Source organism: Coenobita brevimanus, chromosome 116 (assembly GCF_032717465.1).
Source record: "Coenobita brevimanus isolate Jiangsu-jjx chromosome 116, ASM3271746v2, whole genome shotgun sequence".
Classification (NCBI taxonomy): domain Eukaryota; kingdom Metazoa; phylum Arthropoda; class Malacostraca; order Decapoda; family Coenobitidae; genus Coenobita; species Coenobita brevimanus.
In genome coordinates, this window is record NC_137069.1 from 47,594,130 (window position 1) to 47,666,218 (window position 72,089).

At 40.9% G+C, this 72,089-nt stretch overlaps 7 non-coding genes across 7 annotated transcripts; all 7 read right to left on the bottom strand.

Moving 5' to 3' along the window:
• Positions 1–437: 437 nt before the first annotated feature.
• Positions 438–509, bottom strand: TRNAC-GCA (transfer RNA cysteine (anticodon GCA)). The gene has a single exon. It is a non-coding gene; the product is annotated as a tRNA-Cys (tRNA).
• Positions 510–7,964: 7,455 nt separating this feature from the next.
• On the bottom strand, positions 7,965–8,036 carry TRNAC-GCA (transfer RNA cysteine (anticodon GCA)). The gene has a single exon. It is a non-coding gene; the product is annotated as a tRNA-Cys (tRNA).
• Positions 8,037–15,528: 7,492 nt separating this feature from the next.
• TRNAC-GCA (transfer RNA cysteine (anticodon GCA)) lies at positions 15,529–15,600 on the bottom strand. Its single transcript has one exon. It is a non-coding gene; the product is annotated as a tRNA-Cys (tRNA).
• A 15,665-nt stretch (positions 15,601–31,265) lies between these two features.
• Positions 31,266–31,337, bottom strand: TRNAC-GCA (transfer RNA cysteine (anticodon GCA)). The gene has a single exon. It is a non-coding gene; the product is annotated as a tRNA-Cys (tRNA).
• Positions 31,338–47,018: 15,681 nt separating this feature from the next.
• TRNAC-GCA (transfer RNA cysteine (anticodon GCA)) lies at positions 47,019–47,090 on the bottom strand. The gene has a single exon. It is a non-coding gene; the product is annotated as a tRNA-Cys (tRNA).
• An 8,180-nt stretch (positions 47,091–55,270) lies between these two features.
• On the bottom strand, positions 55,271–55,342 carry TRNAC-GCA (transfer RNA cysteine (anticodon GCA)). The gene has a single exon. It is a non-coding gene; the product is annotated as a tRNA-Cys (tRNA).
• Positions 55,343–70,629: 15,287 nt separating this feature from the next.
• On the bottom strand, positions 70,630–70,701 carry TRNAC-GCA (transfer RNA cysteine (anticodon GCA)). Its single transcript has one exon. It is a non-coding gene; the product is annotated as a tRNA-Cys (tRNA).
• Between the last annotated feature and the right edge of the window lie 1,388 nt (positions 70,702–72,089).

Consider the following 72,089-nt stretch of genomic DNA (forward strand, 5'->3'; position numbering starts at 1 on the left):
GACCTGCCTTGCTCATCCCTGAGTGGCATTACATGATCAATAAACAACAACTACCCCTTGGATATAAACCTTCACCGGCCCAATCCGATTGGTGTGTATTAATTACCCACTAAACCACCAGGCGCCAAAATTTGGTTATATGGTTACCACCCACCGTCGTTAATGGTTTCCTGGTGTACAGGAAATCATTTGGCTTGTCACCCAGTGTAAAGTCACCCACAGGCAGAAGGAAGAGGAAAGAATGAAGGAAAGAAAGACAGAAGAGGGAGTGTAAAATTATACGTAGGCTGAAGGAAAAGGAAAGAATGAAGGAAAGGAAGACAGAAGAGGATGCAAGGAAAGAAGGATGGAGGAGAGGAAAGGGCAGACATCCAACAGCAACAGTACATCGAGTGAGTGGATGTTAAGCTTCCCCACCTACCACAAAAATGAATGCTAGGGGGCGCCCGGGATTGAACCGGGGACCTCTGGATCTGCACTCGATTGCTCTACCGCTAAGCTACACCCCCGATATGTATGTCCAAAATATTATATGACCTTGGCGCACAGCTTTTCTCTGTATTGTAAGTTTGATTTGCACTCTTGAACAAACGAAGATAATATTCGATTTTTTTTCCATTCTGGAGATTAACTTGATGTATGCATTATATGAGCATACTTTCAAATGTAAATCAAGAATATATATATATATACTGTATATATATATATATATATATATATATATATATATATATATATATAATAATTTCTTTAGATTATTTCTTGATTCACAATTGAAAGTATACTCATATAATGCATAAATCAAGTTAATCTCCAGAATGGAAAAAAAAAAAAAAGAATATTTTCTTCGTTTGTTTAAGAGTGCAAATCAAACTTATAATACAGAGAAAAGTTTTGTGCCAAGGTCATATAATATTTTGGATAAAACTTCAGCTTCCGGTGAAACAGATTGAGATCATATCACCAAATCGTCCTAGAAGCTTTGCATGATCTTGAGTGCACACATTAGATGCAGACTTTTTACCGCATCCATTAGGATGAACTGTCAGTGATCAATCCGGTAAATGAGTGAAAAGCCAATAGTGAGGCTATCAGCCAGTAAGCTCAATATTGTTGATGGGGAGGGACATTTTCTTTTCCAAGCTATATCCAGAAAAATGGAATAAGATGCTGTTGATGTGAAAGAAGTAAGATTATGCTGTTAGTGGCAAGAATAATGAGAAACATTTGTTCCTGTCCGTGTGAACTGATACCTTTCTCATGTATACGGTACGTGTATCTGTCACTGTATTACCTCAGTTAAACATATTATACGTTATGCATCTTTTTCCTTTAGAAGAATCTGGCAATTACGATAAAGGTGTAAGAATCAATAGTGTTCTCTTCATTAAATGTACTAATAGTACATTTTCCCCCAAATTTTCATGGTATGTCTTCAAGTCTGTTGCGTCTATAAAACTGCAAATTTACAGTCAAATCCCCCAATGTAGTATGAATATTTCTTTTTGTGTGTGTTGCCAGTGTGAAACTGTTTGTTGGAGTGAGCATGAACCATTACCACACTGTTTTTTACTTTTTTTTTTTTTTTTTTTAGCAAATGATTTCTGGATTTTTATTTCTCAGGGCAAGTTTGGTAAATTATATTATAAAATGGTGAATGGTACTGTGTGGGCCATTAACTTCAACCACCATCATTCTACCAATACCCGCGGTCTGTATTTCTGGATATGACTGGGCAAGAAAAAAAGCCATAAATATAGTAGATGTGCAGTTTCTTCCTGTGTATTGAAAGAAAACATGTAAATTGCACACCTAATTTTACGATATATATGCCGATTTCTCTGAAATCATTATTTCTAAATCATTTTTATTTTGGGGAGGGGGCTGACCCCCCTCCCCCGCAAGAATCAATATGGGGGCCAGTCTCCCTCATAATTGCATTGTGCAACATGTAGTAAGATATCAAAGCCATGTCTGTCCTCCTGTTGTTGTCTGTGAGAACGTTAAATTTGGTGAGGAATCCTGGCCCACCTAAAAATCATGGCTGGAAAATTGTATATACAAGAAGACCTGCCGAGTAACCAGATGAACTCACTTGGGAAGCTTTATTCATATTTTGTTGCTATTTCTGATAGTTTTTAAATTCTGGGAGGGGGCTAACCCCCCAGTAATCTTTGGGTGGCGGTCACGCTTCCCGAATGTCGCATTATGGATGATAGTCTACTGTACAGCTTGAACTAAGATGTCATATATATATATATTTGCTGTCATTTTACTACTTCTCAGAATATTTTATTTGGTTAGGAAGTTGACCCCCTTAAAAAAAAAAAAAAAAAAAAAAAATGGTGGGACACGTTATATAGTGCAAGACAGTATTGTTACGTCCCAGTCCCCACACTGCCACAGGCTGCAACAGCAGTAGTACAGTACAGGAAGGACGTTGCCCAGTGAGTTGTTCTTCTTACGGTCAGCCTTTAGATGTGCAGTACACAAGATCAGCTGAGGCGAAAACAAACACTGGCTCCTTAAAGTTCACTGTCTTTATTTTCCAAATAATTCCACCAGTCGAGCAGGGCACTACTCCCGAGGTGGATGGAAAGCTGATGACAGGGAGTGCTGGACCTCCCGTTTCATCAGCCCTCAGGACTAGTTCCTGACCATCCCCCTTTGCTGAACTTTTTGTGTCTCAATTACACAGAGAGTAGGCCAGCATCCTCTCCAGTACAAATTTCTCTAACTATCTATACCAAACTACATGCACAGTACATACTACACTTCCTATTCAGATTCAACTAAAATGGCGTCTCTTCACCAAGCCTCGGAGTCCCCAGGGGGGGGGACCATAAATGCCCCCACGATCCGCCCCTATCCCGGTGCCGACTCGAGGTGCCTGGAACCACTGTCTGATTCTCATCTTCTTCCTTTCTGCAACTTTCGTGGCCTTTCCTCTACTTTTCGGTCTGTTGAGCACCACCTCTCCTCCTCTAAACCTCACCTTCTTTGTCTAACGGAGACTCAGCTGTCTGAGGCAACTGACAGCAAACCCTTTTCTGTATCCTCCTACTTTCTCTAAACTCATTTCAAAGCCAAAGGTGGCTGTTGTGTATATATACGCAACGACTTATCTTGCTCTCGTGTTCCTGAACTCGATTCTTCTGAATTCTCTACACTCTGGCTTCGGCTTTCCAGTCATTCTCTGACTAAATATATCTGTGCTCTTTACTTATCCCCTAATTCTACTATCAAAAATTCTTCAACTATCTTACTTCTACGATGGAACACATTCTATCCATTTCTCCTTTCGCTGAAATCTCCATTCTAGAAGATTTCAATGTTCACCACCACCTTTGGCTCTCCTCTCCTTTCACGGATCCACCTGGTGAACAAGCCTACATCTTTTCTATCCTTAGTGACCTAGAGCAGCTTGTACAGCACCCTACCCGTATCCCGGACCGCCTTAGAGAGAGCCCCAACATACTTGACCTCTTCCACACAACTAATCCTTCTGCTTACGATGTTAATCTTTTCTCTCTGTTGGGCTCCTCCGATCACAACCTTATTACCTTAACCTGTCCTATCACTCCGGTACGGCCTGCGGACCCTCCAGGGAAACGTCGTCTGTGGCATTTTGGAGCCGCGGACTGGGAGGCCCTCAGGCAGTACTTCTTTGATTTTCCCTGGAATTATTATTGCTTCCATGGCCGGGAGCCATCTGAGTGTGCCTTGCGCATTATGGAGGTTATTCTCTCGGGCATGGAAGCATACATTCCTTTCTCATATCCTTTGACTAACGCAAGAAAGCCTTGGTTTAATCACGCTTGTTCTAATGCTGTCTGCAACAAGGAGAGGGCCTACAAAAGGTACCGGAGCCAACCCACCCCTGAATCACATCATCTTTACGTTTCTGCCCGGAATCGTGCTAAGTCTGTTCTTCGCTCTACTAAAAAAAATTTCATCCATACTAAATGCTCTCAACTCTCCAACTCGAATTCTTCCCGCTCCTTCTGGCACCTTGCCAAAAATCTTTCTAACAACTTTACCTCATCATCCTTCCCTCCTCTTTTCTACTCTGATGGTTCTGTAGCTATTTCTTCTACTGATAAAGCAGATCTCTTCGCACAGACTTTCTCCTCCAATTCCATCTTAGACGATTCCGGTGCTGTTCCTCCATCTCTTCCCTCCTCTGACTTCCTCATGGCTGACATTAAAATTTCTTCAGTTGATGTATTTTCTGCCATCACTGGCCTCAGTACTAACAAGGCATATGGGCCTGATGGGGTCCCTCCTGTTGTTCTCAAGAACTGTGCTGCTGTGCTTACACCCTGCCTAGGCAAACTCTTTTGCCTTTGTCTGTCAACTTGTACCTTTCCTTCTTGCTGGAAGTTTGCTCTCATTCAGCCAGTCCCAAAGAAGGATGACCACTCCCAACCCTCCAACTATCGTCCAATTGCTTTAACGTCTTGTGTTTCAAAAGTTTTCAAGTCAATTCTCAATAGAAAAATTTTAAAGAATCTTTCCTATCACAACCTTCTTTCCGATCGTCAGTACGGGTTCCGTCAGGGACGCTCCACTGGCGGTCTTCTCACCTACCTTTCAGACTCCTGGTCATCCTCCTTTCGGGACTTCGGCGAAAGCTTTGCCATTGCACTTGACATCTCAAAGGCTTTCGATCGAGTCTGGCATAAATCTTTAATTTCCAAACTGCCCTCCTACGGTTTCCATCCTTCTATCTGTGCCTTCATCGCTAGCTTCCTTTCTGGTCGTTCTATAGCCGCTGTTGTAGACGGCCATCGTTCTTCTCCTAGATCTATCAACAGTGGTGTTCCTCAGGGCTCTGTCCTATCACCAACTCTCTTCCTTTTATTCATCAATGATCTTCTAAGCTGTACATCTAACCCTATCCACTCATACGCTGATGACTCCACCCTTCACCTTTCCATTCGGTTCCCGCAACGCCCATCTCAACAGTTACTTCAACAAACAAGGGATGAGGCTATGGCATACCTAATGTCTGACTTGGCTCGTATCTCTGACTGGGGTAAAAATAATCTAGTTGTTTTTAACGCATCTAAGACTCAGTTCTTACACCTATCAACCCGACAAAATCTTCCACGGGTATACCCACTAATGTTTAATAATATTCAGCTTAATCCTGCATCATCCTTGAACATGCTTGGGGTTTCATTTACTCGGGACTTATCTTGGAAAGATCATATTACATCTCTTGTAAAATCTGCTTCCAAGAGATTGGGTGTGCTAAGCCGACTCCACTCTTTCTTTACCCCTGCACAATTGTTGACTCTATACAGGGGTTTTATCCGCCCCTGTGTGGAGTACAACTCTCATGTGTGGGGAGGCTCCCCACATACAGCTCTTCTCAATAGGGTGGAGTCAAAGGCTTTTCGTCTCATTAACTCTCCTCCTCTTACTGACTCCCTTCAACCTCTGTCTCTTCGCCGCACTGTTGCATCTTTATTTCTTTTCTATCGCTACTTTAATGGTCACTGCTCCTCTGAACTGTCTGCTTGCATTCCTCCACCTCTACGACGGGCGCGTAGCACCAGTCTGGCAGCAAACTCTCATCCCTTTTCTGTCCAACTCTCTAATGCAAGAGTTAACCGTTACTCCCAGTCTTTCATTTATGCAACAGGTCAGCTCTGGAACTGTCTCCCTCTGTCTGTATTTCCTGCTGCCTATGATCTCCAGTCTTTCAAACGCAGTGTGTCCAGGCATCTCAAAATGATCGGATCTTGAATTTGGCTCTCTATTGTATTTTGTTTTTCTCTTGGAGGGAACTGTTACTGCGGGCTCATGGCCTTTGGTTCCTTCTTCCTCGCATAAAAAAAAAAACTTCACTGTTCTCACAAGCACTGGAGCTATACACACTTTACTGATTGCAGTTACACTTAATGTTTAACAACACTTCACAGTTAGTACACATAATGCTTGCTAACACTTCACTTATTACACAAGTACTGAAAATAATCTTCACTGACAGTAATTACACTGAATACACTTCACTGTCTTCTCAAGTTTCACTGATATACAAACTTCAATAACCCGTCACTGTTTGCCACTGTTTTCACAAGTACCAAAAATATACAACCTTCACTGACACTGACACTGCAGCAAAACCGACTGACCTGAAACCTGACTAAACTCCAAACTGACTTGACACCTCACTAAACTTGTTATAATCTCTATCCCATCCTTATATAAGCTTGCATTGTTCTAGAAACGTCCACTTCTCCAACATTCTAGGACATACTGTCTTGCATCAGCCCCTAGCAACAACAGTTACCAACTACAAGACATCAAAACATTCTAGAGTTCTCACATTACATAACACTCTAAATCATTAACCATACGAACTTGAATTACATAATTTAACAAGCAATTACTTAAATAAAATATTATAAAGGAAAAGAGCACAAAAATAAATGAATGTTTAACTTACGAAATAACTACGCTCACAAACACCAGGCAAATTGGCAACTCTGACGACTCGTACCGAAACTTACAGTACCAGAAACGTCTCGAAGGTACGAGACTACCTAACTGGCAAAATCCCCTTCATAACAGTCTCAAGGAACCAGACAAACTGACCTAAGAAATATCGTTGAAATCCATGTCTTCCCTTTCCCCCGTTTCTGATCGTTTTTATTTTTGCGAGGATGGCTGTTCTCCAAATATCACATTACGGACGAGGGTCCATTGTAAGGCATGTATTAAGATGTTAAAACCATATCTGACTTCCTTTCATTACTTCTGAGAATTTTGAATTTGGTGAGGGAGGCTGACCCTCACTAAAATACATAACTACAGAATTGTTTTTAGTGGAAAAACTTCCCAGCAACCACCTAGACTCACGTAGGAAGAATCATTCAAATCCATCAAATAGGCTAGGAGGGGTTCAAGCAGCATACACACACACACACACACACACACACACACACACACACACACACACACACACACACACACAGCCTGAATCTAGCGCAACGTTCTAGGGCACATTTCCTAAAACGACACCATCCTGCATCGCAAGGTTGATAATTAAGTACATAATTGATACAATTTTGCAAGTGAACAGTAGCAAAGCGTAATACATGGTAGTCTGTGTGCCGAAGCTATTGTGGCAAAGGGGATGACACGTTTTTAAGACAGTCGTGATTGCCTTTATGAATAAACACATGCATTTGTTAACTTAATATTTGTTTTATATCAAACTGGCAAGGAATGTAAATTTGTTCAGCACTGCACAGCTTAGAACAATGATAACGCTACTGTGTAAGACTGAGAATGTGGTGGCTATCTTTTCTTCTTTCTTGTCATAACATGCAACTTTTCCAACCAGTCTTGGAAGTTGTAATCTGTACCTCCTATGTTCTCGGTTTATTATGGCCTTTGGTTCCATAGTGCACGAAAAAGGAAAGGAACAAATAAAAAATCTTTGCAATTTTTAGGATAATTCAGGGAGTTTGTGTTGACAATATATTCTTAGAATACACAATAATATTCACATCGACAAGGACGAAAGCGAAAACCAGTTTAACAGGGCTGTCTCTTAGTAATTAAAAAATTATGTATGCTAATACACATATACTGTAGATAAACGCAAACTGGGATTATCACAATGCTTATCATAAATTGTAATAATGTGTATAGTATACATCTATCCATATCGTGGAATCCCCCTCTAAGTCTCTAAAAATGCCGAAAATAAAAAAATGATGAAGTACGATTAGTTTTCCTAGTCTGAACGCGGACAACCGGCATAATTATGGCACTTGCCATAATTTGACTCTCCTAATGGTCCACGAGCCAAGGCAAATTTATTTACCCTGAAAAGTGCCAAAGGTTTGCAAATACTTTTTGTTTTTACATGACAGAAGAGTCCGACAGCAACACTACATCGAGTGAGTGGATGGTGAGCGCCCCCACCTACCACAAAAATGAATGCTAGGGGGCGCCCGGGATTGAACCGGGGACCTCTCGATCTGCACTCGATTGCTCTACCGCTAAGCTACACCCCCGATATGTATGCCCAAAATATTATATGACCTTAGCGCACAGCTTTTCTCTGTATTGTAAGTTTGATTTGCACTCTTGAACAAACGAAGATAATATTCGATTTTTTTTCCATTCTGGAGATTAACTTGATTTATGCATTATATGAGCATACTTTCAAATGTAAATCAAGAATATATATATATATATATATATATATATATATATATATATATATATATATATATATATATATATATATATATATATATATATATATATATATATATATATATATATATATATATATATATTCCGTAGATTATTTCTTGATTCACATTTGAACGTATACTCATATAATGCATAAATCAAGTTAATCTCCAGAATGGAAAAAAAATAGAATATTTTCTTCGTTTGTTTAAGAGTGCAAATCAAACTTATAATACAGAGAAAAGTTTTGTGCCAAGGTCATATAATATTTTGGATAAAACTTCAGCTTCCGGTGAAACAGATTGAGATCATATCACCAAATCGTCCTAGAAGCTTTGCATGATCTTGAGTGCACACATTAGATGCAGACTTTTTACCGCATCCATTAGGATGAACTGTCAGTGATCAATCCGGTAAATGAGTGAAAAGCCAATAGTGAGGCTATCAGCCAGTAAGCTCAATATTGTTGATGGGGAGGGACATTTTCTTTTCCAAGCTATATCCAGAAAAATGGAATAAGATGCTGTTGATGTGAAAGAAGTAAGATTATGCTGTTAGTGGCAAGAATAATGAGAAACATTTGTTCCTGTCCGTGTGAACTGATACCTTTCTCATGTATACGGTACGTGTATCTGTCACTGTATTACCTCAGTTAAACATATTATACGTTATGCATCTTTTTCCTTTAGAAGAATCTGGCAATTACGATAAAGGTGTAAGAATCAATAGTGTTCTCTTCATTAAATGTACTAATAGTACATTTTCCCCCAAATTTTCATGGTATGTCTTGAAGTCTGTTGCGTCTCTAAAACTGCAACTTTACAGTCAAATCCCCCAGTGTAGTATGAATATTTCTTTTTGTGTGTGTTGCCAGTGTGAAACTGTTGGAGTGAGCATGAACCATTACCACACTGTTTTTTTTATTTTTTTTTATTTATTTATTTTTTTTAAACAAAAGATTTCTGGATTTTTTTTTCTCAGGGCAAGTTTGGTAAATTATATTAAACAATGGTGAATGGTACTGTGTGGGCCATTAACTTCAACCACCATCATTCTACCAATACCCGCGGCCTGTCTTTCTGGGTATGACTGGGCAAGAAAAAAGGCCATAAATATAGTAGATGTGCAGTTTCTTCCTGTGTATTGAAAGAAAACATGTAAATTGCACACCTAATTTTACGATATATATGCCGATTTCTCTGAAATCATTATTTCTAAATCATTTTTATTTTGGGGAGGGGGCTGACCCCCCTCCCCCGCAAGAATCAATATGGGGGCCAGTCTCCCTCATAATTGCATTGTGCAACATGTAGTAAGATATCAAAGCCATGTCTGTCCTCCTGTTATTGTCTGTGAGAACGTTAAATTTGGTGAGGAATCCTGGCCCACCTAAAAATCATGGCTGGAAAATTGTATATACTAGAAGACCTTCGGAGTAACCAGATGAACTCACTTGGGAAGCTTTATTCATATTTTGTTGCTATTTCTGATAGTTTTTAAATTCTGGGAGGGGGCTAACCCCCCAGTAATCTTTGGGTGGCGGTCACGCTTCCCGAATGTCGCATTATGGATGATAGTCTACTGTACAGCTTGAACTAAGATGTCATATATATATTTGCTGTCATTTCACTACTTCTCAGAATATTTTATTTGGTTAGGAAGTTGACCCCCTTAAAAAAAAAAAAAAAAAAAAAAATGGTGGGACACGTTATATAGTGCAAGACAGTATTGTTACGTCCCAGTCCCCACACTGCCACAGGCTGCAACAGCAGTAGTACAGTACAGGAAGGACGTTGCCCAGTGAGTTGTTCTTCTTACGGTCAGCCTTTAGATGTGCAGTACACAAGATCAGCTGAGGCGAAAACAAACACTGGCTCCTTAAAGTTCACTGTCTTTATTTTCCAAATAATTCCACCAGTCGAGCAGGGCAGTACTCCCGAGGTGGATGGAAAGCTGATGACAGGGAGTGCTGGAGCTCCCGTTTCATCAGCCCTCAGGACTAGTTCCTGACCATCCCCCTTTGCTGAACTTTTTCAGTGTCTCAGTTACACAGAGAGTAGGCCAGCATGCTCTCCAGTACAAATTTCTCTAACTATCTACACCAAACTACATGCACAGTACATACTACACTTCCTATTCAGATTCAGCTAAAATGGCGTCTCTTCACCAAGCCTCGGAGTTCCCACGGGGGGGACCATAAATGCCCCCACCATCCGCCCCTATCCCGGTGCCGACTCGAGGTGCCTGGAACCACTGTCTGACTCTCATCTTCTTCATTTCTGCAACATTCGTGGCCTTTCCTCTACTTTTCGCTCTGTTGAGCACCACCTCTCCTCCTCTAAACCTCACCTTCTTATTCTAACGGAGATTCAGCTGTCTGAGGCAACTGACAGCAAACCCTTTTCTGTATCCTCCTACTTTCTCTATACTCATTTCAAAGCCAAAGGTGGCTGTTGTGCATATATACGCAACGACTTATCTTGCTCTCGTGTTCCTGAACTCGATTCTTCTGAATTCTCTACACTCTGGCTTCGGCTTTCCAGTCATTCTCTGACTAAATATATCTGTGCTGTTTACTTATCCCCTAATTCTAGTGACTATCAAAAATTCTTCGACTATCTTACTTCTACGATGGAACACATTCTATCCATTTCTCCTTTCGCTGAAATCTCCATTCTAGGAGATTTCAATGTTCCCCACCACCTTTGGCTCTCCTCTCCTTTCACGGATCCACCTGGTGAACAAGCCTACATCTTTTCTATCCTTAATGACCTAGAGCAGCTTGTACAGCACCCTACCCGTATCCCTGACCGCCTTGGAGAGAGCCCCAACATACTTGACCTCTTCCTCACAACTAATCCTTCTGCAGACGATGTTAATCTTTTCTCTCTGTTGGGCTCCTCCGATCACAACCTTATTACCTTAACCTGTCCTATCACTCCGGTACGGCCTGCGGACCCTCCAGGGAAACGTCGTCTGTGGCATTTTGGAGCCGCGGACTGGGAGGCCCTCAGGCAGTACTTCTTTGATTTTCCCTGGAATTATTATTGCTTCCATGGCCGGGAGCCATCTGAGTGTGCCTTGCGCATTATGGAGGTTATTCTCTCGGGCATGGAAACATACATTCCTTTCTCATATCCTTTGACTAATGCAAGATAGCCTTGTTTTAAACCCGCTTGTTCTAATGCTGTCCGCAACAAGGAGAGGGCCTACAAAAGGTACCGGAGCCAACCCACCCCCGAATCACATCATCTTTACGTTTCTGCCTGGAATCTTGCTAAGTCTGTTCTTCGCTCTACTAAAAAAAATTTCATCCATACTAAATGCTCTCAACTCTCCAACTCGAATTCTTCCTGCTCCTTCTGGCACCTTGCCAAAAATCTTTCTAACAACTTTACCTCATCATCCTTCCCTCCTATTTTCTACTCTGATGGTTCTGTAGCTATTTCTTCTACTGATAAAGCAGATCTCTTCGCACAGACTTTCTCTTCCAATTCCATCTTAGACGATTCCGGTGCTGTTCCTCCATCTCTTCCCTCCTCTGACTTCCTCATGGCTGACATTAAAATTTCCTCAGATGATGTATTTTCTGCCATCACTGGCCTCAGTACTAACGAGGCATATGGGCCTGATGGGGTCCCTCCTGTTGTTCTCAAGAACTGTGCGCTGTGCTTACACCCTGCCTAGGGAAACTCTTTTGCCTTTGTCTGTCAACTTGTACCTTTCCTTATTGCTGGAAGTTTGCTCTCATTCAGCCAGTTCCAAAGAAGGATGACCACTCCCAACCCTACAACTATCGTCCAATTGCTTTAACGTCTTGTGTTTCAAAAGTTTTCAAGTCAATTCTCAATAGAAAAATTTTAAAGAATCTTTCCTATCACAACCTTCTTTTCCGATCGTCAGTACGGGTTCCGTCAGGGACGTTCCACTGGCGGTCTTCTCACCTACCTTTCAGACTCCTGGTCATCCTCCTTTCGGGACTTCGGCGAAAGCTTTGCCATTGCACTTGACATCTCAAAGGCTTTCGATCGAGTCTGGCATAAATCTTTAATTTCCAAACTGCCCTCCTACGGTTTCCATCCTTCTATCTGTGCCTTCATCGCTAGCTTCCTTTCTGGTCGTTCTATAGCCGCTGTTGTAGACGGCCATCGTTCTTCTCCTAGATCTATCAACAGTGGTGTTCCTCAGGGCTCTGTCCTATCACCAACTCTCTTCCTTTTATTCATCAATGATCTTCTAAGCTGTACATCTAACCCTATCCACTCATACGCTGATGACTCCACCCTTCACCTTTCCATTCGGTTCCCGCAACGCCCATCTCAACAGTTACTTCAACAAACAAGGGATGAGGCTATGGCATACCTAATGTCTGACTTGGCTCGTATCTCTGACTGGGGTAAAAATAATCTAGTTGTTTTTAACGCATCTAAGACTCAGTTCTTACACCTATCAACCCGACAAAATCTTCCACGGGTATACCCACTAATGTTTAATAATATTCAGCTTAATCCTGCATCATCCTTGAACATGCTTGGGGTTTCATTTACTCGGGACTTATCTTGGAAAGATCATATTACATCTCTTGTAAAATCTGCTTCCAAGAGATTGGGTGTGCTAAGCCGACTCCACTCTTTCTTTACCCCTGCACAATTGTTGACTCTATACAGGGGTTTTATCCGCCCCTGTGTGGAGTACAACTCTCATGTGTGGGGAGGCTCCCCACATACAGCTCTTCTCAATAGGGTGGAGTCAAAGGCTTTTCGTCTCATTAACTCTCCTCCTCTTACTGACTCCCTTCAACCTCTGTCTCTTCGCCGCACTGTTGCATCTTTATTTCTTTTCTATCGCTACTTTAATGGTCACTGCTCCTCTGAACTGTCTGCTTGCATTCCTCCACCTCTACGACGGGCGCGTAGCACCAGTCTGGCAGCAAACTCTCATCCCTTTTCTGTCCAACTCTCTAATGCAAGAGTTAACCGTTACTCCCAGTCTTTCATTTATGCAACAGGTCAGCTCTGGAACTGTCTCCCTCTGTCTGTATTTCCTGCTGCCTATGATCTCCAGTCTTTCAAACGCAGTGTGTCCAGGCATCTCAAAATGATCGGATCTTGAATTTGGCTCTCTATTGTATTTGGTTTTTCTCTTGGAGGGAACTGTTACTGCAGGGTCATGGCCTTTGGTTCCTTTATCCTCGCATAAAAAAAAAAAAATCACTTTTCTCACAAGCACTGGAGCTATACACACTTTACTGATTGCAGTTACACTTAATGTTTAACAACACTTCACAGTTAGTACACATAATGCTTGCTAACACTTCACTTATTACACAAGTACTGAAAATAATCTTCACTGACAGTAATTACACTGAATACACTTCACTGTCTTCTCAAGTTTCACTGATATACAAACTTCAATAACCCGTCACTGTTTGCCACTGTTTTCACAAGTACCAAAAATATACAACCTTCACTGACACTGACACTGCAGCAAAACCGACTGACCTGAAACCTGACTAAACTCCAAACTGACTTGACACCTCACTAAACTTGTTATAATCTCTATCCCATCCTTATATAAGCTTGCATTGTTCTAGAAACGTCCACTTCTCCAACATTCTAGGACATACTGTCTTGCATCAGCCCCTAGCAACAACAGTTACCAACTACAAGACATCAAAACATTCTAGAGTTCTCACATTACATAACACTCTAAATCATTAACCATACGAACTTCAATTACATAATTTAACAAGCAATTACTTAAATAAAATATTATAAAGGAAAAGAGCACAAAAATAAATGAATGTTTAACTTACGAAATAACTACGCTCACAAACACCAGGCAAATTGGCAACTCTGACGACTCGTACCGAAACTTACAGTACCAGAAACGTCTCGAAGGTACGAGACTACCTAACTGGCAAAATCCCCTTCATAACAGTCTCAAGGAACCAGACAAACTGACCTAAGAAATATCTTTGAAATCCATGTCTTCCCTTTCCCCCGTTTCTGATCGTGTTTATTTTTGCGAGGATGGCTGTTCTCCAAATATCACATTACGGGCGAGGGTCCATTGTAAGGCATGTATTAAGATGTTAAAACTATATCTGACTTCCTTTCATTACTTCTGAGAATTTTGAATTTGGTGAGGGAGGCTGACCCTCACTAAAATACATAACTACACAATTATTTTTAGTGGAAAAACTTCCCAGCAACCACCTAGACTCACGTAGGAAGTTTCATTCAAATCCATCAAATAGGCTAGGAGGGGTTCAAGCAGCATACACACACACACACACACACACACACACACACACACACACACACACACAGCCTGAATCTAGCGCAACGTTCTAGGGCACATTTCCTAAGAGGACACCAACCTGCATCGCAAGGTTGATAATTAAGTACATAATTGATACAATTTTGCAAGTGAACAGTAGCAAAGCGTAATACATGGTAGTCTGTGTGCCGAAGCTATTATGGCAAAGGGGATGACACGTTTTTAAGACAGTCGTGATTGCCTTTATGAATAAACACATGTTTGTTAACTTAATATTTGTTTTATATCAAACTGGCAAAGAATGTAAATTTGTTCAGCACTGCACAGCTTAGAACAATGATAACGCTACTGTGTAAGACTGAGAATGTGGTGGCTATCTTTTCTTCTTTATTGTCATAACATGCAACTTTTCCAACCAGTCTTGGAAGTTGTAATCTGTACCTCCTATGTTCTCGGTTTATTATGGCCTTTGGTTCCATAGTGCACGAAAAAGGAAAGGAACAAATAAAAAATCTTTGCAATTTTTATTATAATTCAGGGAGTTTGTGTTGACAATATATTCTTAGAATACACAATAATATTCACATCGACAAGGACGAAAGTGAAAACCAGTTTAACAGGGCTGTCTCTTAGTAATTAAAAAATTATGTATGCTAATACACATATACTGTAGATAAACGCAAACTGGGATTATGACAATGCTTATCATAAATTGTAATAATGTGTATAGTATACATCTATCCATATCGTGGAATCCCCCTCTAAGTCTCTAAATATGCCGAAAGTAAAAAAAATGATGAAGTACGATTAGTTTTCCTAGTCTGAACGCGGACAACCGGCATAATTATGGCACTTGCCATAATTTGACTCTCCTAATGGTCCACGAGCAAGGCAAATTTATTTACCCTGAAAAGTGCCAAAGGTTTCCAAATACTTTTTGTTTTTACATGACAGAAGAGTCGGACAGCAACACTACATCGAGTGAGTGGATGGTGAGCGCCCCCACCTACCACAAAAATGAATGCTAGGGGGCGCCCGGGATTGAACCGGGGACCTCTCGATCTGCACTCGATTGCTCTACCGCTAAGCTTCACCCCCGATATATATGTCCAAAATATTATATGACCTTGGCGCACAGCTTTTCTCTGAATTGTAAGTTTGATTTGCACTCTTGAACAAACGAAGATAATATTCTATTTTTTTTCCATTCTGGAGATTAACTTGATTTATGCATTATATGAGCAAACTCTCAAATGTAAATCAAATATATATATATATATATATATATATATATATATATATATATATATATATATATATATATATATATATATATATATATATATATATATATATATATATATATATATATATATATTCCGTAGATTATTTCTTGATTCACATTTGAACGTATACTCATATAATGCATAAATCAAGTTAATCTCCAGAATGGAAAAAAAATAGAATATTTTCTTCGTTTGTTTAAGAGTGGAAATCAAACTTATAATACAGAAAAAAGTTTTGTGCCAAGGTCATATAATATTTTGGATAAAACTTCAGCTTCCGGTGAAACAGATTGAGTTCATATCACCAAATCGTCCTAGAAGCTTTGCATGATCTTGAGTGCACACATTAGATGCAGACTTTTTACCGCATCCATTAGGATGAACTGTCAGTGATCAATCCGGTAAATGAGTGAAAAGCCAATAGTGAGGCTATCAGCCAGTAAGCTCAATATTGTTGATGGGGAGGGACATTTTCTTTTCCAAGCTATATCCAGAAAAATGGAATAAGATGCTGTTGATGTGAAAGAAGTAAGATTATGCTGTTAGTGGCAAGAATAATGAGAAACATTTGTTCCTGTCCGTGTGAACTGATACCTTTCTCATGTATACGGTACGTGTATCTGTCACTGTATTACCTCAGTTAAACATATTATACGTTATGCATCTTTTTCCTTTAGAAGAATCTGGCAATTACGATAAAGGTGTAAGAATCAATAGTGTTCTCTTCATTAAATGTACTAATAGTACATTTTCCCCCAAATTTTCATGGTATGTCTTGAAGTCTGTTGCGTCTATAAAACTGCAAATTTAGTCAAATCCCCCAATGTAGTATGAATATTTCTTTTTGTGTGTGTTGCCAGTGTGAAACTGTTTGTTGGAGTGAGCATGAACCATTACCACACTTTTTTTTTTTTTTTTTTTTTTTTTTTTTAGCAAATGATTTCTGGATTTTTTTTTTTCTCAAGGCAAGTTTGGTAAATTATATTAAAATATGGTGAATGGTACTGTGTGGACCATTAACTTCAACCACCATCATTCTACCAATACCCGCGGTCTGTATTTCTGGGTATGACTGGGCAAGAAAAATGGCCATAAATATAGTAGATGTTCAGTTTCTTCTTGTGTATTGAAAGAAAACATGTAAACTGCACACCTAATTTTACGATATATATGCCGATTTCTCTGAAATCATTATTTCGAAATCATTTTTATTTTGGGAGGGGGGTGAATCAATATGGGGACCAGTCTCCCCCATAATTGCATTGTGGAACATGTAGTAAGATATCAAAGTCATGTCTGTCCTCCTGTTATTGTCTGTGAGAACGTTAAATTTGGTGAGGAATCCTGCCCCCCCTAAAAATCATGGCTGGATAATTGTATATACTAGAAGACCTGCGGAGTAACCAGATGAACTCACTTGGGAAGCTTTATTCATATTTTGTTGCTATTTCTGATAGTTTTTAAATTCTGGGAGGGGGCTAACCCCCCAGTAATCTTTGGGTGGCGGTCACGCTTCCCGAATGTCGCATTATGGATGATAGTCTACTGTACAGCTTGAACTAAGATGTCATATATATATATTTGCTGTCATTTCACTACTTCTCAGAATATTTTATTTGGTTAGGAAGTTGAATACCTAAAAAAAAAAAAAAAAAAAAAATGGTGGGACACGTTATATAGTGCAAGACAGTATTGTTACGTCCCAGTCCCCACACTGCCACAGGCTGCAACAGCACTAGTACAGTACAGGAAGGACGTTGCCCAGTGAGTTGTTCTTCTTACGGTCAGCCTTTAGATGTGCAGTACACAAGATCAACTGAGGCGAAAACAAACACTGGCTCCTTAAAGTTCACTGTCTTTATTTTCTAAATAATTCCACCAGTCGAGCAGGGCAGTACTCCCGAGGTGGATGGAAAGCTGATGACAGGGAGTGCTGGAGCTCCCGTTTCATCAGCCCTCAGGACTAGTTCCTGACCATCCCCCTTTGCTGAACTTTTTCAGTGTCTCAGTTACACAGAGAGTAGGTCAGCATGCTCTCCAGTACAAATTTCTCTAACTATCTACACCAAACTACATGCACAGTACACACTACACTTCCTATTCAGATTCAACTAAAATGGTGTCTGTTCATCAAGCCTCGGAGTCCCCAGGGGGGGGGACCATAAATGCCCCCACCATCCGCCCCTATCCCGGTGCCGACTCGAGGTGTCTGGAACCACTGTCTGACTCTCATCTTCTTCATTTCTGCAACATTCGTGGCCTTTCCTCTACCTTTCGCTCTGTTGAGCACCACCTCTCCTCCTCTAAATCTCACCTTCTTTTTCTAACGGAGACACAGCTGTCTGAGGCAACTGACAGCAAACCCTTTTCTGTATCCTCCTACTTTCTCTATACTCATTTCAAAGCCAAAGGTGGCTGTTGTGTATATATACGCAACGACTTATCTTGCTCTCGTGTTCCTGAACTCGATTCTTCTGAATTCTCTACACTCTGGCTTTAGCTTTCCAGTCATTCTCTGACTTAATATATCTGTGCTGTTTACTTATCCCCTAATTCTACTGACTATCAAAAATTCTTCGACTATCTTACTTCTACGATGGTACACATTCTATCCATTTCTCCTTTCGCTGAAATCTCCATTGTAGAAGATTTCAATGTTCACCACCACCTTTGGCTCTCTTCTCCTTTCACGGATCCACCTGGTGAACAAGCCTACATCTTTTCTATCCTTAATGACCTAGAGCAGCTTGTACAGCACCCTACCCGTATCCCTGACCGCCTTGGAGAGAGCCCCAACATACTTGACCTCTTCCTCACAACTATGGTCAGACTCAAATATGAAGTCATTTTGGGTGGGGCCCGTTTACTGATTTCCCTCTCTACAGCTCTGCCAAACCTCCTCTCTCTCTCTCTCTCTCTCTCTCTCTCTCAGTTGATTGAGAAAGTTTTAATATATTTATCAGTTTTGTTTTCTTCTATATTGTTTCGACCTTTTTTCCACACCACCACTGAGGTAAAAGTCTTGGCGCGTTTTTTTTTTTTATAGAGGTTTCCCCAATAGGCATAAGTCCTCTCTCTGATCTTTCTTCTAAAAAATACTTGTTCACATTGTAAATAAGTTCTTTCTCCCGACTGCGGAGCACACGAGAGCGAGTCAGAGTAGCTGCCATCGTGGGTGGGGATCAGAGAGGAAGTGACCGGTCACCTGTAGTCTGAGGTGGATGTCCTTGACCTCTGGCAACGTTGGAAAGCGACTTTGTCACGTGGTGTGGAATTTATACAAATCATTGCTATTATCCTAAAAAGCGACACATTCATAGCACTATATAGCTTTATTTAATATATTTAATAAGTACAGAATATTTAATATACAATTTGAAATAGTAAATAGCTGACATATGACAGAGAGAGAGATAGGTACTGGGGTTGATGCGACAGAGCTGTAGAGAGAGAAATCCAATATCGGGCCCCACCCAAATGGACTTCATATTTGAGTCTGACCATAATCCTTCTGCTTACGATGTTAATCTTTTCTCTCTGTTGGGGTCCTCCGATCACAACCTTATAACCTTAACCTGTCCTATCACTCCGGTATGGCCTGCGGACCCTCCAGGGAAACGTCGTCTGTGGCATTTTGGAGCCGCGGACTGGGAGGCCCTCAGGCAGTACTTGTTTGATTTTCCCTGGAATTATTATTGCTTCCATGGCCGGGAGCCATCTGAGTGTGCCTTGCGCATTATGGAGGTTATTCTCTCGGGCATGGAAACATACATTCCTTTCTCATATCCTTTGACTAACGCAAGAAAGCCTTGGTTTAATCACGCTTGTTCTAATGCTGTCCACAACAAGGAGAGGGCCTACAAAAGGTACCGGAGCCAACCCACCCCTGAATCACATCATCTTTACGTTTCTGCCCGGAATCGTGCTAAGTCTGTTCTTCGCTCTACTAAAAAAAATTTCATCCATACTAAATGCTCTCAACTCTCCTACTCGAATTCTTCCCGCTCCTTCTGCCACCTTGCCAAAAAACTTTCTAACAACTTTACCTCATCATCCTTCCATCCTCTTTTCTACTCTGATGGTTCTGTAGCTATTTCTTCTACTGATAAAGCAGATCTCTTCGCACACACTTTCTCTTCCAATTCCATCTTAGACGATTCCGGTGCTGTTCCTCCATCTCTTCCCTCCTCTGACTTCCCCATGGCTGACATTAAAATTTCTTCAGTTCATGTATTTTCTGCCATCACTGGCCTCAGTACTAACAAGGCATATGGGCCTGATGGGGTCCCTCCTGTTGTTCTCAAGAACTGTGCTGCTGTGCTTACACCCTGCCTAGGCAAACTCTTTTGCCTTTGTCTGTCAACTTGTACCTTTCCTTCTTGCTGGAAGTTTGCTCTCATTCAGCCAGTCCCAAAGAAGGATGACCACTCCCAACCCAACAACTATCGTCCAATTGCTTTAACGTCTTGTGTTTCAAAAGTTTTCAAGTCAATTCTCAATAGAAAAATTTTAAAGAATCTTTCCTATCACAACCTTCTTTCCGATCGTCAGTACGGGTTCCGTCAGGGACGCTCCACTGGCGGTCTTCTCACCTACCATTCAGACTCCTGGTCATCCTCCTTTCGGGACTTCAGCGAAAGCTTTGCCATTGCACTTGACATCTCAAAGGCTTTCGATCGAGTCTGGCATAAATCTTTAATTTCCAAACTGCCCTCCTACGGTTTCCATCCTTCTATCTGTGCCTTCATCGCTAGCTTCCTTTCTGGTCGTTCTATAGCCGCTGTTGTAGACGGCCATCGTTCTTCTCCTAGATCTATCAACAGTGGTGTTCCTCAGGGCTCTGTCCTATCACCAACTCTCTTCCTTTTATTCATCAATGATCTTCGAAGCTGTACATCTAACCCTATCCACTCATACGCTGATGACTCCACCCTTCACCTTTCCATTCGGTTCCCGCAACGCCCATCTCAACAGTTACTTCAACAAACAAGGGATGAGGCTATGGCATACCTAATGTCTGACTTGGCTCGTATCTCTGACTGGGGTAAAAATAATCTAGTTGTTTTTAACGCATCTAAGACTCAGTTCTTACACCTATCAACCCGACAAAATCTTCCACAGGTATACCCATTCACGTTTAATAATATTCAGCTTAATCCTGCATCATCGTTGAACATGCTTGGGGTTTCATTTACTCAGGACTTATCTTGGAAAGATCTCTTGTAAAATCTGCTTCCAAGAGATTGGGTGTGCTAAGCCGACTCCACTCTTTCTTTACCCCTGTACAATTGTTGACTCTATACAGGGGTTTTATCTGCCCCTGTGTGGAGTACAACTCTCATGTGTGGGGAGGCTCCCCACATACAGCTCTTCTCAATAAGGTGGAGTCAAAGGCTTTTCGTCTCATTAACTCTCCTCCTCTTACTGACTCCCTTCAACCTCTGTCTCTTCGCCGCACTGTTGCATCATTATTTCTTTTCTATCGCTACTTTAATGGTCACTGCTCCTCTCAACTGTCTGCTTGCACTCCTCCACCTCTACGACGGGCGCGTAGCATCAGTCTGGCAGCAAACTCTCATCCCTTTTCTGTCCATCTCTCTAATGAAAGAGTTAACCGTTACTCCCAGTCTTTCATTTATGCAACAGGTCAGCTCTGGAACTGTCTCCCTCTGTCTGTATTTCCTGCTGCCTATGATCTCCAGTCTTTCAAACGCAGTGTGTCCAGGCATCTCAAAATGATCGGATCTTGAATTTCGCTCTCTATTGTATTTTGTTTTTCTCTTGGAGGGAACTGTTACTGCGGGCTCATGGCCTTTGGTTCCTTCTACCTCGCATAAAAAAAAAAAAAAAACTTCACTGTTCTCACAAGCACTGGAGCTATACACACTTTACTGATTGCAGTTACACTTAATGTTTAACAACACTTCACAGTTAGTACACATAATGCTTGCTAACACTTCACTTGTTACACAAGTACTGAAAATAATCTTCAATGACAGTAATTACACTGAATACACTTCACTGTCTTCTCAAGTTCCACTGATATACAAACTTCAATAACCCGTCACTGTTTGCCACTGTTTTCACAAGTACCAAAAATATACAACCTTCACTGACACTGACACTGCAGCAAAACCGACTGACCTGAAACCTGACTAAACTCCAAACTGACTTGACAACTCATTAAACTTGTTATAATCTCTATCCCGTCCTTATATAAGCTTGCATTGTTCTAGAAACGTCCACTTCTCCAACATTCTAGGACATACTGTCTTGCATCAGCCCCTAGCAACAACAGTTACCAACTACAAGACATCAAAACATTCTAGAGTTCTCACATTACATAACACTCTAAATCATTAAGCATACGAACTTGAATTACATAATTTAACAAGCAATTACTTAAATAAAATATTATAAAGGAAAAGAGCACAAAAATAAATGAATGTTTAACTTACGAAATAACTACGCTCACAAACACCAGGCAAATTGACAACTCTGACGACTCGTACTGAAACTTACGGTACCAGAAACGTCTCGAAGGTACGAGACTACCTAACTGGCAAAATCCCCTTCATAACAGTGTCAAGGAACCAGAAAAACTGACCTAAGAAATATCGTTGAAATCCATGTCTTCCCTTTCCCCCGTTTCTGATCGTTTTTTTTTTTGGGAGGATGGCTGTTCTCCAAATATCACATTACGGACGAGGGTCCATTGTAAGGCATGTATTAAGATGTTAAAACCATTTATGACTTCCTTTCATTACTTCTGAGAATTTTGAATTTGGTGAGGGAGGCTGACTCTCACTAAAATACATAACTACACAATTATTTTTAGTGGAAAAACTTCCCAGCAACCACCTAGACTCACGTAGTAAGTTTCATTCAAATCCATCAAATAGGCTAGGAGGGGTTTAAGCAGCATACACACACACACACACACACACACACACACACACACACACACACACACACACACACACACACACAGCCTGAATCTAGCGCAACGTTCTAGGGCACATTTCCTAAAACGACACCATCCTGCATCGCAAGGTTGATAATTAAGTACAAAATTGATACAATTTTGCAAGTGAACAGTAGCAAAGCGTAATACATGGTAGTCTGTGTGCCGAAGCTATTGTGGCAAAGGGGATGACACGTTTTTAAGACAGTCGTGATTGCCTTTATGAATAAACACATGCATTTGTTAACTTAATATTTGTTTTATATCAAACTGGCAAGGAATGTAAATTTGTTCAGCACTGCACAGCTTAGAACAATGATAACGCTACTGTGTAAGACTGAGAATGTGGTGGCTATCTTTTCTTCTTTCTTGTCATAACATGCAACTTTTCCAACCAGTCTTGGAAGTTGTAATCTGTACCTCCTATGTTCTCGATTTATTATGGCCTTTGGTTCCATAGTGCACGAAAAAGGAAAGGAACAAATAAAAAATCTTTGCAATTTTTAGGATAATTCAGGGAGTTTGTGTTGACAATATATTCTTAGAATACACAATAATATTCACATCGACAAGGACGAAAGCGAAAACCAGTTTAACAGGGCTGTCTCTTAGTAATTAAAAAATTATGTATGCTAATACACATATACTGTAGGTAAACGCAAACTGGGATTATCACAATGCTGATCATAAATTGTAATAATGTGTATAGTATACATCTATCCATATCGTGGAATCCCCCTCTAAGTCTCTAAATATGCCGAAAATAAAAAAATGATGAGGAACGATTAGTTTTCCTAGTCTGAACGCGGACAACCGGCATAATTATGGCACTTGCCATAATTTGACTCTCCTAATGGTCCACGAGCGAAAGCAAATTTATTTACCCTGAAAAGTGCCGAAGGTTTGCAAATACTTTTTGTTTTTACATGATAGAAGAGTCCGACAGCAACATTACATCGAGTGAGTAGATGGTGAGCGCCAACACCTACCACAAAAATGAATGCTAGGGGGCGCCCGGAATTGAACCGGTGACCTCTCGATCTGCACTCGATTGCTCTACCGCTAGGCTACACCCCGATGTGTATGCCCAAAATATTATATGACCTTGGCGCACAGCTTTTCTCTGTATTGTAAGTTTGATTTGCACTCTTGAACAAACGAAGATAATATTCGATTTTTTTTCCATTCTGGAGATTAACTTGATTTATGCATTATATGAGCATACTTTCAAATATAAATCAAGAAAATATATATATATATATATATATATATATATATATATATATATATATATAAATATATATATATATATATATATATATATATATATATATAATTTCTGTAGATTATTTCTTGATTCACATTTGAACGTATACTCATATAATGCATAAATCAAGTTAATCTCCAGAATGGAAAAAAAATAGAATATTTTCTTCGTTTGTTTAAGAGTGCAAATCAAACTTATAATACAGAGAAAAGTTTTGTGCCAAGGTCATATCATATTTAGGATAAAACTTCAGCTTCCGGTGAAACAGATTGAGATCATATCACCAAATCGTCCTAGAAGCTTTGCATGATCTTGAGTGCACACATTAGATGCAGACTTTTTACCGCATCCATTAGGATGAACTGTCAGTGATCAATCCGGTAAATGAGTGAAAAGCCAATAGTGAGGCTATCAGCCAGTAAGCTCAATATTGTTGATGGGGAGGGACATTTTCTTTTCCAAGCTATATCCAGAAAAATGGAATAAGATGCTGTTGATGTGAAAGAAGTAAGATTATGCTGTTAGTGGCAAGAATAATGAGAAACATTTTTTCCTGTCCGTGTGAACTGATACCTTTCTCATGTATACGGTACGTGTATCTGTCACTGTATTACCTCAGTTAAACATATTATACGTTATGCATCTTTTTCCTTTAGAAGAATCTGGCAATTACGATAAAGGTGTAAGAATCAATAGTGTTCTCTTCATTAAATGTACTAATAGTACTTTTTCCCCCAAATTTTCATGGTATGTCTTCAAGTCTGTTGCGTCTATAAAACTGCAAATTTACAGTCAAATCCCCCAATGTAGTATGAATATTTCTTTTTGTGTGTGTTGCCAGTGTGAAACTGTTTGTTGGAGTGAGCATGAACCATTACCACACTGTTTTTTTTTTTTTTTTTTTTTTTTTTTTTAGCAAATGATTTGTTTTTTTTTTTTTCTCTGGGCAAGTTTGGTAAATTATATTAAAAAATGGTGAATGGTACTGTGTGGGCCATTAACTTCAACCACCATCATTCTACCAATACCCGCGGTCTGTATTTCTGGGTATGACTGGGCAAGAAAAAAGGCCTTAAATATAGTAGATGTGCAGTTTCTTCCTGTGTATTGAAAGAAAACATGTAAATTGCACACCTAATTTTACGATATATATGCCGATTTCTCTGAAAAAATTATTTCTAAATCATTTTTATTTTGGGGAGGGGGCTGACCCCCCTCCCCCGCAAGAATCAATATGGGGGCCAGTCTCCCTCATAATTGCATTGTGCAACATGTAGTAAGATATCAAAGCCATGTCTGTCCTCCTGTTATTGTCTGTGAGAACGTTAAATTTGGTGAGGAATCTTGCTCCCCCTAAAAATCATGGCTGGAAAATTTTATATACTAGAAGACCTGCTGAGTAACTAGATGAACTCACTTGGGAAGCTTTATTCATATTTTGTTGCTATTTCTGATAGTTTTTAAATTCTGGGAGAGGGCTAACCCCCCAGTAATCTTTGGATGGCGGTCACGCTTCCCGAATGTCGCATTATGGATGATAGTCTACTGTACTGCTTGAACTAAGATGTCATATATATATTTGCTGTCATTTCACCACTTCTCAAAATATTTTATTTGGTTAGGAAGTTCACCCTCTTAAAAATAAAAAAAAATGGTGGGACACGTTATATAGTGCAAGACAGTATTGTTACGTCCCAGTCCCCACACTGCCACAGGCTGCAACAGCACTAGTACAGTACAGGAAGGACGTTGCCCAGTGAGTTGTTCTTCTTACGGTCAGCCTTTAGATGTGCAGTACACAAGATCAGCTGAGGCGAAAACAAACACTGGCTCCTTAAAGTTCACTGTCTTTATTTTCCAAATAATTCCACCAGTCGAGCAGGGCAGTACTCCCGAGGTGGATGGAAAGCTGATGACAGGGAGTGCTGGAGCTCCCGTTTCATCAGCCCTCAGGACTAGTTCCTGACCATCCCCCATTGCTGAACTTTTTCAGTGTCTCAGTTACACAGAGAGTAGGCCAGCATGCTCTCCAGTACAAATTTCTCTAACTATCTACACCAAACTACAGTACATGCACAGTACATACTACACTTCCTATTCAGATTCAAATAAAATGGCGTCTCTTCACCAAGCCTCGGAGTTCCCAGGGGGGGGACCATAAATGCCCCCACCATCCACCCCTATCCCAGTGCCGACTCGAGGTGCCTGGAACCACTGTCTGACTCTCATCTTCTTCATTTCTGCAAGATTCGTGGTCTTTCCTCTACCTTTCGCTCTGTTGAGCACCACCTCTCCTTCTCTAAACCTCACCTTCTTTTTCTAACGGAGATTCAGCTGTCTGAGGCAACTGACAGCAAACCCTTTTCTGTATCCTCCTACTTTCTCTATACTCATTTCAAAGCCAAAGGTGGCTGTTGTGTATATATACGCAACGACTTATCTTGCTCTCTTGTTCCTGAACTCGATTCTTCTGAATTCTCTACACTCTGGCTTCGGCTTTCCAGTCATTCTCTGACTTAATATATCTGTGCTGTTTACTTATCCCCTAATTCTACTGACTATCAAAAATTCTTCTACTATCTTACTTCTACGATGGAACACATTCAATCCATTTCTCCTTTCACTGAAATCTCCATTCTAGGAGATTTCAGTGTTCACCACCACCTTTGGCTCCCCTCTCCTTTCACGGATCCACCTGGTGAACAAGCCTACATCTTTTCTATCCTTAATGACCTAGAGCAGCTTGTACAGCACCCTACCCGTATCCCTGACCGCCTTGGAGAGAGCCCCAACATACTTGACCTCTTCCACACAACTAATCCTTCTGCTTACGATGTTAATCTTTTCTCTCTGTTGGGCTCCTCCGATCACAACCTTATTACCTTAACCTGTCCTATCACTCCGGTACGGCCTGCGGACCCTCCAGGGAAACGTCGTTTGTGGCATTTTGGAGCCGCGGACTGGGAGGCCCTCAGGCAGTACTTCTTTGATTTTCCATGGAATTATTATTGCTTACATAGCCGGGGGCCATCTAAGTGTGCCTTGCGCATTATGGAGGTTATTCTCTCGGGCATGGAAGCATACATTCCTTTCTCATATCCTTTGACTAACGCAAGAAAGCCTTGGTTTAATCACGCTTGTTCTAATGCTGTCTGCAACAAGGAGAGGGCCTACAAAGGGTATCGGAGCCAACCCACCCCTGAATCACATCATCTTTGCGTTTCTGCCTGGAATCGTGCTAAGTCTGTTCTTCGCTCTACGAAAAAAAATTTCATCCATTCTAAATGCTCTCAACTCTCCAACTTGAATTCTTCCCGCTCCTTCTGGCACCTTGCCAAAAATCATCCTTCCCTTCTCTTTTCTACTCTGATGGTTCTGTAGCTATTTCTTCTACTGATTAAGCAGATCTCTTCACACAGACTTTCTCCTCCAATTCCATCTTAGACGATTCCGGTGCTGTTCCTCCATCTCTTCCCTCCTCTGACTTCCCCATGGCTGACATTAAAATTTCTTCAGTTGATGTATTTTCTGCCATCACTGGCCTTAGTACTAACAAGGCATATGGGCCTGATGGGGTCCCTCCTGTTGTTCTCAAGAACTGTGCTGCTGTGCTTACACCCTGCCTAGGCAAACTCTTTTGCCTTTGTCTGTCAACTTGTACCTTTCCTTCTTGCTGGAAGTTTGCTCTCATTCAGCCAGTCCCAAAGAAGGATGACCACTCCCAACCCTCCAACTATCGTCCAATTGCTTTAACGTCTTGTGTTTCAAAAGTTTTCAAGTCAATTCTCAATAGAAAAATTTTAAAGAATCTTTCCTATCACAAACTTCTTTCCGATCGTTAGTACGGGTTCCGTCAAGGACGCTCCACTGGCGGTCTTCTCACCTACCTTTCAGACTCCTGGTCATCCTCCTTTCGGGACTTCGGCGAAAGCTTTGCCATTGCACTTGACATCTCAAAGGCTTTCGATCGAGTCTGGCATAAATCTTTAATTTCCAAACTGCCCTCCTACGGTTTCCATCCTTCTATCTGTGCCTTCATCGCTAGCTTCCTTTCTGGTCGTTCTATAGCCGCTGTTGTAGACGGCCATCGTTCTTCTCCTAGATCTATCAACAGTGGTGTTCCTCAGGGCTCTGTCCTATCACCAACTCTCTTCCTTTTATTCATCAATGATCTTCTAAGCTGTACATCTAACCCTATCCACTCATACGCTGATGACTCCACCCTTCACCTTTCCATTCGGTTCCCGCAACTTCAACAAACAAGGGATGAGGCTATGCCATACCTAATGTCTGACTTGGCTCGTATCTCTGACTGGGGTAAAAATAATCTAGTTGTTTTTAACGCATCTAAGACTCAGTTCTTACACCTATCAACCCGACAAAATCTTCCTCAGGTATACCCACTAATGTTTAATAATATTCAGCTTAATCCTGCGTCATCCTTGAACATTCTTGGGATTTCATTTACTCGGGACTTATCTTGGAAAGATCTCTTGTAAAATCTGCTTCCAAGAGATTGGGTGTGCTAAGCCGAGTCGACTCTTTCTTTACCCCTGCACAATTGTTGACTCTATACAGGGGTTTTATCTGCCCCTGTGTGGAGTACAACTCTCATGTGTGGGGAGGCTCCCCACATACAGCTCTTCTCAATAGGGTGGAGTCAAAGGCTTTTCGTCTCATTAACTCTCCTCCTCTTACTGACTCCCTTCAACCTCTGTCTCTTCGCCGCACTGTTGCATTTTTATTTCTTTTCTATCGCTACTTTAATGGTCACTGCTCCTCTGAACTGTCTGCTTGCATTCCTCCACCACTACGACGGGCGCGTAGCACCAGTCTGACAGCAAACTCTCATCCCTTTTCTGTCCAACTCTCTAATGCAAGAGTTAACCGTTACTCCCAGTCTTTCATTTATGCAACAGGTAAGCTCTGGAACTGTCTCCCCCTGTCTGTATTTCCTGCTGCCTATGATCTCCAGTCTTTAAAACGCAGTGTGTCCAGGCATCTCAAAATGATCGGATCTTGAATTTGGCTCTCTATTGTATTTGGTTTTTCTCTTGGAGGGAACTGTTACTGCGGGCTCATGGCCTTTGGTTCCTTCTTCCTCGCATAAAAAAAAAAACACTGTTCTCACAAGCACTGGAGCTATACACACTTTACTGATTGCAGTTACACTTAATGTTTAACAACACTTCACAGTTAGTACACATAATCCTTGCTAACACTTCACTTATTACACAAGTACTGAAAATAATCTTCACTGACAGTAATTACACTGAATACACTTCACTGTCTTCTCAAGTTCCACTGATAAACAAACTTCAATAACCCGTCACTGTTTGCCACTGTTTTCACAAGTACCAAAAATATACAACGTTCACTGACACTGACACTGCAGCAAAACCGACTGACCTGAAACCTGACTAAACTCCAAACTGACTTGATACCTCACTAAACTTGTTATAATCTCTATCCCATCCTTATATAAGCTTGCATTGTTCTAGAAACGTCCACTTCTCCAACATTCTAGGACATACTGTCTTGCATCAGCCCCTAGCAACAGCAGTTACCAACTACAAGACATCAAAACATTCTAGAGTTCTCACATTACATAACACTCTAAATCATTAACCATACGAACTTGAATTACAAAATTTAACAAGCAATTATTTAAATGAAATATTATAAAGGAAAAGAGCACAAAAATAAATGAATGTTTAACTTACGAAATAACTACGCTCACAAACACCAGGCAAATTGGCAACTCTGACGACTCGTACCAAAACTTACAGTACCAGAAACGTCTCGAAGGTACGAGACTTGCTAACTGGCAAAATCCCCTTCATAACAGTCTCAAGGAACCAGACAAACTGACCTAAGAAATATCGTTGAAATCCATGTCTTCCCTTTCCCCCGTTTCTGATCGTTTTTATTATTGCTAGGATGGCTGTTCTCCAAATATCACATTACGGACGAGGGTCCATTGTAAGGCATGTATTAAGATGTTAAAACCATATCTGACTTCCTTTCATTACTTCTGAGAATTTTAAATTTGGTGAGGGAGGCTGACCCTCACTAAAATACATAAATGCAGAATTGTTTTTAGTGGAAAAACTTCCCAGCAACCACCTAGACTCACGTGGGAAGTTTCATTCAAACCCATCAAATAGGCTAGGGGGGGTTCAAGCAGCACACACACACACACACACACACACACACACACACACACACACACACACACACACACACACACACACACACACACACACAGTCTGAATCTAGCGCAACGTTCTAGGGCACATTTCCAGAAACGACACCATCCTGCATCGCAAGGTTGATAATTAAGTACATAATTGATACAATTTTGCAAGTGAACAGTAGCAAAGCGTAATACATGGTAGTCTGTGTGCCGAAGCTATTGTGGCAAAGGCGATGACACGTTTTTAATACAGTCGTGATTGCCTTTATGAATAAACACATGCATTTGTTAACTTAATATTTGTTTTATATCAAACTGGCAAGGAATGTAAATTTGTTCAGCACTGCACAGCTTAGAACAATGATAACGCTACTGTGTAAGACTGAGAATGTGGTGGCTATCTTTTCTTCTTTCTTGTCATAACATGCAACTTTTCCAACCAGTCTTGGAAGTTGTAATCTGTACCTCCTATGTTCTCGGTTTATTATGGCCTTTGGTTCCATAGTGCACGAAAAAGGAAAGGAACAAATAAAAAATCTTTGCAATTTTTAGGATAATTCAGGGAGTTTGTGTTGACAATATATTCTTAGAATACACAATAATATTCACATCGACAAGGACGAAAGCGAAAAGCAGTTTAACAGGGCTGTCTCTTAGTAATTAGAAAATTATGTATGCTAATACACATATACTGTAGATAAACGCAAACTGGGATTATCACAATGCTTATAATAAGTTGTAATAATGTGTACAGTATAAATGTATCCATATCGTGGAAATCCCCTCTAAGTCTCTAAATATGCCGAAAATAAAAAAATGATGAGGTACGATTAGTTTTCCTAGTCTGAACGCGGACAACCGGCATAATTATGGCACTTGCCATAATTTGACTCTCCTAATGGTCCACGAGCCAAGGCAAATTTATTTACCATGAAAAGTGCCAAAGGTTTGCAAATACTTTTTGTTTTTACATGACAGAAGAGTCCGACAGCAACACTACATCGAATGAATAGATGGTGAGCGCCCCCACCTACCACAAAAATGAATGATAGGGGGCGCCCGGGATTGAACCGGGGACCTCTCGATCTGCACTCGATTGCTCTACCGCTAAGCTACACCCCCGATATGAATGTCCAAAATATTATATGACCTTGGCGCACAGCTTTTCTCTGTATTGTAAGTTTGATTTGCACTCTTGAACAAACGAAGATAATATTCGATTTTTTTTTCCATTCTGGAGATTAACTTGATTTATGCATTATATGAGCATACTTTCAAATGTAAATCAAGAATATATATATATATATATATATATATATATATATATATATATATATATATATATATATATATATATATATATATATAATAATTTCTGTAGATTATTTCTTGATTCACATTTGAACGTATACTCATATAATGCATAAATCAAGTTAATCTCCAGAATGGAAAAAAAATAGAATATTGTCTTCGTTTGTTTAAGAATGCAAATCAAACTTATAATACAGAGAAAAGTTTTGTGCCAAGGTCATATAATATTTTGGATAAAACTTCAGCTTCCGGTGAAACAGATTGAGATCATATCACCAAATCGTCCTAGAAGCTTTGCATGATCTTGAGTGCACACATTAGATGCAGACTTTTTACCGCATCCATTAGGATGAACTGTCAGTGATCAATCCGGTAAATGAGTGAAAAGCCAATAGTGAGGCTATCAGCCAGTAAGCTCAATATTGTTGATGGGGAGGGACATTTTCTTTTCCAAGCTATATCCAGAAAAATGGAATAAGATGCTGTTGATGTGAAAGAAGTAAGATTATGCTGTTAGTGGCAAGAATAATGAGAAACATTTGTTCCTGTCCGTGTGAACTAATACCTTTCTCATGTATACGGTACGTGTATCTGTCACTGTATTACCTCAGTTAAACATATTATACGTTATGCATCTTTTTCCTTTAGAAGAATCTGGCAATTACGATAAAGGTGTAAGAATCAATAGTGTTCTCTTCATTAAATGTACTAATAGTACTTTTTCCCCCAAATTCTCATGGTATGTCTTGAAGTCTGTTGCGTCTATAAAACTGCAAATTTACAGTCAAATCCCCGAATGTAGTATGAATATTTCTTTTTGTGTGTGTTGCCAGTGTGAAACTGTTTGTTAGAGTGAGCATGAACCATTACCACACTTTTTTTTTTTTTTTTTTTTTAGCAAATGATTTCTGGAATTTTTTTTTTCTCAGGGCAAGTTTGGTAAATTATATTAAAAAATGGTGAATGGTACTGTGTGGGCCATTAACTTCAACCACCATCATTCTACCAATACACGCGGTCTTTATTTCTGGGTATGACTGTGCAAGAAAAAAGGCCTTAAATATAGTAGATGTGCAGTTTCTTCCTGTGTATTGAAAGAAAACATGTAAATTGCACACCTAATTTTACGATATATATGCCGATTTCTCTGAAATCATTATTTCTAAATCATTTTTATTTTGGGGAGGGGGCTGACCCCCCTCCTCCGCAAGAATCAATACGGGGGCCAGTCTCCCTCATAATTGCATTGTGAAACATGTAGTAAGATATCAAAGCCATGTCTGTCCTCCTGTTATTGTCTGTGAGAACGTTAAATTTGGTGAGGAATCCTGCCCACCCTAAAAATCATGGCTGGAAAATTGTATATACTAGAAGACCTGCTGAGTAACCAGATGAACTCACTTGGGAAGCTTTATTCATATTTTGTTCCTATTTCTGATAGTTTTTAAATTCTGGGAGGGGGCTAATCCCCCAGTAATCTTTGGGTGGCGGTCACGCTTCCCGAATGGATGATAGTCTACTGTACAGCTTGAACTAAAATGTCATATATATATTTGCTGTCATTTCACCACTTCTCAGAATATTTTATTTGGTTAGGAAGTTGACCCCCTTAAAAATAAAAAAAAATGGTGGGACACGTTAAATAGTGCAAGACAGTATTGTTACGTCCCAGTCCCCACACTGCCACAGGCTGCAACAGCAGTAGTGCAATACAGAAAGGACGTTGCCCAGTGAGTTGTTCTTCTTACGGTCAGCCTTTAGATGTGCAGTACACAAGATCAGCTGAGGCGGAAACAAACACTGGCTCCTTAAAGTTCACTGTCTTTATTTTCCAAATAATTCCACCAGTCGAGCAGGGCAGTACTCCCGAGGTGGATGGAAAGCTGATGACAGGGAGTGCTGGAGCTCCCGTTTCATCAGCCCTCAGGACTAGTTCCTGACCATCCCCCTTTGCTGAACTTTTTCAGTGTCTCAGTTGCACAGAGAGTAGGCCAGCATGCTCTCCAGTACAAATTTCTCTAACTATCTACACCAAACTACAGTACATGCACAGTACACACTACACTTCCTATTCAGATTCAACTAAAATGGCGTCTCTTCACCAAGCCTCGGAGTCCCCAGGGGGGGGGGGACCATAAATCCCCCACCATCCACCCCTATCCCGGTGCCGACTCGAGGTGCCTGGAACCACTGTCTGACTCTCATCTTCTTCATTTCTGCAACATTCGTGGCCTTTCCTCTACCTTTCGCTCTGTTGAGCACCACCTCTCCTCCTCTAAACCTCACCTTCTTTTTCTAACGGAGACTCAGCTGTCTGAGGCAACTGACAGCAAACCCTTTTCTGTATCCTCCTACTTTCTCTATACTCATTTCAAAGCCAAAGGTGGCTGTTGTGTATATATACGCAACGACTTATCTTGCTCTCTTGTTCCTGAACTCGATTCTTCTGAATTCTCTACACTCTGGCTTCGGCTTTCCAGTCATTCTCTGACTTAATATATCTGTGCTGTTTACTTATCCCCTAATTCTACTGACTATCAAAAATTCTTCTACTATCTTACTTCTACGATGGAACACATTCTATCCATTTCTCCTTTCACTGAAATCTCCATTCTAGGAGATTTCAATGTTCACCACCACCTTTGGCTCTCCTCTCCTTTCACGGATCCACCTGGTGAACAAGCCTACATCTTTTCTATCCTTAATGACCTAGAGCAGCTTGTACAGCACCCTTCCAGTATCCATAATCGCCTTGGAGAGAGCCCCAACATACTTGACCTTTTCCTCACAACTATGGTCAGACTCAAATATGAAGTCATTTTGGGTGGGGCCCGTGTAGGGGTTTCCCTCTCTACAGCTCTGCCAAACCTCCTCTCTCTCTCTCTCTCTCTCTCTCTCTCTCTCTCTCTCTCTCTCTCTCTCTCAGTTGATTGAGAAAGTTTTAATATATTTATAAGTTTTGTTTTCTTCTATATTGTTTCGACCTTTTTTCCACACCACCACTGAGGTAAAAGTCTTGGCGCGTTTTTTTTTTTTATAGAGGTTTCCCCAGTAGGCATAAGTCCTCTCTCTGATCTTTCTTCTAAAAAATACTTGTTCACATTGTAAATAAGTTCTTTCTCCCGACTGTGGAGCACACGAGAGCGAGTCGGAGTAGCTGCCATCGTGGGTGGGAATCAGGGAGAAAGTGACCGGTCACCTGTAGTCTGAGGTGGGTGTCCTTGACCTCTGGCAACGTTGGAAAGCGACGTTGTCACGTGGTGTGGAATTTATACAAATCATTGCTATTATCCTAAAAGCGACACATTCATAGCACTATACTGTATAGCCTTATTTAATATATTTAATAAGTACAGAATATTTAATATACAATTTCAAATAGTAAATAGCTGACATATGACAGAGAGAGAGATAGGTACTGGGGTTGATGCGACAGAGCTGTAAAGAGAGAAATCCCCTATCGGGCCCCACCCAAATGGACTTCATATTTGAGTCTGACCATAATCCATCTGCTTACGATGTTAATCTTTTCTCTCTATTGGGCTCCTCCGATCACAACCTTATTACCTTAACCTGTCCTATCACTCCGGTACGGCCTGCGGACCCTCCAGGGAAACGTCGTTTGTGGCATTTTGCAGCCGCGGACTGGGAGGCCCTCAGGTAGTACTTCTTTGATTTTCCCTGGAATTATTATTGCTTCCATGGCCGGGAGCCATCTGAGTGTGTCTTGCGCATTATGGAGCTTATTCTCTTGGGCATGGAAGCATACATTCCTTTCTAATATCCTATGACTAACGCAAGAAAGCCTTGGTTTAATCACGCTTGTTCTAATGCTGTCTGTACAAGGAGAGGGCCTACAAAAGGTACCGGAGCCAACCCACCCCTGAATCACATCATCTTTGCGTTTCTGCCTGGAATCGTGCTAAGTCTGTTCTTCGCTCTACTAAAAAAAAATTTCATCCATACTAAATGCTCTCAACTCTCCAACTTGAATTCTTCCCGCTCCTTCTGGCACCTTGCCAAAAATCTTTCTAACAACTTTACCTCATCATCCTTCCCTCCTCTTTTCTACTCTGATGGTTCTGTAGCTATTTCTTCTACTGATAAAGCAGATCTCTTCGCACAGACTTTCTCCTCCAATTCCATTTTAGACGATTCCGGTGCTGTTCCTCCATCTCTTCCCTCCTCTGACTTCCCCATGGCTGATATTGAAATTTCTTTAGTTGATGTATTTTCTGCCATCACTGGCCTTAGTACTAACAAGGCATATGGGCCTGATGGGGTCCCTCCTGTTGTTCTCAAGAACTGTGCTGCTTTGCTTACACCCTGCCTTGGCAAACTCTTTTGCCTTTTTCTGTCAACTTGTACCTTTCCTTCTTGCTGGAAGTTTGCTCTCATTCAGCCAGTCCCAAATAAGGATGACCACTCCCAACCCTACAACTATCGTCCAATTGCTTTAACGTCTTGTGTTTCAAAAGTTTTCAAGTCAATTCTCAATAGAAAAATTTTAAAGAATCTTTCCTATCACAAACTTCTTTCCGATCGTCAGTACGGGTTCCGTCAAGGACGCTCCACTGGCGGTCTTCTCACCTACCTTTCAGACTCATGGTCATCCTCCTTTCGGGACTTCGGCAAAAGCTTTGCCATTGCACTTGACATCTCAAAGGCTTTCGATCGAGTCTGGCATAAATCTTTAATTTCCAAACTGCCCTCCTACGGTTTCCATCCTTCTATCTGTGCCTTCATCGCTAGCTTCCTTTCTGGTCGTTCTATACCCGCTGTTGTAAACGGCCATCGATCTTCTAGACCTATCAACAGTGGTGTTACTCAGGGCTCTGTCCTATCACCAACTCTCTTCCTTTTATTCATCAATGATCTTCTAAGCTGTACATCTAACCCTATCCACTCATACGCTGATGACTCCACCCTTCACCTTTCCATTCGGTTCCCGCAACGCCCATCTCAACAGTTACTTCAACAAACAAGGGATGAGGCTATGGCATACCTAATGTCTGACTTGGCTCGTATCTCTGACTGGGGTAAAAATAATCTAGTTGTTTTTAACGCATCTAAGACTCAGTTCTTACACCTATCAACCCGACAAAATCATCCTCAGGTATACCCACTGTTTAATAATATTCAGCTTAATCCTGCATCATCCTTGAACATGCTTGGGATTTCATTTACTCGGGACTTATCTTGGAAAGATCTCTTGTAAAATCTGCTTCCAAGAGATTGGGTCTGATAAGCCGAGTCGACTCTTTCTTTACCCCTGCACAATTGTTTACTCTATACAGGGGTTTTATCTGCCCCTGTGTGGAGTACAACTCTCATGTGTGGGGAGGTTCCCCACATACAGCTCTTCTCAATAGGGTGGAGTCAAAGGCATTTCGTCTCATTAACTCTCCTCCTCTTACTGACTCCCTTCAACCTCTGTCTCTTCGCCGCACTGTTGCATCTTTATTTTTTTTCTATCGCTACTTTAATGGTCACTGCTCCTCTGAACTGTCTGCTTGCATTCCTCCACCTCAACGACGGGCGCGTAGCACCAGTCTGGCAGCAAACTCTCATCCCTTTTCTGTCCAACTCTCTAATGCAAGAGTTAACCGTTACTCCCAGTCTTTCATTTATGCAACAGGTCAGCTCTGGAACTGTCTCCCTCTGTCTGTATTTCCTGCTGCCTATGATCTCCAGTCTTTCAAACGCAGTGTGTCCAGGCATCTCAAAATGATCGGATCTTGAATTTGGCTCTCTATTGTATTTGGTTTTTCTCTTGGAGGGAACTGTTACTGCGGGCTCATGGCCTTTGGTTCCTTCTTCCTCGCATAAAAAAAAAAACACTGTTCTCACAAGCACTGGAGCTATACACACTTTACTGATTGCAGTTACACTTAATGTTTAACAACACTTCACAGTTAGTACACATAATCCTTGCTAACACTTCACTTATTACACAAGTACTGAAAATAATCTTCACTAACAGTAATTACACTAAATACACTTCACTGTCTTCTCAAGTTCCACTGATATACAAACTTCAATAACCCGTCACTGTTTGCCACTGTTTTCACAAGTACCAAAAATATACAACCTTCACTGACACTGACACTGCAGCAAAACCGACTGACCTGAAACCTGACTAAACTCCAAGCTGACTTGATACCTCACTAAACTTGTTATAATCTCTATCCCATCCTTATATAAGCTTGCATTGTTCCAGAAACGTCCACTTCTCCAACATTCTAGGACATACTGTCTTGCATCAGCCCCTAGCAACAGCAGTTACCAACTACAAGACATCAAAACATTCTAGAGTTCTCACATTACATAACACTCTAAATCATTAACCATACGAACTTGAATTACATAACTTAACAAGCAATTACTTAAATAATATATTATAAAGGAAAAGAGCACAAAAATAAATGAATGTTTAACTTACGAAATAACTACGCTCACAAACACCAGGCAAATTGGCAACTCTGACGACTCGTACCGAGACTTACGGTACCAGAAACGTCTCGAAGGTACGAGACTACCTAACTGGCAAAATCCCCTTCATAACAGTCTCAAGGAACCAGACAAACTGACGTAAGAAATATCGTTGAAATCCATGTCTTCCCTTTCCCCCGTTTCTGATCGTTTTTATTTTTGAGAGGATGGCTGTTCTCCAAATATCACATTACGGACGAGGGTCCATTGTAAGGCATGTATTAAGATGTTAAAACCATTTCTGACTTCCTTTCATTACTTCTGAGAATTTTGAATTTGGTGAGGGAGGCTGACCCTCACTAAAATACATAACTACAGAATTGTTTTTAGTGGAAAAACTTCCCAGCAACCACCTAGACTCACGTAGGAAGTTTCATTCAAATCCATCAAATAGGCCAGGAGGGGTTCAAGCAGCATACACACACACACACACACACACACACACACACACACACACACACACACACACACACACACACACACACACACACACACACACACACACACAGCCTGAATCTAACGCAACGTTCTAGGGCACATTTCCTAAGACGACACCATCCTGCATCGCAAGGTTGATAATTAAGTACATAATTGATACAATTTTGAAAGTGAACAGTAGCAAAGCGTAATACATGGTAGTCTGTGTGCCGAAGCTATTGTGGCAAAGGGGATGACACGTTTTTAAGACAGTCGTGATTGCCTTTATGAATAAACATATGCATTTGTTAACTTAATATTTGTTTTAAATCAAACTGGCAAGGAATGTAAATTTGTTCAGCACTGCACAGCTTAGAACAATGATAACGCTACTGTGTAAGACTGAAAATGTTGTGGCTATCTTTTCTTCTTTCTTGTCATAAAATGCAACTTTTCCAACCAGTCTTGGAAGTTGTAATCTGTACCTCCTATGTTCTCGGTTTATTATGGCCTTTGGTTCCATAGTGCACGAAAAAGGAAAGGAACAAATAAAAAATCTTTACAATTTTTAGGATAATTCAGGGAGTTTGTGTTGACAATATATTCTTAGAATACACAATAATATTCACATCGACAAGGACGAAAGCGAAAACCAGTTTAACAGGGCTGTCTCTTAGTAATTAAAAAATTATGTATGCTAATACACATATACTGTAGATAAACGCAAACTGGGATTTCACAATGCTTATCATAAATTGTAATAATGTGTATAGTATACATCTATCCATATCGTGGAATCCCCCTCTAAGTCTCTAAATATGCCGAAAATAAAAAAATGATGAGGTACGATTAGTTTTCCTAGTCTGAACGCGGACAACCGGCATAATTATGGCACTTGCCATAATTTGACTCTCCTAATGGTCCACGAGCGAAAGCAAATTTATTTACCTTGAAAAGTGCCAAAGGTTTGCAAATACTATTTGTTTTTACATGATAGAAGAGTCCGACAGCAACATTACATCGAGTGAGTGGATGGTGAGCGCCAACACCTACCACAAAAATGAATGCTAGGGGGCGCCCGGGATTGAACCGCTGACCTCTCGATCTGCACTCGATTGCTCTACCGCTAGGCTACACCCCGATATGTATGTCCAAAATATTATATGACCTTGGCGCACAGCTTTTCTCTGTATTGTAAGTTTGATTTGCACTCTTGAACAAACGAAGATAATATTCGATTTTTTTTCCATTCTGGAGATTAACTTGATTTATGCATTATATGAGCATACTTTCAAATGTAAATCAAGAATATATATATATCTACTGTATATATATATATATATATATATATATATATATATATATATATATAATAATTTCTGTAGATTATTTCTTGATTCACATGTGAAAGTATACTCATATAATGCATAAATCAAGTTAATCTCCAGAATGGAAAAAAAATAGAATATTTTTTTCGTTTGTTTAAGAATGCAAATCAAACTTATAATACAGAGAAAAGTTTTGTGCCAAGGTCATATAATATTTTGGATAAAACTTCAGCTACCGGTGAAACAGATTGAGATCATATCACCAAATCGTCCTAGAAGCTTTGCATGATCTTGAGTGCACACATTAGATGCAGACTTTTTACCGCATCCATTAGGATAAACTGTCAGTGATCAATCCGGTAAATGAGTGAAAAGCCAATAGTGAGGCTATCAGCCAATAAGCTCAATATTGTTGATGGGGAGGGACATTTTCTTTTCCAAGCTATATCCAGAAAAATGGAATAAGATGCTGTTGATGTGAAAGAAGTAAGATTATGCTGTTAGTGGCAAGAATAATGAGAAACATTTGTTCCTGTCCGTGTGAACTGATACCTTTCTCATGTATACGGTACGTGTATCTGTCACTGTATTACCTCAGTTAAACATATTATACGTTATGCATCTTTTTCCTTTAGAAGAATCTGGCAATTACGATAAAGGTGTAAGAATCAATAGTGTTCTCTTCATTAAATGTACTAATAGTACATTTTCCCCCAAATTTTCATGGTATGTCTTTAAGTCTGTTGCGTCTATAAAACTGCAAATTTACAGTCAAATCCCTCAATGTAGTATGAATATTTCTTTTTGTGTGTGTTGCCAGTGTGAAACTGTTTGTTAGAGTGAGCATGAACCATTACCACAGTTTTTTTTTTTTTTTTTTTTTAGCAAATGATATCTGTTTTCTTTTTTCTCTGGGCAAGTTTGGTAAATTATATTAAAAAATGGTGAATGGTACTGTGTGGGCCATTAACTTCAACCACCATCATTCTACCAATACCCGGGGTCTGTCTTTCTGGGTATGACTGGGCAAGAAAAAAGGCCTTAAATATAGTAGATGTGCAGTTTCTTCCTGTTTATTGAAAGAAAACATGTAAATTGCACACCTAATTTTACGATATATATGCCGATTTCTCTGAAATCATTATTTCTAAATCATTTTTATTTTGAGGAGGGGGCTGACCCCCCTCCCCCGCAAGAATCAATATGGGGGCCAGTCTCCCTCATAACTGCATTGTGCAACATGTAGTAAGATATCAAAGCCATGTCTGTCCTCCTGTTATTGTCTGTGAGAACGATAAATTTGGTGAGGAATCCTGCCCCCCCTAAAAATCATGGCTGGAAAATTGTATATACTAGAAGACCTGCGGAGTAACCAGATGAACTCACTTGGGAAGCTTTATTCATATTTTGTTGCTATTTCTGATAGTTTTTACATTCTGGGAGGGGGTTAATCCCCCAGTAATCTTTGGGTGGCGGTCACGCTTCCCGAATGTCGCATTATGGATGATAGTCTACTGTACAGCTTGAATTAAGATGTCATATATATATTTGCCGTCATTTCACCACTTCTCAGAATATTTTATTTGGTTAGAAAATTGACCCCCTTAAAAAAAAAAAAAAAAATGGTGGGACACGTTATATAGTGCAAGACAGTATTGTTACATCCCAGTCCCCACACTGCCACAGGCTGCAACAGCAGTAGTACAGTACAGGAAGGACGTTGCCCAGTGAGTTGTTCTTCTTACGGTCAGCCTTTAGATGTGCAGTACACAAGATCAGCTGAGGCGGAAACAAACACTGGCTCCTTAAAGTTCACTGTCTTTATTTTCCAAATAATTCCACCAGTCGAGCAGGACAGTACTCCCGAGGTGGATGGAAAGCTGATGACAGGGAGTGCTGGAGCTCCCGTTTCATCAGCCCTCAAGACTAGTTCCTGACCATCCCCCATTGCTGAACTTTTTCAGTGTCTCAATTACACAGAGAGTAGGCCAGGATGCTCTTCAGTACAAATTTCTCTAACTATCTACACCAAACTACAGTACATGCACAGTACATACTACACTTCCTATTCAGATTCAACTAAAATGGCGTCTCTTCACCAAGCCTCGGAGTCCCGAGGGGGGGGACCATAAATGCCCCCAAAATCCACCCCTATCCCGGTGCCGACTCGAGGTGCCTGGAACCACTGTCTGACTCTCATCTTCTTCATTTCTGCAACATTCGTGGCCTTTCCTCTTCCTTTCGCTCTGTTGAGCACCACCTCTCCTCCTCTAAACATCACCTTCTTTTTCTAACGGAGACTCAGCTGTCTGAGGCAACTGACAGCAAACCCTTTTCTGTATCCTCCTACTTTCTCTATACTCATTTCAAAGCCAAAGGTGGCTGTTGTGTATATGTACGCAACGACTTATCTTGTTCTCTTGTTCCTGAACTTGATTCTTCTGAATTCTCTACACTCTGGCTTCGGCTTTCCAGTCATTCTCTGACTTAATATGTCTGTGCTGTTTACTTATCCCTTAATTCTACTGACTATCAAAAATTCTTCGACTATCTTACTTCTTCAATGGAACACATTCTATCCATTTCTCCTTTCACTGAAATCTCCATTCTAGGAGATTTCAGTGTTCACCACCACCTTTGGCTCCCCTCTCCATTCACGGATCCACCTGGTGAACAAGCCTACATCTTTTCTATCCTTAATGACCTAGAGCAGCTTGTACAGCACCCTACCCGTATCCCTGACCGCCTTGGAGAGAGCCCCAACATACTTGACCTCTTCCACACAACTAATCCTTCTGCTTACGATGTTAATCTTTTCTCTCTGTTGGGCTCCTCCGATCACAACCTTATTACCTTTAACCCGTCCTACCACTCCGGTACGGCCTGCGGACCCTCCAGGGAAACGTCGTCTGTGGCATTTTGGAGCCGCGGACTGCGAGGCCCTCAGGCAGAACTTCTTTGATTTTCCCTGGAATTATTATTGCTTCCATGGCCGGGAGCCATCTGAGTGTGCCTTGCGCATTATGGAGGTTATTCTCTCGGGCATGGAAGCATACATTCCTTTCTCATATCCTTTGACTAACGCAAGAAAGCCTTGGTTTAATCACGCTTGTTCTAATGCTGTCTGCAACAAGGAGAGGGCCTACAAAAGGTACCGGAGCCAACCCACCCTTGAGTCACATCATCTTTGCGTTTCTGCCTGGAATCGTGCTAAGTCTGTTCTTCGCTCTACTAAAAAAAATTTCATCCATACTAAATGCTCTCAACTCTCCAACTTGAATTCTTACCGCTCCTTCTGGCACCTTGCTAAAAATCTTTCTAACAACTTTACCTCATCATCCTTCCCTCCTCTTTTCTACTCTGATGGTTCTGTAGCTATTTCTTCTACTGATAAAGCAGATCTCTTCGCACAGACTTTCTCCTCCAATTCCATCGTACACGATTCCGGTGCTGTTCCTTTATCACCTTCCCTCCTCTGACTTCCTCATGGCTGACATTAAAATTTCTTCAGTTGATGTATTATCTGCCATCACTGGCCTCAGTACTAACAAGGCATATGGGCCTGATGGGGTCCCTCCTGTTGTTCTCAAGAACTGTGCTGCTGTGCTTAAACCCTGCCTAGGGAAACTCTTTTGCCTTTGTCTGTCAACTTGTACCTTTCCTTCTTGCTGGAAGTTTGCTCTCATTCAGCCAGTCCCAAAGAAGGATGACCACTCCCAACCCTACAACTATCGTCCAATTGCTTTAACGTCTTGTGTTTCAAAAGTTTTCAAGTCAATTCTCAATAGAAAAATTTTAAAGAATCTTTCCTATCACAAACTTCTTTCCGATCGTCAGTACGGGTTCCGTCAAGGACACTCCACTGGCGGTCTTCTCACCTACCTTTCAGACTCCTGGTCATCCTCCTTTCGGGACTTCGGCAAAAGCTTTGCCATTGCACTTGACATCTCAAAGGCTTTCGATCGAGTCTGGCATAAATCTTTAATTTCCAAACTGCCCTCCTACGGTTTCCTTCCTTCTGTCTGTGCCTTCATCGCTAGCTTCCTTTCTGGTCGTTCTGTAGCCGCTGTTGTAGACGGCCATCGTTCTTCTCCCAGATCTATCAACAGTGGTGTTCCTCAGGGCTCTGTCCTATCACCAACTCTCTTCCTTTTATTCATCAATGATCTTCTAAGCTGTACATCTAACCCTATCCACTCATACGCTGATGACTCCACCCTTCACCTTTCCATTCGGTTCCAGCAACGCCCATCTCAACAGTTACTTCAACAAACAAGGGATGAGGCTATGCCATACCTAATGTCTGACTTGGCTCGTATCTCTGACTGGGGTAAAAATAATCTAGTTGTTTTTAACGCATCTAAGACTCAGTTCTTACACCTATCAACCCGACAAAATCTTCCTCAGGTATACCCACTAATGTTTAATAATATTCAGCTTAATCCTGCATCATCCTTGAACATACTTGGGATTTCATTTACTCGGGACTTATCTTGGAAAGATCTCTTGTAAAATCTGCTTCCAAGAGATTGGGTGTGCTAAGCCGAGTCGACTCTTTCTTTACCCCTGCACAATTGTTGACTCTATACAGGGGTTTTATCTGCCCCTGTGTGGAGTACAACTCTTATGTGTGGGGAGGCTCCCGACATACAGCTCTTCTCAATAGAGTGGAGTCAAAGGCTTTTCGTCTCATTAACTCTCCTCCTCTTACTGACTCTCTTCAACCTCTGTCTCTTCGCCGCACTGTTGCATCTTTATTTCTTTTCTATCGCTACTTTAATGGTCACTGCTCCTCTGAACTGTCTGCTTGCATTCCTCCACCTCTACGACGGGCGCGTAGCACCAGTCTGGCAGCAAACTCTCGGCCCTTTTCTGTCCAACACTCTAATGCAAGAGTTAACCGTTACTCCCAGTCTTTCATTTATGCAACAGGTCAGCTCTGGAACTGTCTCCCTCTGTCTGTATTTCCTGCTGCCTATGATCTCCAGTCTTTCAAACGCAGTGTGTCCAGGCATCTCAAAATGATCGGATCTTGAATTTGGCTCTCTATTGTATTTGGTTTTTCTCTTGGAGGGAACTGTTACTGCGGGCTCATGGCCTTTGGTTCCTTCTTCCTCGCATAAAAAAAAAAATTTCACTGTTCTCACAAGCACTGGAGCTATACACACTTTACTGATTGCAGTTACACTTAATGTTTAACAACACTTCACAGTTAGTACACATAATCCTTGCTAACACTTCACTTATTACACAAGTACTGAAAATAATCTTCACTGACAGTAATTACACTGAATACACTTCACTGTCTTCTCAAGTTCCACTGATATACAAACTTCAGTAACCCGTCACTGTTTGCCACTGTTTTCACAAGTATAAAAATATACAACCTTCACTGACACTGACACTGCAGCAAAACCGACTGACCTGAAACCTGACTAAACTCCAAACTGACTTGATACCTCACTAAACTTGTTATAATCTCTATCCCATCCTTATATAAGCTTGCATTGTTCTAGAAACGTCCACTTCTCCAACATTCAAGGACATACTGTCTTGCATCAGCCCCTAGCAACAACAGTTACCAACTACAAGACATCAAAACATTCTAGAGTTCTCACATTACATAACACTCTAAATCATTAACCATACGAACTTGAATTACATAATTTAACAAGCAATTACTTAAATAATATATTATAAAGGAAAAGAGCACAAAAATAAATGAATGTTTAACTTACGAAATAACTACGCTCACAAACACCAGGCAAATTGGCAACTCTGACGACTCGTACCGAAACTTACAGTACCAGAAACGTCTCGAAGGTACGAGACTACCTAACTGGCAAAATCCCCTTCATAACAGTCTCAAGGAACCAGACAAACTGACCTAAGAAATATCGTTGAAATCCATGTCGTCCCTTTCCCCCGTTTCTGATCGTTTTTATTTGTGCGAGGATGGCTGTTCTCCAAATATCACATTACGGGCGAGGGTCCATTGTAAGGCATGTATTAAGATGTTAAAACCATATCTGACTTCCTTTCATTACTTCTGAGAATTTTAAATTTGGTGAGGGAGGCTGACCCTCACTAAAATACATAACTGCAGAATTGTTTTTAGTGGAAAAACTTCCCAGCAACCACCTAGACTCACGTAGGAAGTTTCATTCAAATCCATCAAATAGGCTAGGAGGGGTTCAAGCAGCACACACACACACACACACAGACACACACACACACACACACACACACACACACACACACACACACACACACACAGACTGAATCTCGCGCAACGTTCTAGGGCACATTTCCTAAAACGACACTATCCTGCATCGCAAGGTTGATAATTAAGTACATAATTGATACAATTTTGCAAGTGAACAGTAGCAAAGCGTAATACATGGTAGTCTGTGTGCCGAAACTATTGTGGCAAAGGGGATGACACGTTTTTAAGACAGTCGTGATTGCCTTTATGAATAAACACATGCATTTGTTAATTTAATATTTGTTTTATATCAAACTGGCAAGGAATGTAAATTTGTTCAGCACTGCACAGCTTAGAACAATGATAACGCTACTGTGTAAGACTGAGAATGTGGTGGCTATCTTTTCTTCTTTCTTGTCATAACATGCAACTTTTCCAACCAGTCTTGGAAGTTGTAATCTGTACCTCCTATGTTCTCGGTTTATTATGGCATTTGGTTCCATAGTGCACGAAAAAGGAAAGGAACAAATAAAAAATCTTTACAATTTTTAGGATAATTCAGGGAGTTTGTGTTGACAATATATTCTTAGAATACACAATAATATTCACATCGACAAGGACGAATGCGAAAACCAGTTTAAGAGGGCTGTCTCTTAGTAATTAAAAAATTATGTATGCTAATACACATATACTGTAGATAAACGCAAACTGGGATTATCACAATGCTTATCATAAATTGTAATAATGTGTATAGTATACATCTATCCATATCGTGGAATCCCCCTCTAAGTCTCTAAATATGCCGAAAATAAAAAAATGATGAAGTACGATTAGTTTTTCTAGTCTGAACGCGGACAACCGGCATAATTATGGCACTTGCCATAATTTGACTCTCCTAATGGTCCACGAGCCAAGGCAAATTTATTAACCCTGAAAAGTGCCAAAGGTTTGCAAATACTTTTTGTTTTTACATAACAGAAGAGTCCGACAGCAACACTACATCGAGTGAGTGGATGGTGAGCGCGCCCACCTACCACAAAAATGAATGCTAGGGGGCGCCCGGGATTGAACCAGGGACCTCTCGATCTGCACTCGATTGCTCTACCGCTAAGCTACACCCCCGATATGAATGTCCAAAATATTATATGACCTTGGCGCACAGCTTTTCTCTGTATTGTAAGTTTGATTTGCACTCTTGAACAAACGAAGATAATATTCGATTTTTTTTCCATTCTGGAGATTAACTTGATTTATGCATTATATGAGCAAACTTTCAAATGTAAATCAAGAATATATATATATATACTGTATATATATATATATATATATACAGTATATATATATATATATATATATATATATATATATATAATAATAATAATTTCTGTAGATTATTTCTTGATTCACATTTGAACGTATACTCATATAATGCATAAATCAAGTTAATCTCCAGAATGGAAAAAAAAAATCGAATATTTTCTTCGTTTGTTTAAGAGTGCAAATCAAACTTATAATACAGAGAAAAGTTTTGTGCCAAGGTCATATAATATTTTGGATAAAACCTTAGCTTCCGGTGAAACAGATCGAGATCATATCACCAAATCGTCCTAGAAGCTTTGCATGATCTTGAGTGCACACATTAGATGCAGACTTTTTACCGCATCCATTAGGATGAACTGTCAGTGTTCAATCCGGTAAATGAGTGAAAAGCCAATAGTGAGGCTATCAGCCAGTAAGCTCAATATTGTTGATGGGGAGGGACATTTTCTTTTCCAAGCTATATCCAGAAAAATGGAATAAGATGCTGTTGATGTGAAAGAAGTAAGATTATGGTGTTAGTGGCAAGAATAATGAGAAACATTTGTTCCTGTCCGTGTGAACTGATACCTTTCTCATGTATACGGTACGTGTATCTGTCACTGTGTTACCTCAGTTAAACATATTATACGTTATGCATCTTTTTCCTTTAGAAGAATCTGGCAATTACGATAAAGGTGTAAGAATCAATAGTGTTCTCTTCATTAAATGTACTAATAGTACATTTTCCCCCAAATTTTCATGGTATGTCTTCAAGTCTGTTGCGTCTATAAAACTGCAAATTTACAGTCAAATCCCCCAATGTAGTATGAATATTTCTTTTTGTGTGTGTTGCCAGTGTGAAACTGTTTGTTGGAGTGAGCATGAACCATTACCACACTTTTTTTTTTTTTACTTTTTTTTTTTTTTTTTTTTAGCAAATGATTTCTGGAATTTTTTTTTCTCAGGGCAAGTTTGGTAAATTATATTAAAAAATGGTGAATGGTACTGTGTGGGCCATTAACTTCAACCACCATCATTCTACCAATACACGCGGTCTGTATTTCTGGGTATGACTGGGCAAGAAAAAAGGCCATAAATATAGTAGATGTGCAGTTTCTTCCTGTGTATTGAAAGAAAACATGTAAATTGCACACCTAATTTTACGATATATATGCCGATTTCTCTGAAATCATTATTTCCAAATCATTTTTTTTTTTTTTTTGGGAGGGGGCTGACCCCCCTCCCCCGCAAGAATCAATAAGGGGGCCAGTCTCCCTCATAATTGCATTGTGCAACATGTAGTAAGATATCAAAGCCATGTCTGTCCTCCTGTTATTGTCTGTGAGAACGTTAAATTTGGTGAGGAATCCTGGCCCACCTAAAAATCATGGCTGAAAAATTGTATATACTAGAAGACCTGCGGAGTAACCAGATGAACTCACTTGGGAAGCTTTATTCATATTTTGTTGCTATTTCTGATAGTTTTTAAATTCTGGGAGGGGGCTAACCCCCCAGTAATCTTTGGGTGGCGGTCACGCTTCCCGACTGTCGCATTATGGATGATAGTCTACTGTACAGCTTGAACTAAGATGTCATATATATATTTGCTGTCATTTCACTACTTCTCAGAATATTTTATTTGGTTAAGAAGTTGACCCCCTTAAAAAAAAAAAAAAAAAAATGGTGGGACACGTTATATAGTGCAAGACAGTATTGTTACGTCCCAGTCCCCACACTGCCACAGGCTGCAACAGCAGTAGTACAGTACAGGAAGGACGTTGCCCAGTGAGTTGTTCTTCTTACGGTCAGCCTTTAGATGTGCAGTACACAAGATCAGCTGAGGCGAAAACAAACACTGGCTCCTTAAAGTTCACTGTCTTTATTTTCCAAATAATTCCACCAGTCGAGCAGGGCAGTACTCCCGAGGTGGATGGAAAGCTGATGACAGGGAGTGATGGAGCTCCCGTTTCATCAGCCCTCAGGACTAGTTCCTGACCATCCCCCTTTGCTGAACTTTTAGTGTCTCAGTTACACAGAGAGTAGGCCAGCATGCTCTCCAGTACAAATTTCTCTAACTATCTACACCAAACTACATGCACAGTACACACTACACTTCCTATTCAGATTCAACTAAAATGGCGTCTCTTCACCAAGCCTCGGAGTCCCCAGGGGGGGGGACCATAAATGCCCCCACCATCCGCCCCTATCCCGGTGCCGACTCGAGGTGCCTGGAACCACTGTCTGACTCTCATCTTCTTCATTTCTTCAACATTCGTGGCCTTTCCTCTACTTTTCGCTCTGTTGAGCACCACCTCTCCTCCTCTAAACCTCACCTTCTTTTTCTAACGGAGACTCAGCTGTCTGAGGCAACTGACAGCAAACCCTTTTCTGTATCCTCCTACTTTCTCTATACTCATTTCAAAGCCAAAGTTGGCTGTTGTGTATATATACGCAACGACTTATCTTGCTCTCGTGTTCCTGAACTCGATTCTTCTGAATTCTCTACACTCTGGCTTCGGCTTTCCAGTCATTCTCTGACTAAATATATCTGTGCTGTTTACTTATCCCATAATTCTACTGACTATCAAAAATTCTTCGACTATCTTACTTCTACGATGGAACACATTCTATCCATTTCTCCTTTCGCTGAAATCTCCATTCTAGGAGATTTCAATGTTCACCACCACCTTTGGCTCTCCTCTCCTTTCACGGATCCACCTGGTGAACAAGCCTACATCTTTTCTATCCTTAATGACCTAGAGCAGCTTGTACAGCACCCTTCCAGTATCCATAATCGCCTTGGAGAGAGCCCCAACATACTTGACCTTTTCCTCACAACTATGGTCAGACTCAAATATGAAGTCATTTTGGGTGGGGCCCGTGTAGGGGTTTCCCTCTCTACAGCTCTGCCAAACCTCCTCTCTCTCTCTCTCTCTCTCTCTCTCTCAGTTGATTGAGAAAGTTTTAATATATTTATAAGTTTTGTTTTCTTCTATATTGTTTCGACCTTTTTTCCACACCACCACTGAGGTAAAAGTCTTGGCGCGTTTTTTTTTTTTATAGAGGTTTCCCCAGTAGGCATAAGTCCTCTCTCTGATCTTTCTTCTAAAAAATACTTGTTCACATTGTAAATAAGTTCTTTCTCCCGACTGTGGAGCACACGAGAGCGAGTCGGAGTAGCTGCCATCGTGGGTGGGAATCAGGGAGAAAGTGACCGGTCACCTGTAGTCTGAGGTGGGTGTCCTTGACCTCTGGCAACGTTGGAAAGCGACGTTGTCACGTGGTGTGGAATTTATACAAATCATTGCTATTATCCTAAAAAGCGACACATTCATAGCACTATACTGTATAGCCTTATTTAATATATTTAATAAGTACAGAATATTTAATATACAATTTCAAATAGTAAATAGCTGACATATGACAGAGAGAGAGATAGGTACTGGGGTTGATGCGACAGAGCTGTAAAGAGAGAAATCCCCTATCGGGCCCCACCCAAATGGACTTCATATTTGAGTCTGACCATAATCCATCTGCTTACGATGTTAATCTTTTCTCTCTATTGGGCTCCTCCGATCACAACCTTATTACCTTAACCTGTCCTATCACTCCGGTACGGCCTGCGGACCCTCCAGGGAAACGTCGTCTGTGGCATTTTGGAGCCGCGGACTGGGAGGCCCTCAGGCAGTACTTCTTTGATTTTCCCTGGAATTATTATTGCTTCCATGGCCGGAAGCCATCTGAGTGTGCCTTGCGCATTATGGAGGTTATTCTCTCGGGAAAGGAAGCATACATTCCTTTCTCATGTCCTTTGACTAACGCAAGAAAACCTTGGTTTAATCACGCTTGTTCTAATGCTGTCCGCAACAAGGAGGGGGCCTACAAAAGGTACCGGAGCCAACCCACCCCTGAATCACATCATCTCTACGTTTCTGCCCGAAATCGTGCTAAGTCTGTTCTTCGCTCTACTAAAGAAAATTTCATCCATACTAAATGCTCTCAACTCTCCAACTCGAATTCTTCCCGCTCCTTCTGGCACCTTGCCAAAAATCTTTCTAACAACATTACCTCATCATCCTTCCCTCCTCTTTTCTACTCTGATGGTTCTGTAGCTATTTCTTCTACTGATAAAGCAGATCTCTTCGCACAGACTTTCTCCTCCAATTCCATCTTAGACGATTCCGGTGCTGTTCCTCCATCTCTTCCCTCCTCTGACTTCCTCATGGCTGACATTAAGATTTCTTCAGTTGATGTATTATCTGCCATCACTGGCCTCAGTACTAACAAGGCATATGGGCCTGATGGGGTCCCTCCTGTTGTTCTCAAGAACTGTGCTGCTGTGCTTACACCCTGCCTAGGCAAACTCTTTTGCCTTTGTCTGTCAACTTGTACCTTTCCTTCTTGCTGGAAGTTTGCTCTCATTCAGCCAGTCCCAAAGAAGGATGACCACTCCCAACCCTCCAACTATCGTCCAATTGCTTTAACGTCTTGTGTTTCAAAAGTTTTCAAGTCAATTCTCAATAGAAAAATTTTAAAGAATCTTTCCTATCACAACCTTCTTTCCGATCGTCAGTACGGGTTCCGTCAGGGACGCTCCACTGGCGGTCTTCTCACCTACCTTTCAGACTCCTGGTCATCCTCCTTTCGGGACTTCGGCGAAAGCTTTGCCATTGCACTTGACATCTCAAAGGCTTTCGATCGAGTCTGGCATAAATCTTTAATTTCCAAACTGCCCTCCTACGGTTTCCATCCTTCTATCTGTGCCTTCATCGCTAGCTTCCTTTCTGGTCGTTCTATAGCCGCTGTTGTAGACGGCCATCGTTCTTCTCCTAGATCTATCAACAGTGGTGTTCCTCAGGGCTCTGTCCTATCACCAACTCTCTTACTTTTATTCATCAATGATCTTCTAAGCTGTACATCTAACCCTATCCACTCATACGCTGATGACTCCACCCTTCACCTTTCCATTCGGTTCCCGCAACGCCCATCTCAACAGTTACTTCAACAAACAAGGGATGAGGCTATGGCATACCTAATGTCTGACTTGGCTCGTATCTCTGACTGGGGTAAAAATAATCTAGTTGTTTTTAACGCATCTAAGACTCAGTTCTTACACCTATCAACCCGACAAAATCTTCCTCAGGTATACCCACTAATGTTTAATAATATTCAGCTTAATCCTGCATCATCCTTGAACATACTTGGGATTTCATTTACTCGGGACTTATCTTGGAAAGATCTCTTGTAAAATCTGCTTCCAAGAGATTGGGTGTGCTAAGCCGAGTCGACTCTCTCTTTACCCCTGCACAATTGTTGACTCTATACAGGGGTTTTATCTGCCCCTGTGTGGAGTACAACTCTTATGTGTGGGGAGGCTCCCGACATACAGCTGTTCTCAATAGAGTGGAGTCAAAGGCTTTTCGTCTCATTAACTCTCCTCCTCTTACTGACTCTCTTCAACCTCTGTCTCTTCGCCGCACTGTTGCATCTTTATTTCTTTTCTATCGCTACTTTAATGGTCACTGCTCCTCTGAACTGTCTGCTTGCATTCCTCCACCTCTACGACGGGCGCGTAGCACCAGTCTGGCAGCAAACTCTCGGCCCTTTTCTGTCCAACACTCTAATGCAAGAGTTAACCGTTACTCCCAGTCTTTCATTTATGCAACAGGTCAGCTCTGGAACTGTCTCCCTCTGTCTGTATTTCCTGCTGCCTATGATCTCCAGTCTTTCAAACGCAGTGTCCAGGCATCTCAAAATGATCGGATCTTGAATTTGGCTCTCTATTGTATTTGGTTTTTCTCTTGGAGGGAACTGTTACTGCGGGCTCATGGCCTTTGGTTCCTTCTTCCTCGCATAAAAAAAAAAAAATCACTGTTCTCACAAGCACTGGAGCTATACACACTTTACTGATTGCAGTTACACTTAATGTTTAACAACACTTCACAGTTAGTACACATAATCCTTGCTAAGACTTCACTTATTACACAAGTACTGAAAATAATCTTCACTGACAGTAATTACACTGAATACACTTCACTGTCTTCTCAAGTTCCACTGATATACAAACTTCAGTAACCCGTCACTGTTTGCCACTGTTTTCACAAGTACAAAAATATACAACCTTCACTGACACTGACACTGCAGCAAAACCGACTGACCTGAAACCTGACTAAACTCCAAACTGACTTGATACCTCACGAAACTTGTTATAATCTCTATCCCATCCTTATATAAGCTTGCATTGTTCTAGAAACGTCCACTTCTCCAACATTCAAGGACATACTGTCTTGCATCAGCCCCTAGCAACAACAGTTACCAACTACAAGACATCAAAACATTCTAGAGTTCTCACATTACATAACACTCTAAATCATTAACCATACGAACTTGAATTACATAATTTAACAAGCAATTACTTAAATAATATATTATCAAGGAAAAGAGCACAAAAATAAATGAATGTTTAACTTACGAAATAACTACGCTCACAAACACCAGGCAAATTGGCAACTCTGACGACTCGTACCGAAACTTACAGTACCAGAAACGTCTCGAAGGTACGAGACTACCTAACTGGCAAAATCCCCTTCATAACAGTCTCAAGGAACCAGACAAACTGACCTAAGAAATATCGTTGAAATCCATGTCGTCCCTTTCCCCCGTTTCTGATCGTTTTTATTTGTGCGAGGATGGCTGTTCTCCAAATATCACATTACGGGCGAGGGTCCATTGTAAGGCATGTATTAAGATGTTAAAACCATATCTGACTTCCTTTCATTACTTCTGAGAATTTTAAATTTCGTGAGGGAGGCTGACCCTCACTAAAATACATAACTGCAGAATTGTTTTTAGTGGAAAAACTTCTCAGCAACCACCTAGACTCACGTAGGAAGTTTCATTCAAATCCATCAAATAGGCTAGGAGGGGTTCAAGCAGCACACACACACACACACACAGACACACACACACACACACACACACACACACACACACACACACACACACACACACACACACACACACAGACTGAATCTAGCGCAACGTTCTAGGGCACATTTCCTAAAACGACACTATCCTGCATCGCAAGGTTGATAATTAAGTACATAATTGATACAATTTTGCAAGTGAACAGTAGCAAAGCGTAATACATGGTAGTCTGTGTGCCGAAACTATTGTGGCAAAGGGGATGACACGTTTTTAAGACAGTCGTGATTGCCTTTATGAATAAACACATGCATTTGTTAATTTAATATTTGTTTTATATCAAACTGGCAAGGAATGTAAATTTGTTCAGCACTGCACAGCTTAGAACAATGATAACGCTACTGTGTAAGACTGAGAATGTGGTGGCTATCTTTTCTTCTTTCATGTCATAACATGCAACTTTTCCAACCAGTCTTGGAAGTTGTAATCTGTACCTCCTATGTTCTCGGTTTATTATGGCCTTTGGTTCCATAGTGCACGAAAAAGGAAAGGAACAAATAAAAAATCTTTACAATTTTTAGGATAATTCAGGGAGTTTGTGTTGACAATATATTCTTAGAATACACAATAATATTCACATCGACAAGGACGAAAGCGAAAACCAGTTTAAGAGGGCTGTCCTTTAGTAATTAAAAAATTATGTATGCTAATACACATATACTGTAGATAAACGCAAACTGGGATTATCACAATGCTTATCATAAATTGTAATAATGTGTATAGTATACATCTATCGATATCGTGGAATCCCCCTCTAAGTCTCTAAATATGCCGAAAATAAAAAAATGATGAAGTACGATTAGTTTTTCTAGTCTGAACGCGGACAACCGGCATAATTATGGCACTTGCCATAATTTGACTCTCCTAATGGTCCACGAGCCAAGGCAAATTTATTAACCCTGAAAAGTGCCAAAGGTTTGCAAATACTTTTTGTTTTTACATGACAGAAGAGTCCGACAGCAACACTACATCGAGTGAGTGGATGGTGAGCGCCCCCACCTACCACAAAAATGAATGCTAGGGGGCGCCCGGGATTGAACCAGGGACCTCTCGATCTGCACTCGATTACTCTACCGCTAAGCTACACCCCCGATATGTATGTCCAAAATATTATATGACCTTGGCGCACAGCTTTTCTCTGTATTGTAAGTTTGATTTGCACTCTTGAACAAACGAAGATAATATTCGATTTTTTTTCCATTCTGGAGATTAACTTGATTTATACATTATATGAGCAAACTTTCAAATGTAAATCAAGAATATATATATATATATATATATATATATATATATATATATATATATATATATATATATATATATATATATATATATATAATTTCTGTAGATTATTTCTTGATTCACATTTGAACGTATACTCATATAATGCATAAATCAAGTTAATCTCCAGAATGGAAAAAAAAAAATCGAATATTTTCTTCGTTTGTTTAAGAGTCCAAATCAAACTTATAATACAGAGAAAAGTTTTGTGCCAAGGTCATATAATATTTTGGATAAAACCTTAGCTTCCGGTGAAACAGATCGAGATCATATCACCAAATCGTCCTAGAAGCTTTGCATGATCTTGAGTGCACACATTAGATGCAGACTTTTTACCGCATCCATTAGGATGAACTGTCAGTGTTCAATCTGGTAAATGAGTGAAAAGCTAATAGTGAGGCTATCAGCCAGTAAGCTCAATATTGTTGATGGGGAGGGACATTTTCTTTTCCAAGCTATATCCAGAAAAATGGAATAAGATGCTGTTGATGTGAAAGAAGTAAGATTATGGTGTTAGTGGCAAGAATAATGAGAAACATTTGTTCCTGTCCGTGTGAACTGATACCTTTCTCATGTATACGGTACGTGTATCTGTCACTGTGTTACCTCAGTTTAACATATTATACGTTATGCATCTTTTTCCTTTAGAAGAATCTGGCAATTACGATAAAGGTGTAAGAATCAATAGTGTTCTCTTCATTAAATGTACTAATAGTACATTTTCCCCCAAATTTTCATGGTATGTCTTCAAGTCTGTTGCGTCTATAAAACTGCAAATTTACAGTCAAATCCCCCAATGTAGTATGAATATTTCTTTTTGTGTGTGTTGCCAGTGTGAAACTGTTTGTTGGAGTGAGCATGAACCATTACCACACTTTTTTTTTTTTACTTTTCTTTTTTTTTTTTTTTTGCAAATAATTTCTGGAATTTTTTTTTCTCAGGGCAAGTTTGGTAAATTATATTAAAAAATGGTGAATGGTACTGTGTGGGCCATTAACTTCAACCACCATCATTCTACCAATACACGCGGTCTGTATTTCTGGGTATGACTGGGCAAGAAAAAAGGCCATAAATATAGTAGATGTGCAGTTTCTTCCTGTGTATTGAAAGAAAACATGTAAATTGCACACCTAATTTTACGATATATATGCCGATTTCTCTGAAATCATTATTTCCAAATCATTTTTTTTTTTTTTGGGGAGGGGGCTGACCCCCCTCCCCCGCAAGAATCAATAAGGGGGCCAGTCTCCCTCATAATTGCATTGTGCAACATGTAGTAAGATATCAAAGCCATGTCTGTCCTCCTGGTATTGTCTGTGAGAACGTTAAATTTGGTGAGGAATCCTGGCCCACCTAAAAATCATGGCTGAAAAATTGTATATACTAGAAGACCTCCGGAGTAACCAGATGAACTCACTTGGGAAGCTTTATTCATATTTTGTTGCTATTTCTGATAGTTTCTAAATTCTGGGAGGGGGCTAACCCCCCAGTAATCTTTGGGTGGCGGTCACGCTTCCCGACTGTCGCATTATGGATGATAGTCTACTGTACAGCTTGAACTAAGATGTCATATATATATTTGCTGTCATTTCACGACTTCTCAGAATATTTTATTTGGTTAAGAAGTTGACCCCCTTAAAAAAAAAAAAAAAAAAAATGGTGGGACACGTTATATAGTGCAAGACAGTATTGTTACGTCCCAGTCCCCACACTGCCACAGGCTGCAACAGCAGTAGTACAGTACAGGAAGGACGTTGCCCAGTGAGTTGTTCTTCTTACGGTCAGCCTTTAGATGTGCAGTACACAAGATCAGCTGAGGCGAAAACAAACACTGGCTCCTTAAAGTTCACTGTCTTTATTTTCCAAATAATTCCACCAGTCGAGCAGGGCAGTACTCCCGAGGTGGATGGAAAGCTGATGACAGGGAGTGATGGAGCTCCCGTTTCATCAGCCCTCAGGACTAGTTCCTGACCATCCCCCTTTGCTGAACTTTTTGTGTCTCAGTTACACAGAGAGTAGGCCAGCATGCTCTCCAGTACAAATTTCTCTAACTATCTACACCAAACTACATGCACAGTACACACTACACTTCCTATTCAGATTCAACTAAAATGGCGTCTCTTCACCAAGCCTCGGAGTCCCCAGGGGGGGGGACCATAAATGCCCCCACCATCCGCCCCTATCCCGGTGCCGACTCGAGGTGCCTGGAACCACTGTCTGACTCTCATCTTCTTCATTTCTGCAACATTCGTGGCCTTTCCTCTACTTTTCGCTCTGTTGAGCACCACCTCTCCTCCTCTAAACCTCACCTTCTTTTTCTAACGGAGACTCAGCTGTCTGAGGCAACTGACAGCAAACCCTTTTCTGTATCCTCCTACTTTCTCTATACTCATTTCAAAGCCAAAGGTGGCTGTTGTGTATATATACGCAACGACTTATCTTGCTCTCGTGTTCCTGAACTCGATTCTTCTGAATTCTCTACACTCTGGCTTCGGCTTTCCAGTCATTCTCTGACTAAATATATCTGTGCTGTTTACTTATCCCATAATTCTACTGACTATCAAAAATTCTTCGATTATCTTACTTCTACGATGGAACACATTCTATCCATTTCTCCTTTCGCTGAAATCTCCATTCTAGGAGATTTCAATGTTCACCACCACCTTTGGCTCTCCTCTCCTTTCACGGATCCACCTGGTGAACAAGCCTACATCTTTTCTATCCTTAATGACCTAGAGCAGCTTGTACAGCACCCTTCCAGTATCCATAATCGCCTTGGAGAGAGCCCCAACATACTTGACCTCTTCCTCACAACTATGGTCAGACTCAAATATGAAGTCATTTTGGGTGGGGCCCGTGTAGGGGTTTCCCTCTCTACAGCTCTGCCAAACCTCCTCTCTCTCTCTCTCTCTCTCTCTCTCTCTCTCTCTCTCTCTCAGTTGATTGAGAAAGTTTTAATATATTTATAAGTTTTGTTTTCTTCTATATTGTTTCGACCTTTTTTCCACACCACCACTGAGGTAAAAGTCTTGGCGCGTTTTTTTTTATAGAGGTTTCCCCAGTAGGCATAAGTCCTCTCTCTGATCTTTCTTCTAAAAAATACTTGTTCACATTGTAAATAAGTTCTTTCTCCCGACTGTGGAGCACACGAGAGCGAGTCGGAGTAGCTGCCATCGTGGGTGGGAATCAGGGAGAAAGTGACCGGTCACCTGTAGTCTGAGATGGGTGTCCTTGACCTCTGGCAACGTTGGAAAGCGACGTTGTCACGTGGTGTGGAATTTATACAAATCATTGCTATTATCCTAAAAAGCGACACATTCATAGCACTATATAGCCTTATTTAATATATTTAATAAGTACAGAATATTTAATATACAATTTCAAATAGTAAATAGCTGACATATGACAGAGAGAGAGATAGGTACTGGGGTTGATGCGACAGAGCTGTAAAGAGAGAAATCCCCTATCGGGCCCCACCCAAATGGACTTCATATTTGAGTCTGACCATAATCCATCTGCTTACGATGTTAATCTTTTCTCTCTATTGGGCTCCTCCGATCACAACCTTATTACCTTAACCTGTCCTATCACTCCGGTACGGCCTGCGGACCCTCCAGGGAAACGTCGTCTGTGGCATTTTGGAGCCGCGGACTGGGAGGCCCTCAGGCAGTACTTCTTTGATTTTCCCTGGAATTATTATTGCTTCCATGGCCGGAAGCCATCTGAGTGTGCCTTGCGCATTATGGAGGTTATTCTCTCGGGAATGGAAGCATACATTCCTTTCTCATATCCTTTGACTAACGCAAGAAAACCTTGGTTTAATCACGCTTGTTCTAATGCTGTCCGCAACAAGGAGAGGGCCTACAAAAGGTACCGGAGCCAACCCACCCCTGAATCACATCATCTTTACGTTTCTGCCCGGAATCGTGCTAAGTCTGTTCTTCGCTCTACTAAAGAAAATTTCATCCATACTAAATGCTCTCAACTCTCCAACTCGAATTCTTCCCGCTTCTTCTGGCACCTTGCCAAAAATCTTTCTAACAACTTTACCTCATCATCCTTCCCTCCTCTTTTCTACTCTGATGGTTCTGTAGCTATTTCTTCTACTGATAAAGCAGATCTCTTCGCACAGACTTTCTCCTCCAATTCCATCTTAGACGATTCCGGTGCTGTTCCTCCATCTCTTCCCTCCTCTGACTTCCTCATGGCTGACATTAAGATTTCTTCAGTTGATGTATTATCTGCCATCACTGGCCTCAGTACTAACAAGGCATATGGGCCTGATGGGGTCCCTCCTGTTGTTCTCAAGAACTGTGCTGCTGTGCTTACACCCTGCCTAGGCAAACTCTTTTGCCTTTGTCTGTCAACTTGTACCTTTCCTTCTTGCTGGAAGTTTCCTCTCATTCAGCCAGTCCCAAAGAAGGATGACCACTCCCAACCCTCCAACTATCGTCCAATTGATTTAACGTCTTGTGTTTCAAAAGTTTTCAAGTCAATTCTCAATAGAAAAATTTTAAAGAATCTTTCCTATCACAACCTTCTTTCCGATCGTCAGTACGGGTTCCGTCAGGGACGCTCCACTGGCGGTCTTCTCACCTACCTTTCAGACTCCTGGTCATCCTCCTTTCGGGACTTCGGCGAAAGCTTTGCCATTGCACTTGACATCTCAAAGGCTTTCGATCGAGTCTGGCATAAATCTTTAATTTCCAAACTGCCCTCCTACGGTTTCCATCCTTCTATCTGTGCCTTCATCGCTAGCTTCCTTTCTGGTCGTTCTATAGCCGCTGTTGTAGACGGCCATCGTTCTTCTCCTAGATCTATCAACAGTGGTGTTCCTCAGGGCTCTGTCCTATCACCAACTCTCTTACTTTTATTCATCAATGATCTTCTAAGCTGTACATCTAACCCTATCCACTCATACGCTGATGACTCCACCCTTCACCTTTCCATTCGGTTCCCGCAACGCCCATCTCAACAGTTACTTCAACAAACAAGGGATGAGGATATGGCATACCTAATGTCTGACTTGGCTCGTATCTCTGACTGGGGTAAAAATAATCTAGTTGTTTTTAACGCATCTAAGACTCAGTTCTTACACCTATCAACCCAACAAAATCTTCCACAGGTATACCCACTAATGTTTAATAATATTCAGCTTAATCCTGCATCATCCTTGAACATGCTTGGGGTTTCATTTACTCGGGACTTATCTTGCAAAGATCATATTACATCTCTTGTAAAATCTGCTTCCAAGAGATTGGGTGTGCTAAGCCGACTCCACTCTTTCTTTACCCCTGCACAATTGTTGACTCTATACAGGGGTTTTATCCACCCCTATGTGGAGTACAACTCTCATGTGTGGGGAGGCTCCCCACATACAGCTCTTCTCAATAGGGTGGAGTCAAAGGCTTTTCGTCTCATTAACTCTCCTCCTCTTACTGACTCCCTTCAACCTCTGTCTCTTCGCCGCACTGTTGCATCTTTATTCCTTTTTTTCGCTACTTTAATGGTCACCGCTCCTCTGAATTGTCTGCTTGCATTCCTCCACCTCTACGACGGGCGCGTAGCACCAGTCTGGCAGCAAACTCTCATCCCTTTTCTGTCCAACTCTCTGATGCAAGAGTTAACCTTACTCCCAGTCTTTCATTTATGCAACAGGTCAGCTCTGGAACTGTCTCCCTCTGTCTGTATTTCCTGCTGCCTATGATCAGTCTTTCAAACGCAGTGTGTCCAGGCATCTCAAAATGATCAGATCTTGAATTTGGCTCTCTATTGTATTTTGTTTTTCTTTTGGAGGGAACTGTTACTCCGGGCTCATGGCCTTTGGTTCCTTCTTCCTCGCAAAAAAAAAAAACTTCACTGTTCTCACAAGCACTGGAGCTATACACACTTTACTGATTGCAGTTACACTTAATGTTTAACAACACTTCACAGTTAGTACACATAATGCTTGCTAACACTTCACTTATTACACAAGTACTGAAAATAATCTTCACTGACAGTAATTACACTGAATACACTTCACTGTCTTCTCAAATTCCACTGATATACAAACTTCAATAACCCGTCACTGTTTGCCACTGTTTGTACCGGTACACGGCTAGCACTAAATATCTTGCCACCGCTAGCACCAATAAATGTGTTCTGCTGTATAGTATAACTAGACCACCGTGTTGGATCGACGACACTGTCTGTAGTACACGTTAGCTACTCGCCGTCACTGCCCGACACTTCCCACCAAAGGTCCTCTGCCACGAGAAGATGGAAGCTGGTCTGTTATTAAGTGGTAGCGTAAGGTGACAGAAATGAGCAGATTAAATCTCTCTTTATTGGGTACAGAATAATATAACTGCGACCCGAGAGATATGTAAGAGCGATACACCCTCCCTTGATAACTATAAAACGGCCTCTGACGCTATACACTCACCGAGCCGACTAGGGCGCGGTGCTGAGGTCAGCTAAAAAGTGAGGCGCCGAGCATTACATATACTCTGGGCTTATGCAAAAAGTAGAGATAAATGACAACTCTACTAGCACATTATACACCTCTATAAAATGGTATTAAGTACATTCACATATACCAACATAATAAATGGTTCCCCAGGACTTTACACTTACGCACTTATTCAGATATCTTTTCACTTCTCCTAACCTTCTTTTTATAATTGAAACAGGGTGGCACTTATGGTCTGCCATCCACCTTCTTCCTATACCACAGCTAACAGCGAAATGATATTTGGTTGTTCATCATTCACACTTCATTACACGCTGTTAATTATGACTAAACAGCTTTAAAAATTATTATGTAAAATGTGTGATACTACAACTTCATATGGAAAAAGATGTTGACACCAGAACATCGCTCGGCCACACCATTGACGTCCTCGTCGACATTGTTGTCCTAACTACCGTGTAGCCTAACCAGAGTGTAGGGTAGCTAACTATTCAGGAACATCCACTTGCAATCCTCGAGTACGGACACGTGGTCTCAGTGGGTTCCTTAATTGGCGCCTTAAATAGTAGCCTAAACCACAAACACAGGACAAGACCACAACAAGTAGAAGACCAACGCCAGGACCAAAATAGGAAGGAGAAAGGTATGAAGGAAGATAGGACAGTACATAAGGCTCTAAATCAGTCCTGTTCAGGTGGGAGAGGAAGGTAAGCTCCTTTAATACATGAGACAGCCTGTTCACATTCAAGAAAGTAACATTGAATGAAGGTAAAAAGGGTCGTAACTGGGATGAGAAGTTCACTGTCAAAGCTAGATGATGCTTGCTAGGCAGAACTGCTATCTCTTTACTGTGTAACAAAAATCAGGTGCAATATAGTACCCCTTTACTGTAAGGAATTGATTCTGTGAGGCACAAATCACAGTTACATCCTCTGTCTCAGGAAAGTAAAAGTACTGTTTCGCATGAATATGAGCATGGAAAACTGACTTCAACTGAATGGGTTGGAAGGTGCAATGTTGCAGAGCAGAGGAAGTATTTGTGTCCAACAAGGCCCTCTTACACTCCTCTACCTTTAATGGTACGAAGACAAAATGGAAAGCAGGACATACATGGAGATCAAGAAATGAGGCCTTACACTTCTCAAATTCATCCACAGTCGTTTCTGCTACATATTTCTTGTCATCTGAGACAACTAGCACCTCTGGACCCTCTTCAGTAACAATAAGTGTACTATTAGCAGTAGAAAAAGGGAAGGAAACGAACCGCCATGCCTGGTATGTTACAGCATTCCTCATAGGTACCAATATCAGGATGCCTTCATGGGTCAACTGGGCCTCTAACAATGGGTAATAATATTCCAGTTGACTCAGATCAAAGAGTGGCATAAGTCCATGCTTCCACATAGCTATATTAGTAGGTAGCAATAAAGCATTAACCCTATTCAAACTTGCATCGATTAAGCCGTCCACCATATTGGCTGCATGCTTCTCCAAAGCAGTGGTTGACTCGTCGAGAGCATGTAAGTACTCAGCGAATAACACCAAGTTAGCTAGGATTAGTAGGTTAATTTGGATGTTGTTCACAAGCTCTACTAGATGGTTGGTAGTCCTAATTATCTCGTTAGCTTTGTTAGTGAACTCATCTAACTGTTTATACACATGCATGATTAATCTATTATTGGCTTTAGCGGCCAGTGTCAAGTCATGCATCTGTCTACCCAATTGCACTACATCCTTATCTAATGCCGTACCAAAGAGTTGTTGAGACAGGATTCCTAGAAAATCCACAAGTCCTCTCTAAGTACGTGCATGGACATGCTTGGAAAGATCAGAGCGTACGTTAGGTAAAGCTACATGCAAGTTAGTGAGCCTGTTGGTGAGCCTTTCTATATGCCTAGTCTGAAGCTCAACAATTCCATGCAAGGTTCGTTCCAAAGCTTCAGTGTCAGAGTTTGTCAATCGTGGGTTTCGATTAAACATCTTTCCCACTTCCAATAGTTGCTGTCTGAGATTCGACAAGCCCTTGGAGACCTCCTTGACAATATCTGGCGTTTGGAGATAGCTTTCCATTGGATAGTAGACGCATACTGCATCTTCCACTACCACGACTTCTCCAAGTGGGCTCTTCAGTGCTCCTGGCATTAACGCAGTCGTGTCCATGTCCGATGTCTTTCCATAGGTCCACCCCAAGCAACGCATGAGGAGTATGAGCCACAACCACATTTTTTTTCTGCAAGAGTAGATACTCCCTTAATCACTCTTGTTGTGGGATCGTAGCTTGCTGCAATACTCTTGGTTAGGGACAGGTACGGATGACGACATAGACTGCGACGAAGACAGAGGGCACAACACATCAGACGATAGGCCTAGCTCTTGACTTACTAGTTTGATCCTATCAGCATGTACTGCCTCCTGAGTTCCATTAGCTTCATCCTTTATTCTATAAGTATTTCCACGTACTCGTTCCACAACGGTATATGGTAGGCGGAACTTAGGTCTGAGCTTGGAAATTCTCTCAGGGTTGTGGATTATGACCTTCTGGCCTGCCTGTAATGTCTTTTCTTGACTACCTTTGTGTTGTTTCCCCATCATCTCTGCTCTTGAGGCTTTTAATCTTTTCCGTACTTCACTGTGTATACGTTGGAATTTCAACAACTGTACCTTTGCGTAGTCTTCTTCGTTGTATACTGGAGTAGGAGGTCCAGCCAACAAATCGTAGGGTAACACTTTCTCTTCTCCATAAAGGATATAATGAGGAGACTTCCCAGTTGATGAATTTTCTGAGGAGTTGATGGTCGCCGCTTTATGTGGTAACCAGTCTTCCCAGTTATCCTCTTGATTTGAGGTTATTACTGGTCTCAAGACTTCCAGTATCTTCCTGTTTGTTCTCTCCACCAGGCCATTGCTCTTAGGACTGTAAGGCGTTACAAAAACTTGCTTTACTCCATACATACAACAGATTTCTTGTAACACCTGGTTACGAAATTCACTGCCATTATCGCTGAGCAATACCTTAGGTGTAGAGTATGGACAAATCACTGAAGTCACAAAGCGTGCGCCACCTCCTCTGAAGTTTTCGTCTGTAAAGGTGCTAAAACAGTGAATCGTGAGAAATGGTCCACTGCCACCAGTACATAACTTGAACCTTGACAACTTCTCGGCAACGCTAAGAGATCAATGGAGACTGTATCCCAGGGTTTTTCCGGTAGAGGATACTCTAAGATGGGAGTCGGAAATCCCGTCGTTCCTCGTATTTCCGCGCATTTGACACATTGACTGACGTGGGCTTCTATGTCCTTCCTCATGGTCGGCCAATAGTATTTCTTTCTCGCCTCACACATGCATCTATCGCGACCAGGATGACCCGCTTGAGGTACGTCATGAACTAACTGTAGCACGGCTTGCTGTAAGGTAGCAGGAACAACCAACTGATATGCAGTGTCCTTACCTGGGGGTTGCTTATATCATTACGTTGTTCCACTTTTACCGTGTCTGAGGAATACTCAGCAAGAGCAACATCCTCGGCTATGGTAGCAGCAATGTTTCTACTCAACGCGTCGGCCACAACATTTTGACGGCCTGGTAAATATCTGACCTCTGGATCAAACTCCATTACCTTGCCAAACCAACGCACAACCTTACCGTGCAAGTTTTTTCCTTTAAACAAGTCACGTATTGGTGCATGGTCAGTTAAAACAATTATCCGGTAGCCAAAGATAATATCCCGGAAATGTCCTAACACCCACACGACTGCTAATGTCTCCAAATGTGTCGTCAAATGGTTCTTCTCTGGGGGTCTTAATGCCCTACTAGCATACGCTATGGTATGTGTCTTTCCTTGCTCATCCTTCTGCTGTAACACCGCTCCCAGACCCAGACCTGAGGCATCCGTGCACAGATAGAAAGGTTGAGTATAATCAGGAAACGCTAATACAGGTATTTCTGACATGGCTTGTTTGAGCTCGTTGAAGCATTTCTCTTCCGAGGGTCCCCATTTCCATGCAGCGTCCTTCTTAAGTAGCGTCGTTAAAGGTGATGCTATGATGGCATACCTGTGGACAAAACTCCTATAAAAGCCAGTGAGGCCTAGGAACGATCTTATCTGATCCTTGTTCTGTGGTGTAGGAAAATTTAACATTGGCCTTACCTTGTCCGAGGAATAGATAATAAGTCCACCTTAGTAATAGCTGCCACACACGCATCGGTGGATTGTACTATTTTAATTACTTTTGCGCGCGGCCCTGAGCTTCCCCCGAACTAGCTGGGTTCCCTAGTTTCTTCCTCTTTTCAATGACAAAGGGGCAACAGTCCGTTTCATAAGGACAATGCCCATGTATGACACACCATCTTTTCACCTCTGGCTTAACAGCCTTGGTCCTTTGCTGTGGAGAACTAGTAGCTGTATCTCTCCAGCCCGAAGTTTGCAAGGCTTTGCTAGCTTCTGCATAGCATATGCCTGCCTTCGCCAAAGCCTGACTTTCAGTACAGTTAGGATGCTGCTGTACCATATCAGTAGCCAGATTAGGTACAGGTATCTGCCACAAGGGAGGAGGGTTAGTCTGACTTTGCACGCCCATATTGTTAGTCATGCCCCAGGTATTTGGATAAGGGCCCTGGGTTTGCATGCCAATATTAGTATTCATGCCCCATTGATTAGGATTCTGGGTTTGCATGTCAATATTAGTATTCATGCCCCATTGATTAGGATTCTGGGTTCGCATGCTAATATCATCTGTGTTTATACCCCATGCATTTGAATAAGGAACAGAAAATAAATTCTGTCCAGAACCTTGTGGTGCACTGAAAACATCTGAAGTATACACAGGTATGTGAGTGGTTGTAGTACTGTCATTATTGACTGGATTTTGCATATCCTGAGTGACCAAAGGTTCTGTTATAGTCTCAACTTCCACAGTCTCCTCACTAGGATTACCCTCTAGCAAGACTAGTGGCCATATTGGATCTAACTGATTGCTCTGGGACTGTTGAATAAGTATGACCAGAATGCAAATGCAAAAGCGTTCAAATTCTCATCCAGTCTTTCAGAAATATCCTCATCACCTTGATCCTCAATATGTCCTTCACGCATTTAATATGTCTGAGCACTTTTATTTGATGTATCAACCCACTCATAAAATTGCTGAGTCTAGTGGGGTTAATCTCTATTTCCCTAATTCTACGTCCCCACTTTTTCACTGTATCCATCCAACCTTGTCAGTAATATTCCCCTCCCATATACAGGAAGATAAACTGACATAAAAAAAAGATAGTTACGGTAAGTGACAGAGAACGGAACACACATAAAATACAGAAAGTGTATTTATTTCAAGGGAATTCTGAGAAACCTTTATTTCCACTCATCAACTAACTAACGTGTGTTGATTCAAGTGTGTGTGTGTGTGTGTGGATTAATGCATGGACACTACCTAGATATGAAAGTCCAGGATGATGTTCCACATTCCACGTTCCACACTCCACCAGACTCCTCCAACCATACACGGCAGCCCGCTCGCTGTGGGAGTTAGCAAGCGAGTGGTTCGCCCTGCATCACGCCAGGCCCGCCGCTTTCGGTCTCCCTCGGCTCGCCTCGGCCGTAGTTGCTAGAAGTCGCTAGTTGACCCACTCCTCACCGCACTGGCTTGAACTCTCCTCATCTCGCCTCTCACACACGAGCGCGAGATTCTTGCCAGTTTGCGTTTGAAGATGGAGATATCTCGCACACCACAGGGCGAGATAACTGCCAGTTTGTGCTTAAGATAGGAATCTCGCACTGGTAGAATAATGGGAGGAATTAATATGCACCACTCCAGTTTATCTGCTCCACTTAACTAACTGGTAATTAGTCCCCTTACAACAGTAGAGTAAGATTTTCTGTTTCACTTTCAGGAACGAGCGATTGCAAGGGTTACTGGTTCACAGCATAAATCCCTTTAGCACGTATCGTATCCCAGCACTGAACACCAATTTAATGTATCGGTACACGGCTAGCACTAAATATCGTGCCACTGCTAGCACCAATAAATGTCTTCTGCTGTATAGTATAACTAGACCACCGTGTTGGATCGACGACACTGTCTGTAGTACACGTCAGCTACTCGCCGTCACTGCCCGACACTTCCCACCAAAGGTCCTCTGCCACGAGAAGGTGGAAGCTGGTCTGTTATTAAGTGGTAGCATAAGGTGACAGAAATGAGCAGATTAAATCTCTTTTTATTGGATACAGAATAATATAACTGCGACCCGAGAGATATGTAAGAGCGATACACCCTCCCTTGATATTCGTAACTATAAAACGGCCTCTGACGCTATACACTCACCGAGCCGACTAGAGCGCGGTGCTGAGGTCAGCTAAAAAGTGAGGTGCCGAGCATTACATATACTCTGGGCTTATGCAAAAAGTAGAGATAAATGACAACTCTACTAGCACATTATACACCTCTATAAAATGGTATTAAGTACATTCATATATACCAACATAATAAATGGTTCCCCAGGACTTTACACTTACCCACTTATTCAGATATCTTTTCACTTCTCCTAACCTTCTTTTTATAATTGAAACAGGGTGGCACTTATGGTCTGCCATCCACCTTCTTCCTATATCACAGCTAACAGCGAAATGATATTTGGTTGTTCATCATTCACAATTCATTACACACTGTTAATTATGACTAAACAGCTTTAAAAATTATTATGTAAAATGTGTGATACTACAACTTCATATGGAAAAAGATGTTGACACCAGAACATGTTTTCACAAGTACCAAAAATATACAACCTTCACTGACACTGACACTGCAGCAAAACCGACTGACCTGAAACCTGACTAAACTCCAAACTGACTTGACACCTCACTAAACTTGTTATAATCTCTATCCCATCCTTATATAAGCTTGCATTGTTCTAGAAACGTCCACTTCTCCAACATTCTAGGACATACTGTCTTGCATCAGCCCCTAGCAACAACAGTTACCAACTACAAGACATCAAAACATTCTAGAGTTCTCACATTACATAACACTCTAAATCATTAACCATACGAACTTGAATTACATAATTTAACAAGCAATTACTTAAATAAAATATTATAAAGGAAAAGAGCACAAAAATAAATGAATGTTTAACTTACGAAATAACTACGCTCACAAACACCAGGCAAATTGGCAACTCTGACGACTCGTACCGAAACTTACAGTACCAGAAACGTCTCGAAGGTACGAGACTACCTAACTGGCAAAATCCCCTTCATAACAGTCTCAAGGAACCAGACAAACTGACCTAAGAAATATCGTTGAAATCCATGTCTTCCCTTTCCCCCGTTTCTGATCGTTTTTATTTTTGCGAGGATGGCTGTTCTCCAAATATCACATTACGGACGAGGGTCCATTGTAAGGCATGTATTAAGATGTTAAAACCATATCTGACTTCCTTTCATTACTTCTGAGAATTTTGAATTTGGTGAGGGAGGCTGACCCTCACTAAAATACATAACTACAGAATTGTTTTTAGTGGAAAAACTTCCCAGCAACCACCTAGACTCACGTAGGAAGAATCATTCAAATCCATCAAATAGGCTAGGAGGGGTTCAAGCAGCATACACACACACACACACACACACACACACACACACACACACACACACACACACACACACACACACACAGCCTGAATCTAGCGCAACGTTCTAGGGCACATTTCCTAAAACGACACCATCCTGCATCGCAAGGTTGATAATTAAGTACATAATTGATACAATTTTGCAAGTGAACAGTAGCAAAGCGTAATACATGGTAGTCTGTGTGCCGAAGCTATTGTGGCAAAGGGGATGACACGTTTTTAAGACAGTCGTGATTGCCTTTATGAATAAACACATGCATTTGTTAACTTAATATTTGTTTTATATCAAACTGGCAAGGAATGTAAATTTGTTCAGCACTGCACAGCTTAGAACAATGATAACGCTACTGTGTAAGACTGAGAATGTGGTGGCTATCTTTTCTTCTTTCTTGTCATAACATGCAACTTTTCCAACCAGTCTTGGAAGTTGTAATCTGTACCTCCTATGTTCTCGGTTTATTATGGCCTTTGGTTCCATAGTGCACGAAAAAGGAAAGGAACAAATAAAAAATCTTTGCAATTTTTAGGATAATTCAGGGAGTTTGTGTTGACAATATATTCTTAGAATACACAATAATATTCACATCGACAAGGACGAAAGCGAAAACCAGTTTAACAGGGCTGTCTCTTAGTAATTAAAAAATTATGTATGCTAATACACATATACTGTAGATAAACGCAAACTGGGATTATCACAATGCTTATCATAAATTGTAATAATGTGTATAGTATACATCTATCCATATCGTGGAATCCCCCTCTAAGTCTCTAAAAATGTCGAAAATAAAAAAAATGATGAAGTACGATTAGTTTTCCTAGTCTGAACGCGGACAACCGGCATAATTATGGCACTTGCCATAATTTGACTCTCCTAATGGTCCACGAGCCAAGGCAAATTTATTTACCCTGAAAAGTGCCAAAGGTTTGCAAATACTTTTTGTTTTTACATGACAGAAGAGTCCGACAGCAACACTACATCGAGTGAGTGGATGGTGAGCGCCCCCACCTACCACAAAAATGAATGCTAGGGGGCGCCCGGGATTGAACCGGGGACCTCTCGATCTGCACTCGATTGCTCTACCGCTAAGCTACACCCCCGATATGTATGTCCAAAATATTATATGACCTTGGCGCACAGCTTTTCTCTGTATTGTAAGTTTGATTTGCACTCTTGAACAAACGAAGATAATATTCGATTTTTTTTCCATTCTGGAGATTAAATTGATGTATGCATTATATGAGCATACTTTCAAATGTAAATCAAGAATATATATATATATATATATATATATATATATATATATATATATATATATAATTTCTGTAGATTATTTCTTGATTCACATTTGAACGTATACTCATATAATGCATAAATCAAGTTAATCTCCAGAATGGAAAAAAAATCGAATATTTTCTTCGTTTGTTTAAGAGTGCAAATCAAACTTATAATACAGAGAAAAGTTTTGTGCCAAGGTCATATAATATTTTGGATAAAACTTCAGCTTCCGGTGAAACAGATTGAGATCATATCACCAAATCGTCCTAGAAGCTTTGCATGATCTTGAGTGCACACATTAGATGCAGACTTTTTACCGCATCCATTAGGATGAACTGTCAGTGATCAATCCGGTAAATGAGTGAAAAGCCAATAGTGAGGCTATCAGCCAGTAAGCTCAATATTGTTGATGGGGAGGGACATTTTCTTTTCCAAGCTATATCCAGAAAAATGGAATAAGATGCTGTTGATGTGAAAGAAGTAAGATTATGGTGTTAGTGGCAAGAATAATGAGAAATATTTGTTCCTGTCCGTGTGAACTGATACCTTTCTCATGTATACGGTACGTGTATCTGTCACTGTATTACCTCAGTTAAACATATTATACGTTATGCATCTTTTTCCTTTAGAAGAATCTGGCAATTACGATAAAGGTGTAAGAATCAATAGTGTTCTCTTCATTAAATGTACTAATAGTACATTTTCCCCCAAATTTTCATGGTATGTCTTCAAGTCTGTTGCGTCTATAAAACTGCAAATTTACAGTCAAATCCCCCAATGTAGTATGAATATTTCTTTTTGTGTGTGTTGCCAGTGTGAAACTGTTTGTTGGAGTGAGCATGAACTATTACCACACTGTTTTCTTTTTTACTTTTTTTTTTTTTTTTTTAGCAAATGATTTCTGGATTTTTTTTTTTCTCAGGGCAAGTTTGGTAAATTATATTAAAAAATGGTGAATGGTACTGTGTGGGCCATTAACTTCAACCACCATCATTCTACCAATACCCGCGGTCTGTATTTCTGGGTATGACTGGGCAAGAAAAAAGGCCATAAATATAGTAGATGTGCAGTTTCTTCCTGTGTATTGAAAGAAAACATGTAAATTGCACACCTAATTTTACGATATATATGCCGATTTCTCTGAAATCATTATTTCTAAATCATTTTTATTTTGGGGAGGGGGCTGATCCCCCTCCCCCGCAAGAATCAA